This window comes from Corvus moneduloides, chromosome 3 (genome assembly GCF_009650955.1).
Source record: "Corvus moneduloides isolate bCorMon1 chromosome 3, bCorMon1.pri, whole genome shotgun sequence".
Lineage (NCBI taxonomy): Eukaryota > Metazoa > Chordata > Aves > Passeriformes > Corvidae > Corvus > Corvus moneduloides.
In genome coordinates this window covers 108,213,814-108,278,780 of record NC_045478.1, presented here as the reverse complement: position 1 = coordinate 108,278,780, position 64,967 = coordinate 108,213,814, and the positions used below count along the sequence as shown (strand labels likewise).

The following is a 64,967-nucleotide window of genomic DNA, read 5'->3' as shown; positions in this document are numbered from 1 at the left end:
ATTAAAAAATAAAAGGTGGTTTAAGGCAGAAGCAGCGTTAAACCATTGGGCCTCCTCCTGCACTGCTGAAAGCACAGAGCGCCCCGGTGCTGCTCAAGGAGCAGGAGGTGTGTGCTCCTCATGTGGAGGACTTCAACAGCCCTGTTAGTCCCACACTCCAGGTTAGGCTCTTGTGTGAGTGTTTGCGTGGCAGTGCCTGAACTAAATCTTATCAGAAGCATGAGCTTATCACGAGTGTGAGCTCTGGCTGGCCCTCATGGCACTGCTCACAGGGTGACCTTTAAGGGCCTGCTGTAGCTGATGGAGCTGGACCTGAGGTCTGGAGATGGCCCTATCAGTCTTGGGAAAGCTTTTCTGAAGAGAGAGGTTTGGGCATGCCCAGCAGCACTTTCTCCATTATCTCTACCCATTATCTCCATTCTAGGAGAGAGAAAAAAGTTTCAAGCCACATTAAATGCCACTGCTAGCTAGGCTACGTTGCCCTGTGTGATCTTTCCACAGTTTTATTTAAACCAAGGCTGCTTTCCCATTTTCTTTCAAAATCTGTGAGAAGTTGCAGCCTTTCCTGGCTGGTGAGACCTTATTTCCTCTCCCTTTCCTGCTTTTTCCCTTTTGCACTTCACAGACTCCTACCGAGGGTGTCTGACACTTTGCCTTTCAGGGCAGCCTTCTAATTGCCTGTATAAGTGGAAAGTCAGGTGCCCAATCCACATCCCAGCAAAGGTGATAATCAGGGAGCTCCTCTGGCTTTGGCTGGCAACAGCTGGAGTCTGGGAAAGGAGAAGCCAGGGCAAAAGGGAGGGGGGAAGGTGGGGAGGTGACGGGGGTGGCAGGGAGTATGACAGAGATCCTGCAGGACTTTGATGTTTTTAGAGGACTTGAGCTCCTCTGTCCACTCCTGGAGCAGTGTGAACAGCATCAGCACATTTCAGAATAAAACAGAATTAAAAGCTCATCATGACTGCTGCCTCTGGCCTGTGCTCTGGAAATGCTGGGCACTCCAGAGCTGCTGGGCTGCCTTGGTTTCCTATGGTTAAACCAGCAGGTGCAGAATGGCCAAGAAACAGTTTTTAACCATGGCAGGAGATAATAAATTATCTGGAGATGCTGGGCACTGGAAAGTCATGTCAATAATCCACAGCTCTCAATATCCTTTTTTGACAATTGCTAAAAAATGTTTTGGGATATTTTTGTTTGGGTTTTTTTCCAAACCTATTTTTAAATTTCGTTTTAAAGATCCTCCTGATCTTTATTTGTGTGTGGGTTTTTTCTGTTTGCATTTTTCCTTCTAATTTTCTCAGTTATGACAAATCTGCCTCTTTGAAAGCCTGGGATGCCTGTATCCCCTTTGAAAGTCTGCTCTCTGCTGAAAATGAATGCACTCAGTTCATAATCGTTACCTCCCAGGTGACTGCCAACTTCCAGCCCAGTGGTCAATAGCTCTGTCACCTTATGAGGTCTCAGCTGGTTACTGTACGATGGATACAGCATCTCACTGGCCATAACGTGCCATCTATAACCACCAGACCTCAGAGAATTGTTTAGGTTGGAAAAAACCTCCAGGATCATCGAGTCCAACCATTAATCCAGCACTGCCAAGCCCACCACTAAGCCATGAGCCACATCTACCCAGCTTTGAAGTACCTCCAGGGATGGTGATTCAACCCCCTCCCTGGGCAGCCAGTTCATGTTTTCACTGAGATGTGCAATGTTCCCAGCAGACGTTTCACAGGCTGGCTGGCTCCATATAAACATTTCTTTCCATACAGCCCCGGCAGGTCCTTCAAGAGCTCCTTGCTCCTTTCTGCCCTGCAAGTTTTGTGCAAATTCCTGGCTCCTTGTGCCTGGTTAGAGGCACCCAGTGAAGGCAGCAGGGAGAAGCAGGACAGGCAGCTCGTGCATTCAGGCCACCGGGACACTTTCCAAGCAGGCACAGCTTCTGGCTTTAAACCCAGACTAACTGTCCTGGATTTGCCCAGCCTCTAGCAGTGCTGGAAAGCAATGGTGCCTGCCCAGCCCCTCCTCTGCAGCTGGGTGAGGTCAGAGTTGTCACCTCCCTCCCTTCAGGTATCATTAGGCATGTTAATCTGCAAAGCCACTCTAATTGCTCAGCTATAGTCAGAGCCGAGCCAGCTGAGGTGGCAGTGCTAACTAAGAGGGGTGCAGGCACTGCCATTTCCAGTTAAATGTCTTGGAGGAAACCTTAGGATTTAAAAATAGCACCTTCCCGAGAATACGCATGGCTACAAATAAACCTTTCAAACGCCAACCTTCTCCAGAAAGCTAAATGTTGCGCAAGAATGAGTTGCGGGGGGGTCAGAAGGATTGATTGTGACAGTCACAGGAACGGGCAGAATGGTGTAAAGGTGACTCAGTGTCCCTGCTCCGCAGCAGCACCGTGTGCCTGCACCCGCGGGACTCGGGTCAGGTGCCCTGTGCCGAGGGGCGAGGCTTTGGCAGCGCTGCTGGAGCCGGACACATCCTCCGCGTCAGTCCAGTGCCACCTACAGCAGCGAGAGCAGAAGCTGCAGCACTCGGGAAACCAAGGGAAGCAATTCCTGCACGCTCCAGCAAAAGGGATGTTCACGAGTGGCTTTTGAGCAACTTGCTTATTTGTAGAGGTGAGGACAATGGAATGGAGCCTTTTGGTTGAAGGCTGGCAGCTGTTGTGTCTGCTGCTGGTGATATTCCTAAACCTCCACCAGTTCTTTCCCTCTGTGACCTGCCCTGTTCCCTGCTGGTTTGTGTATTAGATGTACTTCTTTCATTCCAGGGAAGAGATGGATCCGTATGAAGTGAGGAAAAGCCCTCCCTCGGGCTTGTGCCAGTGTTTTCACTGATTACTTTTTCTCAGTCAGTAACTCTGAGATGCCAGTGAAACAGGAGGCAGTGCTTAGGTGTTTGAAATAAATGCATTTAAAATGACACTTCAGAAGTGTGACTGAGTCGCACCACTTGCTTTTTGGGGAAGTGATTCCGTGGGAGGATGAACCTTTTCTCTGGGAAGATATTCACAGTTTTGGTGCATTTACAACCAGAAACATCTTTGAAATCCAAAACTACATAAATACTCAGGAAAAGACAGACACAGGCTGCCAGCTGCATTATCCTCTGGCCCTGGACCAGTAAGATCACCTCTATTGAGGCCATTCTGTCCTACAGAAATAGCCCATAGAGCACTGGAAACATTGGAACTGTTTTAGTTTACAATTTTTTTTTCAACTGTTGACTCTTCTGTTCTTGTCCAAATTCTTAGAAAGCTTCAAGCACTTCACCTACTTGTTTCACATCTGTTGAAGGATCAGTCCAAGTCCTGTTGTTATCCAGCTGTTTTCAAAAGGATACCCTTTAAACATGTGAAAGTCCTGAATTGCCACTGAGCACCCCTCTGGCTCTCCAGACACAATAATGCTCTAGGGTAACCTTTGATGTGGGCACATCCCAGAGCAAGAGCTTGCTCCTTTTTAACTCAGCAGGAGCTAAACAATTCCCAAACAAACTTGTGAAAATGTGGAGCTGGTTCAAGGTATAGCTCTTGTCCTCCAAGACAGATGTAGGGCATTTCTTTCAATTCTGGCACTACTGAAGATGCAGATCATCACTGAAGTGTTAGGTGCTACTGGTGGTCTAAAATATTCCGATCTCTCTTCACCAACCGGTGTTTTATGTAATCCCGCTTCCGTTGTGCTGGCGCAAACTTGTTAGAGCCACACCAGGGAACTGATCTGGTTTCACAAGGAACCCACAACACTAAAGGCAAGTAGGTGACACATAGGGTAGGCTTGGACGTGGCTGCATCAGTGCAACTGAAGCAAGAGAGCAACTGCAGGGAGGGGAAATAACTTGGGTTAAGGGTTGTTGCCCAGACACATCATTAACATGGTCAATTCACTTTTGTCCCACACTACCCATCCCATATTAGAGGAGTTTCAGTGTGCTCAGAGCTAAAGGCTCTCCTCTCTCTCACTGTCCCTGCCTCTCAGAGAGCTGGTGACATCAAAGGTTTGCCATCCAGGCAGCGACTGCCAGCATCTAACATCCCCAGCCAATGGATCTACACCAGCAAAACTTCATCATGCTAAGGTGACCTCCCAAGCACCCTCCATCCCAGTTTCCTAATGAAACATTCAGTAAACACACCCATTTCCTTTCTACACAGAGTCCACTTGTCCTGTCACAACCTCCATGATATGTGATTTGCAGGGCCTCAGCGTTTCTCTCCTCCTTCCAGAACACTGTGGAACAGATCCCCAAGCACTGTGTCTATGATGATATCCTTACCACCTGTCCATCCTTTCCATAACTCCTTGGGATGCTAACAAAGCTTGTGGATGTGAGTTTAGAAGCTGGGAATACTCAGTTGAAAGGACACCAAGAGCTTTTATTTAATGACATCAAATACACATGCAAAAAAGGTAAATATTCTCAAATCTAACCAGAGGTTTTCCCTTTAGGGGGCTTTGCAAATAAGGATGGCTTGATCTGGTCTCTAGACAGACCCCTCACTGAAAACAGCCTTGCTGCTCTTTCCTTCAAAGTGCCTCCACATTTCAGTCCCAAAGACATCAACCCCATCTTCAGCTTCTCTAGACCCAGGGCTTCCAGTTCTGCAGCAGAGTTGAACGCCAGCAGGTCTATCGGTTCTACCTCCTGAAAAGAGAAAAATGTTTGAGAAAAACAGGAGTTCAAAAAGCTTTTGGACAACACTCTCAGGCACATGGTGTGATTATTGGGGCTGTCCTTTGCAGGACCAGGAGTTAGACTTTGATCCCTGTGAGTCCCTTATACCTCAGAAGATTCTATGACTATCCCCAGGAAAGTTCAATACTCCCAGGAAAACTGAATTCAAAACAACAGTTCACCATCGTGCCCAGCAGTTCAGTAGCTTAACCTCAGCTACCAGAGGCACAGCAAAGCTGACAGCCCCTTTTTAGCCTGATGCAGAATATAACCAATATACCTCCAGCAGGAGCAGGAAGGAGGATGAAATGGTTTTTCTAATTCAGTTACACTGTAATAAAAGAAATAGATATAAAAGCACCACTTTTTCAGTAAGACTAACCCAAAGAAGTTCTGAAGTTCACACCTCATTCTGCTGCAAAAAGAAAATATGGACTAAAATTTCATCTGGAAAGGGAATTGGTATATTTGCAAATTGATTGAGGGTAAAAGGGACCTCTGCAGATTGTCTAGTCCAAGCCCAGGGCCTTGTCCACAAAAGAACATGGAATAGATGGGATAATTCAAGCGCTGGAATTTACTAACACTAAAAATGACACCAAAATCTAAGCCCATGTTGTTCAATATCTAAATGCACATATTGGTCTTATAGTCTGTACCAGAGAGACTTCAGAGCAAGTAATAACAGCAGTGGGAATGAGTGTACCCCATTATGCACTCAGCAAAAACAATTCTTGCTGGCAGAATCAGAACCTTTGTCCTGCTAAGCATACAAAACCCCAACTGGTTGCCTCATTATTCTCACCCTACTTCTAAAAAAAATATATTCATCAAGGATTCCTATAAAAATATTTCCACCTGCAATAACAATCTGCCACAGCATTGGTGGAGTTTCCTGTTCTAGGAATAGAAAGTCTCGCAAATACTGAGCAAAAGGTAAACAGTGAAGAATGGTAAACATCCTGTTTAAAATTTGCCAGCTCTAATGGTACAGTAGATGACAAGGATCTAATTGATCAGATTACATCTTTGGTCTTTTTCCCACTGAACTGTGATAAACTTTCACACATCAGAGTTCAGTCACTGCCAGTGGCTGACTTTCCACCCAAGGCGAAAAAAAAAATCCCAGTAACTCGCTAGCCTGAAAAAAAGAGCTACACTTTGTTTTATTGCTAGAGTAAGCCCAGATTCATCACCCTCACAAATCTTTAACAGTAATATCATGAAAGAACCAAAAAAGCACAAGTATTGGCACCCTTTGCTGCCAAGTATCAGTTGGGCTTTCATCAGTGGTAAAAGCTACATTGCTGGAGCTTGCTTGCTTCTTCAGCTCTAAAAGCAGCTGAGGACACACCACATTTTGTACTGCTTCATACTTACTGTGCTCTGTGACTGGTTTGTTTCCTGTGCCTTAGCAGGAACATTTTCTGGCTCTTCTTTCTGAGCTTGAGTCACTCCATTTTTTCCTTGGGCCTCTTCCTTCGGGGGCTCTGTCATTTTACTGTTTTCTTCAGCCAGAATTTCAGCCTGCCCTGTGCACACCTCTCCTTGCAGATCTCTTCCAGAACCTTCTGGCTGCTCCAGTGGTTTCTTGCTTGCACTGGTAGATGGACTGTCCTCTGCTGAAGCCACAGAGCTGCTTGAACACTCATCTGAATTTCCAACACTTTCATTGGATCTGCTGCCTGATGGACAACTTCTGTCAGATGCACAAGGGGAGTCATCCTTATTGCCATCCTCACAGCCTGAGCCTGTGGCCTCATCCAATCCTGGCCTGGCACAGGGAAGATGTTACAAATTAACATGCATCTATTTTAACTTTTTTTCTTTTAAATAAGTTTTTTAATTGCCACATTTCTCTTTCCAAAACCCACTTCAGAGAGATTTCACGACCTACTCTAACAGCTATTTAGGTTAGTTTAGTTAATGGAAGAGCTGTCGATACTGAACAGGACCTACAAACCCCCAAAACAGGTATTACAGCATTCCCAATACAGAAATGACCAGAATCCTTGACTTCTCTTTCATGTTACATTAGCTGAAAGATGCCAGGGGAGAAAAATAATCTTTTAAAGTTCATTGTAAATAGAACTCATTAATGAAGAAAATGACAATGGGAAGTTGTAGAGTACAATCATTTATAAGGGGTGGGGGAAGAAAGTGTCTGTTTTTGCAAATGAAATTTATCCGCTCCACCTGGGACAGAATTATAGGAATGCAGTAATGTTTACTTTCAGTTCTTTGATTTAATCAGTTCAATTTTCTTATTTCCATTTCAGTCTACATCTCAGACTAGATTCTGCTTACTTGGATGTACCTATAGTTTCATCCTGTTCAAGGCTTAAGACTTGAGTATAAAAACAAGGTGTAACTCTTACCAAGGACATTTTCTTTTTTCAGATTTTGTTTCATTCTTTCCAGGCTCACCGGGACGTTTCCGACTCTTGCCACTTTCTGATGACATTGCTTTGCTGGCAATAACCTGCAAGCCTTCAAAACAAATTTGAAAGTGAACTTCATCAGTACACGATTCATACCTGTCCTAAGTTCTACTTATCTTTTCACTTCAGATGCAATTTAAAACACTAATGGAAAGAATCACTATTGCTGATATAGACTCAAAACTTGAACATAAACTCAGTAGCAGCAAAAGCTTTCCTGCATGGATTTACTAAGGCACAGAGTCAATTAAAATTGGATTCCTGAACTGAACTATCAGGTTCTTCAACCCATTCAACCTCAAGTTTCACTATCTAGCTGACAGCAAGGGAACAATATGGGGATAAATAAAGTAACTACAAAGACCAGGAAGCGAAACAAGGTATTCTGTAGTTGGATCCAAAGTCAAGTTTTTATGTCCAACCCCTTTACAGTTTCACTGTGTAATTCTTACAGCTCAACTAGCAACACCACCTTCACAGAATCTGGCTGCTATGAGGTGACCTCGCAAAGCAAGGTGAAGCATCACACTGTACAATAAAATTTAACACACACTTCAGACAAAGCGCAAAAATCAAATCAAACAAATTTCACTGGAACTTAAAATTTCATTCAATTGAAAGAAACCAATTTTTCTGCACATTTTCCTACTGGAGTGAGGCTAGAGAGGCTCTTTATCTGCTGTAGGCTGTGAGGCCAGAGTGAGGGCAGGCGGCAGTACCGATGCGGAGCGACTCTTCCTGGCGCTCGGCCATCTCACGGTACTGCCGCTCGTACTCGGGGTCGGTGAACGTGTGCCGCGGCTCCGCCAGCTTCCGCTGCAGCCTCTCCAGGCGCCGCTGCTCCTTCTCCGCCTCCCGCTCCGCCTGCTTCTTCACCCACTCAGCCATCCTGCGCACGACAGAACCACCAAAATGAGTGCTTCCAGCAGCTGCTGTAACAGCAGTTCGCTGCTTGGCAGTTACAGAACGCTTCCACCACCTGCTAGCATGGGAGACAATGGAAAAAGACAACGGCACTCAGGGGAAATACCGAGGGAACAGACATTCTGCTACAGAGAAGAGAGTAGAGTTTCTTTTGAAAGCCAGAAACAGCAGTTAAGTTCACACATCCCCAAGACTGTGGTTTTGCAGCTTCAGAGAGAACTGTGAGAATTCCAGACGAGGAATCCAAGAGGTGCAGAACAGTCTCTCAGATGCAGGCCGCAGTAAAATCACATCTATTTTGCCAGGAGAGCCCTGTTGGCTTCCAATCCACCTGCACTTAAGATTTCACTTTTGCTCTTTTTAGCATTCAAAATACCATTCCATTACTACAACAGGCTGTCATTTGGCCTCTTTTGGTAACAGTGAGCTACAGGATCAGGTTATTTCATGACTTCAGCTTCTGAGAAAATGCCTTACGCTTTTTCGTGGTTGACATCCCGCAGTCTCCTTCCACTGAGATCCCGACACGCCTCTCTGTTTGTCGTCTTCTCAATCTGAGCACCAAGGGCTCGCAGCATCGACCCAAACCCTTTCAGAGAAAGAAAGTAATCAGGAGTTAGCTAAACAGAAACAAAAGGAGATGAGCTGGCACACAACAGAAGAATAATTATGGAAAAAGAATACACAGAATTCAGCCCTTTCCCTCAATGTAACTGAAGTAAAGTTAAAAGTTGCACAGTGTTATGCTAGAGAGCCCCCCCAACAGATTTCTATACATTCCTCAGCCACTAATTACTCATGGCAAGACTGTTAATTTCTCTCACTCAGTCCCACCTTACTCTGTCTCCAGCTGAAGAAAGACCCTCATTTAACAAGTTCAGAGTGTGGATTAATAGCAACAGAATTCTTCATGCAACTGCAAAGTGCCAAGCACTGTTTTTGAACTGGAAACTGAAAAAAATCTGTACTTTTCAGCGCCCTAAAAGGACCTTTAAGGAGTGCTATAAACAGGCCAGGCAGCCTGCTGTACCGTGAGGCAAAAAAAAGTATTGTGTTCAGCTAATAAACACCTTCAGTAACACAGTTAAAATACTTCATCAATATAACGAGTACAGCTTAGGTTGAATTCTTTAGTTCTTTGGCTACTTTGGCATCTTGGCCTTTATACGTACTTTTTTAAATAAGAGAAGATAAAATCAATTAGGTCACATAACAGATGCAAATCACAGACTATCTGTGCCTGAAATACTTGTCCTAAGTGACCACGAATGAAGCTTCAGAGCCTAAGATGACAGGTCCTTTTCAAAACAATTTCAACTCTGAAGTCACTTTGGTGCATGTTACAGACTTCTACTAATAGAGATAAGCTGAAAAGGGATGTGAGGAAGATCTGGACTGCAGCTTCCCTGGTCAATCCTCAGCTTTGCACGTACACTTTGGTTTCAGCTCTGAGACTTTGTATCAGTCACACACACAAGAGATCTGCCAATACCTGAGGACTCCTGCTATCAGTATAGACTATGGCACAGCAGAAGTTTTTTAACCTAAGAATCTAAAAACAGTATAAACAACAAACCTCCTTTTCCACCACAAAGCCTTGGCTCCAGGCTATAAACGACTCCACTCTGCAACTCATCTTCATCACTGGCCAGTCGCCCGTTACACTTCACATACAAGCTTTCTTCTGGGATGTTCTAAAGAAGCAGCAAAATTGAGTCAGATCCTTGAGGCAGAGAAAATGAAACATTCTAACATAGCAAATCATTAAGCAGTCGTGTTTTCTTCCTTCCAGAGGGGAGCAAAAATCAGACAATCTGAAAAGCATGAACACTCTCTGCGGTGCTTGTTTTAATTCCTGGTCACCAGAGGATTGAACGCAGTCTAAATCAACTTGTAAACGTGAACGGGGAAAAGCAATAACATGGGAAAAATTCAGAAACAACTTGTGATGAACTGACCATAACCTTCAATCCCTGTCCTCCAGTGCCATTGGTGGGAAGGAGGTAGAGCCTGGGCAAGAGGGAAGGGAGAAGGGAAGGTGTTTTCAGGATTTCTTTTACCTCTCATAATCCTGCTCTGATTTTGACTGGTAATAAACTAAGCTCATTTCCCCAAGTCAAGTCTGTTTTGATCGTGATCTGCTGAGAGATCTCCCCGCCCTTATCTCGACCTTTGACCCTTTTTGCTCCGTTTTCTCTCCCTTGTCCAGCTGAGGAGTGAGAGAACGGCTTTGGTGGGCACCTGGCGTCAACCCACCACAATGTGTATGTGTATATATATACACACACATATATATAATGCAGATAAGAGGCTACAGGGCTCTCTTACAGCAAACCCTCCTGCTCAGCGACAGCAACGCAAAGCAAGGGCGCACAGGTGGGCATCGCGACCGCCCTTCAGCGGGTGCCGGAGCAGCCTCACGGCGGGCGGGCAGGGCCGCGGGCGGCCTGCGCGGCGCCGCCGCCATCGGAAGCGCAGCGCCTCCCGAGGCCGGAGGGCCCCACACCCGCCTCCGGCCCCCCACTCCCCCGGCACTCACCAGCTCCCGGGCGCGGTCGCGGCGGAGGCAGAGCACGGAGCCGCCCCCGGGGGGCAGCGGCAGCGGCCGCACCCGCGGCCCCAGCGGGTCCCGCACCCACAGCGGGCCCGGCCCCGGCGCCGCCATCGCTCCGGCTCCGCGCGGTCACGTGACGCGGAAGCGGGCGGGGCGGACAGGCCCCGGCCCCGCTCCCTCAGCCCCGCCCGGCGCCTCTCGGCCCCGTTTTTATCTCATTTTGCAGTTTGGGGTTTCTGTGTAAACGGCTGAAGGCGAATCCAGGGAGCCCTGCCATTCCAACTCGCGGAATTCGTGCAGCCCGCCAGGTCGTAAAGCCCTTCCACAGCCCGTCACGGACCGAGCGGCGGGAAGCGCGCGCCGTGGCTCCCACTGGCGGCGGCAGCGGGAGGGCGGGAACGGGAGCGCTCGTGCCCCCTCAGGGAAGGGAAGGGGCAGCGGCGGCACCGCCGACCGACGCAAGTGCAGGAGATGCAGCGGAGATGCGCGGCCCTGCATCGGCCTGTCAAACACGGTGCGAATTTCACGCAAGGATTTGCAGGGTGATGGAATCAGTCTCCGTGGATTCTTCGCCTTGTTTACTCGCCCATGTGGTTTTGCATAGGGATGGGAGCAGGCGCAGAACTCTGGTATCTAAGGACGATGCGCCTGGGTCGGGGCAATCCCAGGCGTGAGGACAGACCGGGAGATAAATTTATTGGGAGCTGCCCTGCGGAGAAGGACTTCGGGGTTCTTGTGGGTGAAAAGCTGGACATGAGCCGGCAGTGTGTACTTCCAGTCCAAAAACCAAAGACATCCTGATGGGCTGCATCAGAAGAAGGACAGCTGGCAGGCCAAGGGAGGCGTTTCGCCCCCATTCCCCTCATGACACTCCGCCTGAAGGGCTGTGCCTGGCTCATCCTCAGCACAAGAAGGGCAGCCTGTTGGAGTGGATCCAGAGGAGGGCAAGGAAGATGCTCAGTGGAGGTGGAGCACCTCAGCTATGAAGACAGGCTGAGAGAGCTGAGGGAGTTCAGCCTGGAGAAGAGCAAGCTCTGGGGAGGCCTCATTGCAGCCTTCCAGGACTTAAAAGAGGCTTATTTAAAAGAGGCAGAGGCAGATAGTGAAAGGACAACAGGGGATGGTTTTAAACTAACAGAGCAGAGATTTAGATTAGCTATTAGGAAGGAGTTCTTTACACAGAGGGTGGTGAGGCACTGGCACAAGTTGCCCAGGGAAGTTGTGGATGCCCTGTCCCTGGAAGTGTTCAAGGCCTGGTTGGATGGGGCTTTGAGCACCCTGGTCTAATGGGTGGCATCCCTGCCCATGGCAGGGGGCTGGCAGGAGGTGCTCTTTAAGGTGCCTTCCAGCTCAAGCCTTTCTATGATTCTATGATTTGATTATGTAGTCACATAAAATGTGTTTAAATCAGAGTGAAAGTTGATCTGGAGCAAACTTCACAATCAGCTCTTCATGGCATATGGTAACTACCTGGAAGGAGGAAACTGAAGAATTGGTTAGGAAAAAAAAAAATCCCACCTCTACCTGTTCAGGAAAGTTTGTTTACAGAGGTATGATGGTGGTCCAGGCAGTGCAACCATTGTACTCTCTGGTGGTTTCAAATCTCCTCCATGTGTTCAATACAACTATCTAGCTAGAGGATATTTGAAGGCAGGTTGCTCCCAGATGTCTCTGGTGGGAATTGTTTCAAACACTAGCAAAGGTGTGGTTGGACTGCCCTGAGATCTGCAGTGTGACACACCTGTCACTTTATTTCCAAATAACAATGTTACCTGCAGTGCCTTTTTGTTTAACGGCAGCATGGGCAAGCACTATTGCTCACGGTGTCATCTGCCCACTTCAGGTGTGTCCCCACCCTAGGTGGGGGCTTCCCTGCCAGGGTGGCACCTGGCACCCTGAAAATCCCTGTTAGCAAGTGCGATAAGTTTCTGTGCTGGAGCTTGCAGCTGAAATCAGCTCTTAAGCATGTCTCTGGTGCTGTTTTAGGAAGATGGGGGTTTTGTCTGAGCTCCTTGGATGTTCCCGAAAGTTTGGTGACGTGGCTGTCCCACCTTTTCAGCTTGCTGAAGAGCTGTGCTGCGTGGCCAGGCCTGTGCCAGCATGGGTAAGTGGCTCTCGTGCTTGGCTGTCTTCAGCTGATGTGATAAAGAAGGAGGAAGCTGAGAAACAAAGAGGCAGAGAGATGACTCGAAGTGGAGACTTCAAAATGTAAACAAATGAGTAATAATTTAATTGAGGGCATCTCCTGATGGGTTTGTCTTGGCCAGCTTGCAAATCAAACATCACCCACCATTTCTTACACTATAATTTTAGCTAAAATAATTTTGTAAAGGATTCTGACCCCGTCCAGACAATCCCTTACTGTCTTTATTTGCTGTAACGAGTTGATATTTCTGAATTATGCGTCATGTTGACACAGTGGAGCCATTCAAGCCCTGTGTGTCTGTAGCCTGCAAAAGCTGTGGTTATTTTTTGCTGGATGAGGCCCAAATTCATTTGACATTGTATTTTGAGTCACATGGTACTGCTTGTTTCACTTATAATCACTGCCATATCTGTGGCATGCCACCTGATGTTAAATTCCACTAGATTTGGGGGTATTTTTATTCATGTGCACTACCTAATTGAAATGTAATGGGCAAATGTGAGGTATGCATGTATACATATGCAGATGAGTAAGTGTTTTCTTAGATCTGTGGGATTTCACTTGCATTCTGAGGGCATGAATAATTTCCTCCTCTGAAACTCCTGTTCTTGGCATGGAGGGTGTGGAGCTTGCCAGTACAGGGCAAATAGGTGGAGTTGTCCAGGAAAGAGTTGGGCTGCTGAACTGCCCTGTGGATGTTCTGAATCACTGTAATTCACGGGTTGTTTGAGCCGTGGCTTTTCTGAATGTTTCAGTCTACTCTTTTATCTCTGGGGTTTTATGTCATCGAAGTGAAAAGCAGACCTAAAAAGAGGTCCCACTGCATCCTGAGACATGCCCGTGCATGACAGCAACCTGTCATTCCTAACTCTGACACCCGGATTCTGCCTGCAGGTTAGAGCTGTGACACCCTGAGAGCAGGAGAGCTGACAGCAGTGGAGTCATACTGACACAGATCAGGCCCTTTGCAGACTGTACATTACCACCTAACAGGTGGTTTTGGGCTACTAATGCCATTCTCTGTCCGGTGCTGGGGTCTGGGTTTGGGTGATTGCATCTATGAGACTTGCCCAGATCCTTGCACACAGTCAGACTACAAGCAAGCAGCATTTAGCAGGCAGAGGAGTGGTTTTCTTTCAGCTCAGCCCTACAGCAGACCCTGCTCTCAGGATTTATGCAATGCCGTTTAGCTGGTGCCACGTTCATGTCAGTGGGCGAGTGTTCCTGTGTCTCTTGTTCTTGATTATGCTTCTATTCCTAGAACTCATCAAAATTCTATTGCCTTGCTCCTCACAGAAAAGTCTAAATAAGTCAAAAGGGCTGTTATTATAATTTCCTATTTGAAATGTATTTTATGAGAAATGTTATTCTCTTGATAAAACAATGAACACTCTGATTCTGCAGTGGTGCTTTAGACTTAGTTACTAAATCATACTTGCCACTTTTCATTTAGAAAGGATTTCACAGACATAATTAATTAAACCTGACAGTATTCTTGTGGGATAAGTAAGTACTCTGACTATTTGAATGGTGACACTCAGGCAAACTGGTTATACTACCTTCTCTAGTCAGTCAAAGGATCAAGTCTAGAATTTAAAACTTCCTGCTTTCTTGACATAATTTAAGAGATAAGACCACCCATCCTTTTCATGTTTCATCCTGATATCCATGTGTGTGATGCCTGACATAGTGGGTGGGGTTCTGTGGCCTGCAGTATGCAGTGTGGGAGACCAGGCTGTGATCTGCTTCAAATCTATTACTTGATTTAACATGGAACACAGATTTTTCAGTCTATCTGGAGCCATCAGTCGTGTAACTGTCATAGCACTGCTATTGCTTCACTTGTTCATTCATTCACCCTCATTGTTTCCTCCAGTATGTTCCATTTCAATGGTAGTATCAGTGCTTCCCGGTGTTTCTTAACGGTCTGTCAAGACCAGGATCACATTATGCAAGACTGTAACAAGGAAAGAGTAAGGTACTCGCTGGCCCTTGTCTTCTAATGACACCTGAAAGATGCCTGTGGGAGTGAAGAACACAAACCCAGTTGTTCACGAGGTGCCCACATTAGCAAAGGATGGGTCAAAAGTTGTTCTGGTAAGAATTCGGTGTTTCTCACTTCTAAAAATGCTCCTAGACACAGGTAAGAGAAAGGATGAGGGACTTCACTAAAAGTATGAAACAGATGAGTATGTTCCTTTTAGAATATTCTAAATGTGCAGAGATACTAACAAAGGCGAATTTTGTCCACCGTGGCCGCTTCCAAAATTTGAAAACATGTCCTTTAATAGTGGGGGATTTGTCTGCTAGGCAGTCGGTCATGTACTATCCTAAGTCTATGGAACTGGATCATCTGGATGTGTTTTCTTTTACATTTTAATGGTATCCCGAAGGGTAAATTCCACATAATTTATTTGCAATTAAATGTGTTATATGCTTCCATATTATTTTTGTATGGGGCATCAGGACAGGATGAAAAGAAACCTGTGTGTGCATGTTCTTAGGACAATAACTAAGAAGCTATATGACATGAGGGAGCATATGTGGCTTCAGACACTACTACATCATATTGTTTGACAAAAATGTCATTAACTGTAATGAATCTAAGTTGATATTTGCAAGTGCAGTTTCCTGCCAAATGTCAATAGTCATCTGCTTCAGTTTCTGTGTCATCGGCGAAATGGGGAGAGACAGGGTGTTAAGATACCTGATACTGGACTGAGAGCAGGTGGGGGAGAAATGGAAATGTTACTTATACATTGTAGGAATGCAATAGCTACTGTTTAATATACTTATTGTCTCACAGGGAATGCCTGGATATCAATCTCTGAACAAGTCTGTGGTGAGTAGCTGGATCTCTTTATTCTCGTAGCCCATAGTTGTTACTAGTGCAGATACTTAGAGTTAATCAAGATTTTAAGGTAATTCTAAATCAAATTTTACCCTCACATTGGTCCCTTTGTTGTGCTTAATACCTTTGTCTCCATCCTATGCAGGGATATTTAAAGTGTGAGTTCTTTCAGGGGAGGAACATGCACTGCTCTGCACATATACATGTGAAGAACCTGAGAAACCAAGGTCTCTCTTTGTTTGGCCATAAATATCTTCAGCACAGTCAGCCTTGTTAGTGTTGTGAATAGTAATTTGAAATTTGGCAGCAATAATTTGAAATGAATTGACTAATTGGACACCCAGGTAATATTGCAGAAGGTGACGCTTCAGGTTCCAAGAATTCCTTAGCCTTGTGTTTTCTCTGCTTTGCTAGTCTGAATGCCTAGATTTGGTGTCTGTTCTGATTAATTTTAACTAAATACAGCTGGAGAGTGCTGAATGGGTCACTTGTAGTGAACAGTATATTTTATAGGAAAACAATACCAAAAAGAGGTCTCTGCCTCTCTACTTTTGCTCTCCCTCTAATGAAGCTTTTAATTACAGCTCGCAGAGACACTGTGCTTAATTACTAAATCTCTGCGTAGGGACTGGATTCTAGTTTCCTAATTGGCACCTGTATGTTTGACAACTTCACAAAAATCCAAAGCTAAGAGTGACCATAATGTATGAAATGTGTATATTATATACAAGGTAGATCTCTATTGTCTGTCAGACCCCTATGCCTTAAAATTTTTAAGAAACAGGAGAGAGAGAGGGAACATTGTACGGCTTTGCAATGTGGACTTTTCATCCCATCATGCAGACACTGTCTGCAATAATTTGGAGCTCCTAGACCAAAGTGATACTCTTCTTGAAATGATCAGCTGAAGGAAAAAAAAAAAAAGATCAAGTATCCTCATTTGTTTTTCAACTGAGATGAAAATTGATTTGGAAATGTTCCTTGCTAGAACTGAAGTTGCATTTCCATTAGTTGGGAGGAGCTCCCAAATTATACTACCCCACCCACGTCTGCCTGCTTTCGGTTTACCTGAGGAGACATTACAAAGGAACAGAAAGAGGAAAGGAGGACAGCAACAAGAGGGAGAGCACACAGGACAGGTCTAAAAAGACAGAAATTTCAAGCAGAGTGCTTCAAGTAGGTAAGCCCTCCTTTTGGATTATGTTCAGCAGAGATACCACGTGCTCGGCAGTCTGTGGCATGGTGGTGTTCATAAATCCTGTTCAAAGCAGATCGTGACACTGATCATTCGACCTTTGATCAGGTGTTGTGAGTCAGATCCTCAGCTAGGGTAAATTCTCAAAGGTACATTGGCTTGAGGGAGAAATGCCCCAAGTTAAGGATCCAGTCTGTAGTGTAGGGAGACCTCATTCTTTGGGTGCTGAGTTTGACATGGTTGCCTTTTGACTGGATCATACAAGCCCCACTTATACTCAGACAACATTCTTGTAGTACTAATATTTATTGCCTTGTGTAGGGAATATTCTGCTAGCTTGCTGAGGACCTACAAATGAATAATAATAACAGATGCGGGTTTGTATTTGTTTCTCTTGGAAAAAAACACGTAAATATTGATTTAGGGAAAATGTGTGTGGGTTTTTCGTTGTTGTTGTTTTATACTGTAAGTTTGAGTTGGAGAATACTGACATTATAGGATTACAGACGGGTAACTTGTTGGATCGATATTGTAATAATTTGCCATTTTCTTTACACAATATCTTTTTGCACCCATGCAATTGAAATTAAATTGTTAGTGTGATGTTCAGAGAATACCACTGGTTGGACTCCCCTCCAGTGTTTCTTCTAATCCTTTCCAAAACAGAAGTAATTATGTGTCATCTATGAGGAATTTGCAATACAGCTCACTATGCCCCTTGAGGATCTTTCTTAAGTCATGTGTATGTGAAGCCTGGAAAAATCATGTCCTCACATGGTTGTATTTCAATATTAGGAACACGATGATGATACAGCTGTGCCTTTGTTCCTTCGTGTTCCTGTCTGACTTGGGCTCTAGCCTAGAAGTGATGTCGGTGTCAGAATATGCCAGATTGGTTGTTTCTCAAAGCAGGGCTGTGAAGAAGTCTTGCCAGTGTGTGAAAGTCACAGTTGGAAAATCTTGTTGATTATGGTTGTTTTGTTGTTTCGGGTTTTTTTTTTCTCCCTCATGTTCTTTTGTATCAGGAAGTTACAGGAACAGTTTGTCAGGAGAAGCCTTCATGCCTCTTTTATCCCCCTCACATCTGCAGACCCAGGCATGGCTCCAGTGTGTGTTCACTCCTGGTTTGTGCAGGTGGCCCTTTGCCTGGTTCTACAGGTGACCTCATGGTTCTCAGAACCAAGAACCTTAAATATTGCAGATGTGGCACGAGCAATCTTCCTGGCCCTCTGAGCCACATCCCAAAACTCAGGACTGCCAGACAGCCAGCTTGTCCTTCAATGCACCAAGGGAGAAGGGTGCTGTGTTCTTTTAGCAGGGGGGAAGTGACAGTGACTCCCAGCAATGCTTGCTGTCCATTGTGGGCCAGGGCTAGGCCAAAGGATGTAACTTCAAAGATGGAATAAAGTGTGTAATGTCGACTTCAGTAGCATCTAATAAATTACTCCCTCTCACAGTGGGGGTTTATCCTGCATAAGCACAGCCCCTCTGCTGAATGTGGGACACAGTGCCAACAGGGAAGCTGTGCCTGGAAGCCTTACAGCCCAGGGGAAGCAGGCTGACAGCCTTTCCTGTGGTTCTTTGTTGCTGAGGTTTCAAGTGGAGCTGCTTCTCTTCCTCTGTCCTGAGATCCGTGCCCTGCAGTCCATGTTTAATCCAACTGATGTTCTCCACTTTAGTTGCCCAGGCTGTGGCTTGTATTTTAACATCACTTGTACACTGTAAGTTGTAGTGCCAAGAGTTAGCATGCAAGAATTGTAGTGAGTCCCCATGGAATGTAAGATTTGCCAGAATCATGCAATGTTAGCACATGCTAAATTTGTGCATTCTCATTTACCTTCTGTTGCTTGTTTGTTTTGATGAGTTTGGAGTTGTTAGGGGATCAAGCTTGTGCCTGCAACTACAATTGTCTGACACTTTCTTTAGAATTCAAAAACAAAAGAAGAGATTTTGCTGTTATCACCTGTCTGCAGTGATGTAGGACTTTTAGTAAAACTCCCCAATCTCACCGTAAAACTTAAGAGGGAATTTTGTCAGCAGCTGACTAAGACATACAAGTCATGTATGATGAACTGGTGCTGCCTGACAAATCCTTCTGGTACACCAATGATCCCTGGGCTCCTTTAAGGCAGCTGGGCCCCATGAAAGCAGCGTTGTGGCACTCACAAGTGAGGCTTGACAGGCACTGCTTGGTCAGAAGGAACCACCTATTGCCACATCGCTCCTGTGCACCCTGGCTTCCGGCCCCCTTCTCTGACACAAGAGATGTGTGGTCAGAGCATGTTTGGGAGACAGGAACTTCTAATTCTGGCTCTAGCACTTTCTTCCTTGTGATGTGAAAGCAGCTATATGGACGTTTTAAGGGAGTTTTTAAAAAATAGCCTCTAATTAGGCTGCCCACACCTGAGTATGTAGTCAGAGGCACACTAGAGCTCATTTTCAGAAGTGAATATCTGTGCATCCTTTTATTCTCAGCTGGAATTGTGGATACTGAACATTGAGTAGTCAGGGCAAATTATTCTTTATTAGGCTTGAACATGAATTGTGTTGCAGAAGTTTCTAAGCATTAGGAAACTAATGAGTAGTGCTACTTATAAAGTGCTATTCTCAACAGCAACTGCAGTTTTCATACCATGATGCCTTGTGAGATGTGAATTTGAGAAGAAGAGGAGGAGAAATGAAGAAAAATAATCTAAAAATATTGTACAGAAAAGTAGAGTCTACAGAGTGTGTAGCTTACAAAGAATGTTGGGAAAATAGGAAGCTTTCATTTATTTAAAAACCCCCAAAGCTCTGTAGTCTCATAAGACTGAAAATAACTTCATGTTCTTTGCTGATGCTTTAAGATATAATGTCTGCTACTCCATCTTCCCCCTCCCTTTTCTGCTCTCAGGAGACCACTTTCTCCAGAAGTGGGTTTTGAGATTTGGGAATACTTGCTAAGAAAGATGGGACACATTCGAACACTTCTCAACTGTCTTAGAGCCAGACCTTAGATGTGTATTTTCATTTTTGAGACCTTTCCTCAGCTGAGGCTTGAGGAAGCATCACAAATGAGGCTTATGAAGCATCGATGCCTTTTCAAGACAGTCTTATGTTTTTACGAGGAACAAGCAGATCTATTTTGAAAGCAACCAGCCTACAGAATATTGTTCCAAATAAATTAAGATATAGGGTGTCGTAGCTGGTATTTTGGTCTGCTGTTTGCTGTTGGAGCCTGAGTACTTTGGTCTGTGCTGTTTGCATTGCACTAAAGAGTGGCTGAGTTTCATTCTGCCTGCTATCCCCAGGGCCCTCATGAAGAAGAGATTTGTATCTCATGAGATTACCCCACTGAGCAAAGAAATGAAATAAATTATATTATATTTTACTTGTGTCAAGTATAGTAGCTCTCAGAGCCTTTCAAGGCAGTGTCAGCATGGGCTGGATCCTGCATCAGTGTGTAAAGAGGCATCCTTTACAAGAGCAACGCTGCAGAATGAAGCCAATGTGAGCCTAATGGGTGGTGGAAAAGAGTGAGCCTTTTTTTCCCCTCCCTAGTGCAAGCCTGCAGGGGGTTATTCTCCAGCATGTGTGAGCCTTGGGGCAAATCAGCCTGCTGGAGTTCTTCTACAACAGGAGTTCCTAGTAAATCAGTGTAGTAGTAGTAGTAGTAGTAGTAGTAGTAGTAGGGATCTTACTTGGGAACCAATTAGAGCTTGTGTTGGTTGTTTCTCCTTGGCAGCTTTAATGAACCCATAACACAGAAGTATTGGAAAGAAAAGATTTTGCAGCAGTCTCTGTTAAAAAATCATGGCCTACCCAGTTCCTTCCACAGTACAATACAATGCTTCGAAAGACAGCGAAGGTTGTTATCATAACTTAGTCATGTGTGAAGAACCAGGAGAGCTAAAATGAGTTAAATAATTTTATTGTGCTGTAATGCTGGGAAGAAATATTCCCCAGAACAATTGTTCTTCCCTATTCTGCAGAAAATCCTGCAAAAACCCACTTGAAATGTGTCTGTCAATGCAAACTAACTCAGGCAGGTACAGTAAATTCCAGATTCTTGCATTGTCACTACAGAGAATAAACTCCCTTTTCTTTTTACTCGTCCACCAGTCCTTTCACACAATGCCTTTAACATATTTCTATAATTAAATTTCACATCATATCTCTGAAATATATTATGACATTTGATCATACTTTATCTAAAAAATCACAGATACTGCTTGTCATAGCATACAATTTCTAGTCTTTGGCAAGGCTGTACAATAACCTCACAATTATCTGTTGTGCCCAATTCCCTATCAGGTGCTAGGACTTGGTTTCTGTTTCAGTTAACCCTTTAGTGCACTCCAAAGTGGCAGTATCTAAGAAAAAAGCATAACTCTGTCGTGAGAAATGGAAGACGATAGGGCATGAGCTTGGAGAAGTCAATAAGAAGCTGAAGTTCTCCTGACGAGCGGTTTCTATTTAGGATTTCTATAGTGCCAGTGTAATAGGAATACGGCTTTCTTGGTGTGATATTGCAAGTCCTGCTTCCACCTTAAGATACTGAACTGTTGCATGTCAGTCCTTCAAAGCTGATAAGAAGAAATGAAGACGGTGGTTACAGCTACAAGGCATTGTATGTACCTGGAACTGTTCTTAGCTCTGTATCAGGCAATTAAAGATATTTTTAACTTCCAGTCTTCAAAAGGTAATGGACTTTCTTTTACTTTCTTTTAGAAAGTATAATGAAATATTAAGCATATCTAAAAGGCTATTAACAAACAAATAAGCAAACAAGATAGGAATAGGAATGGAGTTTCAGGATGTCATTATAGGGTGCTCGTACAGGATTTTTATGACTCTTTCCACCAGAAGAAACTCACTAGACCATAGAAAAGGAAGAATTAGCACTATTTCATGGAATGTTATTTACTCTTTCATGTTCTGTGGGACCTCATTAGAAGGATGAGAGATGAGTTCCAGCAGTGCATGTGTGTTAATAATAGGCCATACAAATGAGATTATAATAGAGAATCCTGGATGATACATAAGGAATTAGAGCCAGGAGTCCCCATATAAAAGCAGGCATATACTCATTGAAACTAAGAGCTTGGTAAGTCTTTGTAGGAGAGGATGCACAAAGGTGAGTCAAACTCATCAAGCCCCCTAAAAATTAGTGGTAATCCAAAAAGAGAAGCAAAATCCGGGAGTCCTGAATCTTATTCTCTGAGCTATTGTAGGTTTATTTTCACTCTCTTAGAACTTTGTCCTTGAAATACCTTTTGGGAAAATCTTTTCATTGAAACAGTGTTAATTAACAAAAAAAGTTTGGAGAAAAAACCAGATTTACTGCTTTTGGGTTATGAGACATTAGAAAAATGCACTTTGTCTCCAAAATAGGTTGTCCTGAATCCCCTGTACATATGTGATGCTCAAAGTGTGAAAAGAAGTACCTTTGTCCAGACTGATAATTTTGCATTTTACAGTAGCTATCTCTTTTAAGCTTTCCTGAAGAACCCAGGAATTCCAATAAATTTTTTCATGTGACACATGTACGCTTTCATTGTTATTTAAACAGGGGGACTTTCCTTTGGGCTCAGTTTTCAGGGATACACTTTAGCATGGGTATAAATTCAAAACTATGAATCCTCCATAGTAATCTGTGGAGCTTGAGAGTTGCTTAAAAGTAAACATGTATGAAAGAATTTTCTTTGAACAGTGGGGCCATAATGTCTGATGTATGTGAAGCATTTCAGAGAACTGCAAAAGGCAAAAGACACTATTAAAAGACATGATAAAAGTGAGGAAAAAGCTGTATCTACTACTACTACTACTACACAACTTCTTCTTATCTGTATTTCCAGTGGGTGCCAATCTCCAAAGATAGGTGTACTACACAGCTGCTAGTTCTGGCCAGTGTATTTTTGGTGTCTGTATTGACAGAGAATATAAATATTCCAAAGGATAGAAACGTGTCCTGTGTGATAGGCAATCCAGCGTATCAAACAACTGTGCATTAGAATGGCTGCTGGTACAGTGCTGTAACTTCTGTGGTCTACAAATCCATGACATAGAAACCTTCGAAACAAATGCTAACAGAAAGCTATTTACACAGAGACAAAATTACTGTAACTCGTTTTGAGGTTTTTAGGTGACTTGTACTTTCCTTAACAAATCTCAATGATTGTCACCCCTTGTAGCTTCCTAGGAAAAACCAGCAAATGTGTATTTTCATCTTTTATGTAGATGATTATTTAGGGATACATTTAAATCTGCACCAAATGTACTGTTGATACTAAGTTAAGGCTACAAATATTTTAATTCTATCAAAATGCATTTTAAGAGGAAGATACTTTTAAAGCTTGTGAGCATTTTGTACTGACATTTAACTTTAATTTCCAGGAGAAAATTGCATAGTAGTCACAACCAGAAACTGGGTGGCAGGCCTGCCAGGCCTGGAGTGAGGATGGAGCAACACAGTCCAGTGTTTTTTAAGGATGGAATCGAAATTGGCTGGGAAAGGCTGTCCAGCCTGGGGGCTGCAGAAGGGAACACAGCAGGTATGGGACTGGGGCTGGCTGAAAAACTAGGGGAAGGTGGGAACTGTTTGGCATCAGAATCAAGAGGATGCAAGATAGGGATGGGGAGGAAAAAACAGGAAGAAGAGAAAACTGACGCTAAGCAAACACATTGAATCAAGGAGGTGTGTAGGGAATATGAAATAAGGAAATGGCCACCAGGCTGGGAGCTGGGGCAGGGAATGGGTGTGAACTTGCAGATCTGGAGTGCAAAGGTTGGTTGGAGGTTCCATGAGTTAGAGAAGACAGATAGATCTGATTGAGAACAGGAAAGGGAAATTGCGTCTGGGAGGAGATGAATGAAAGTAGGAGTCAGGTGGAGGCTGGAGATAAATAAAGGTAGTCTTTTATGCTCCTTCCCTCACTGAAATGTCTGAGTAGCTTTTTACATAAAACTAATAGCAACCCCAATTTTCCCTGGGTGATAGGAGGGGACCTTTATCTGTTGAGCTGGAACTAGACTAAGTCATTTGCATGTTTAGTTTGTGCTTTTGAGGGCATAGGAAAGAAATGTTTCTTCTTTGATCAGAGACCCTTTGGAGTTTGGTCACAAACTGTGAATGTCTCTTGTAGTGGAAAGCCTTTTTCAAATGATTCTGAAAGATACCTGCAGTTGCTTAAAACCCACCATACTCTGATCATATTCTGGACTCCATTTTTTTTTTTTAGTCCAGTTAACCTCAAAAAAGGCAAACTTCATCTGCTCTGCTGTGTTTTGTTTGGCTTGTCATCTGTGCTGTTGCAGAGGGAAGCAGCTGCTGCAGTTGTTTGTAGATGTTCCTGTGGTCTATGATGTTGCTGGGGTTGATCAGGTAGCTCTTTGGCCAACTGGGCCAGTCAGTGCATTACACTGGCACTGGGAGCCGACTAGGAGCTATTTGGAAAGGCCCAAAGCAACAATGTGTTCGTTTTGCTTGGTTTGTGTTTTTGTTTCTTTCTAGTAACATTTTGAAACAGTATTTTCAGCTTGATCTAATAGTTGCAACTAATGTATCCTGGTAGGAAAAGTGCCTGCCTTCCTCCGCCCAGACTCTCCCGGGCAAGATGAGAGTTTCCCAACAAGGGAAAACTGAAAGAGATTATTTTGAAAAATGTCTGCTACTTCGACAGCCCAAATGAGTACAAGCAGTGGAAATCTGCCTCTTTTTGCTGAATGAGGGCTGTCTACCTTCTATGAAAGGTGCTAAAAACAACTTCTGATTTGAATGTTCCTGTTTTCTATTCATTATCATTTGAGTCTTCTTTGGCTCCAATCTGCACCAGCTGTTTTCCACCCTAATCTTCTTTCCTGTAGCAATCTGGCCATGTTTGCAGCAGCGGTGGTTACGCTGGGTGAGGATGAAGTACTGCAGTTGTCCTTGGCATGTTATTGCCGGCTAAACCAGTGGAATCTCATTAGGTTAGATTTCCTCATGGCCGCTTATGGATGCCTTAGGGTGGAAGATGCCTGTGGTCTGCAGAGATAAAGGCCTTCGGAGAGGAGGAGCAAATGCTTATCAGTGCTGCCAGTGAAAAATGAACGTCTGGGGTATTTTTAGAGTTGGGCCAGCTCTTTCTGCGCTGTCCTGTGGGCACTCAAATAGCATTTGTGGTAAAGCTCAAAGGGCCGTACCTGTTCCTACAGCCGTGGAAAAGCACGAGTTTAATGGCATTAATCAGCGAGGACGAAATGAGGGTGCAAAACCTGATAATACTGGAATAGTTTTTCCTTCTCCTGGCTTTCGCTGGGCTCCGCTGTGGGCAGTGAGCAGACAATACGCTGTAGTCCTGCCTGCGGTGTTCCTTACGCGTTTGAAACCAGCCAGAGCTGCCAGCGGCAGGGCGGGAGCAGCTCTGCAGCCCTACAGGAGACTCGAGGGCTCGATCGGCCCCTCGGGTTCCCGGAGGAAAGCACTGGTTCGCTGTGGGAGGGGGCCTCGCCCCGCCCCGCCTGGCGTCATGGAATTCCAGGGCGCTCCCGCCAATGGCGGCGGGGGCACGTCCGGTGCCACCCGCGGCAGCCCCGAAGCGGGGGGGCTCCGGTCCCTGCCGGTGACCTCGGGGCTCGGTCCCTCCCGGCCGCCGGGGACGGCCGCAGCCGGGGACCGCGGCGGGAGCGGGTCCTCCTGCGGGAGAAGGACGCGGGAACAGCCGGAGAGAGCTGGAAGCGCGGCCGCTTCCTCCGCACCTCCGGGAGCGGGCAGAACTAAAACTGACAGGGACAACCTACGGATTATTAATCTCTGGGCAGCTTCTTGCGGGCAGCTTCCTGCGGCTGGGAACTAGTGCTGCCCTCTTTTAACTTTTCCAGCTCCTCATCATGGGATGCGTGTGTTATGTGGGGAATTGATGCCAGTTTCGGTGCCTGGCTTCTAGAGTTTACAGAGCCTTTGCAAATAATCTTATTGTATAATACAGCACAGCTCAGAGTTTCCTTTCTGACTGTCCAGTAAGGTGCTGTTCTCTCATAAAATTCTATCAATAGATATATCAATCCACCGAAACTTCTGTAAGTATAAATAAAATCCTTTGTGGTTTCTCTTTCCTGACAGTGACCTCTCATAAACCCACCGTAGCGTCAGAGGTGTATGTGAGGCATGTCTGGTCATCTCTGTGTAGTGCATCCCGTTGTATTTATCTGAGCACTAATGCAGACTATCTGTTTTAGCAGGGTGTTCTGCCCACGATAACACTCTCTTTCTTGTCAGGTTTGATTAGCCCCAAGTAAATGCTCACATGGCTAAACCATTTGTGCCGCTGGAGGTGGTTTGCATGTCTCCACACAGAACTGCATTGCATCATCATCCATAATAAAGATTTTGCAAATCAAATACGGCTCCTTCTAATGCCTAAATGACAGACAAGATGGTGGCACCAGTTTGTGTGAGCAGAGAATCTGACTCTGGAGTTGAGATGTGCTTAAGACAATTGCCAGTGACTGTTCAGTTGTATTACAGTGCAGGTTACTTCCCCCCAGGGCATTTTGATCCTGACACTAATAGAAAATAAAGAGCAAATTTTCTCATTAAACATCGTGGCAGCTGATATAACTGCTTGGGATATGCTGGTGATGGTAGTGCTAAACTTACAGTTGCTTTTCCAACAGCTGTGTTTCAAACTCGAAACCATGGGACAGCACTGATGCAGGAAATAAGGCTCCTCTTCCTTCCCCAACAGCAGATTTTCCTTGTGAACCCTTGTGCCTGCAGTGTGTTTCCAAGTCAGAAGTATCCCCAGCAGTGCCCTCCTGGTACTCGTGTCTCATTTTACAGACCAAGTATGGCCCTTCCACAGTAGATCCTTGCTGGGTGGGCTTACAGGGAGAATTTTTTTGTTTCGCTTCTATGTAAAGAAAAAATATCACAGAATCACAGGATCAATTAGGTTGGAAAAGACTTCTAAGATCATCGAGTCCAGCCTTGGTAAGAACGCCACTTGTCAGCTAGACCACGGCACTAAATTCCATGTCCAGTCTTTCCTTAAACACTTCCGGGGACAGTAACTTCACCACCTCCCTGGGCAGCCTGTTCCAATGTCCAATCATCCTTTCAGTGAAGAAATTCCTCCTAATGTCCAACCTAAACCTCCCCTGGTGTAATCTGAGGCCATTTCCTCTTGTTGTGTCACTGGTTGCCTGGGAGAAGAGGCCGACCCCCACCTGGCTACTCCCTCCTTTCGGGGAGTTGCAGGGAGTCTGAGCCTTCTTTGCTCCAGGCTAAACACCCCTAGCTCCCTCACCAGCTCGCCGTGAGATTTGTGCTCCAGACCCTTCCCCAGCTCCGTTGCCCTTTCCCGGGCATGCTCCAGCACCTCCATGTCCTTCTTGCAGTGAGGGGCCCAGGACTGGACACAGCACTCGATGTGCGGCCTCGCCAGTGCCGAGTACAGGGGGAAAATCACTTCCCTAACCCTGCTGTCCGCAAGACAGATTTTTTGGACGATTTTTGTCCAAGCCAAAAAGAACCCACCCAAAACCCAGCAGGACCAACTCCGGGGGACGAGGATGTCCCTCGTACCTCGGTGAAGGCAGGAGCCAGGCCTATCTGGCTCCCTGCGGGCGGAGCGGGGGGGGCGCGAGCTGCCGGCGCGGGGTGTCCTGGGCCGCCGCCGGGCCGCGGGCAGCGGGACAGGGGGATGCGGGGACAGGGGGATGCGGGGACAGGGGGCCGGGGGTACGCGGGGACGGGAAATGCCCTCGCGCGCGCGGCGTGCCTTTTGTGTTTGTACACACGGGGCGGGGCGGGGCCGCGGGCGGGGCCGCGCCTTCCCTCCATTGTGCGCCATTGGCGGGCGGGCGGGCCGGGGCGGGGCGGCGCGCGGGGGGCGGGGCGGCGCGCGGGGCCGGCCCTCCCGAGGCAGCCATCTTTCAATTGTGCTCCGAGCCGCCGCCAGCGCCAGCCGCAGCAGCTCCGGCTCCTCCTGCGCCCGCCCGCCCGCCCGCCCTCCATCCCTCCCTCCCTCCCTCCCGCACGGCAGCCGCGCTCGCCCAGCGGACGGGGTAAGTCTGGCGCCGCGCCCGCCGCCCCCCGCGCCCCGACACCCCCCGCCGCTGCCCCCCGACCCTCCCCACAAACTTTTGGGGCGCTCGGGAGGCGGCGGTAGCTCGGGTTCCCCTTGGCCGCGCCGCCTTCCCGGCGCAGCCGGAGCGGCTCCCTCCGCCGGCACCCCCGGCCCCGCTTCGCGCGGTCGTTGCCCCCCTCTGCTCCCCTCGCCCCCGCTCCAGACCCCCACCAGCGGCCTCCCCAGCCCCTTAGCTGCCTCCTCAGCCCGACATCCCCCGGATCGGGGCCGGGAAGCGGTCGCAAAGAGGAGCCGCTCGCCAGCCCAGGGTAACTCTCCTGCCTTCCTTCCCCTGCTCCCCACAGTTGTTGCTCAGCTTCACCATCTTGTCTCTTTTCTCTGGTCACCGACCATATTTTTTTTCCTATTGCATAAAAAACAATAAAAAGGGAAAGAAATTCGCCGAAGGAACGACCCAAACGCAACGCAATTTTTTGGTTTTCGAGTACAAACTTTTCCGCTGCCTCCCCCTGCATCTGCACCCGCATGGTTTGGAGTGCCTGGCGATATTTTTGGCGTTATTTTTTGCATTTTATTTTTTCCTCCTTTGCAAAAGGACTAGGGCTGCGTTTCGTGATTGTTTCCATTTTGTTCTGGCTCTGGGAGCTGAGTTTGCCTGTGAGAGGCGCTTGGGAGCGAGGCAGCTCTTGGGGAAGCAGTTACACAGAAAGAGAAAGACGGCACCCAAAAAACAAACCCCCCAAAAAAAGTTTGTTGCTTTCTTGCACTTTATCCGGCCCCTTTCCTTTTCGCACGATAAACGCCGGGTTGCCTGCGGTTGCCGGCGGGTCGGGGAGCGCAGGCGGGCGGCGGCGAGCGCCGGGCAGCCCCGGGGAGGGCCGGCGGGGGCTGCCGCTCCGATCTCCCCCGCTCCGCAGTTTCGGAGGAGGTTTTCCGGCGGGTGGGAGCGGCGGGTCGGTGCCAGCCCCCCGATGTTTGCCGGGCGGTATTTGCAAACACTTGGCAGGTGACGGGCGGCCGGCGGGGGGAGGCGACAGCCGCCTCTCCGCGCCTGCTGCCGTGCGGCTCGCTCGGCTTCAGCCGCCGCCGCTTTGATATTGAATTCGTGGGCAAAAAAAGCTGTATTTTAATATTCCGCGATCGGAAGGCGTTTAATTTCTAATTTAATTTTTTTCCTTTTTTGGTGTGGGTTGTTCTTTTTTTTTTTTTTTCTTAATGCCCGCCTGGCCGTCGGAGGCGTTCGGCCGCCGCGGGCTCGGCGCTCGGGGCTGGCGGGGCAGGGACGCGTTGCGCGGGACGGGGGCCGCGCTGCCGCCCACCCCGGGGCAAGTGCCGCGGGGGGCGCACGCCGAGAGGGGCGACCACCTTCCCCTTGCCCTGTCTGCCCACGTTCCCCCCGGCAGGTGTAAGGCAGCGACGTCGGCAGGAGCATGGCCCGTACCAAGCAGACCGCCCGCAAGTCCACCGGCGGCAAGGCGCCCCGCAAGCAGCTCGCCACCAAAGCCGCCCGCAAGAGCGCGCCCTCCACTGGCGGGGTGAAGAAGCCGCACCGCTACAGGTAACGCAGCGCCGCGCAGAGGCGGCCGCGGGGCGGTACCGGGCAACCTCCCCCCCCCCCCCCCCAAAATCCCTCCTTCTCCCCCCCACCCCGCGGGACCGATAGGGCGGGGGGCGCTTCTCCCCGCCTCCGCCACGCTTCCTCCGCGCTCCGCTTCCCGCGGCCGCCAAAATAACAACAACAAAAAAAAATTAACAGGCGCGGGTTCCTGCCAGCCGGAAAAATCACCAGAAATTCCCAGGGCGGCACCGTCCCCCGGCGTTTGCCATCAGCCCCTTTCCGGGCGTTCCGGTGCTGGTGCCTCCAAAATCGACACCCCTCCCCCCGCGGCGGACGCGGCTCGGCGGTTCTTTTAAATTTTTGTAATTTTGTACCCGCGGTTATCTAGAGGCCGCAGCAGGGCTGCGCCGCCGCCAAGTTTATTGTTACCGGCGCGTTCCGTGCTCCGCTCGCGGGGCTGGATCCGGCCGCGGCGCTGGGCGGGCGCGGGGCCCTGCAGGGCGCGGAGCCGCCGCGAGAGGGAGCCGCGCACCCGCGGATGCGCCGGGGCTCCCGCATCGCCCGTCCCGAAACGCGGCCTTGGGGCACCCGAGCCGGAGCGGAGTCGGCAGCAGAGCTGTCACACAGCCCCCGAGTCCTGACCTCTTCCAGTCCTGCCTCCGTGCAGCCTCCATGCTTCTGCTTGGAGGATGGTTTTGGGCTAGGTGTAGGTATTCCTTGGGGAAAATGTGGATTGGGAAAAAGTGGGTTTCAAATAGGGAACTTAATCTAAAAGTCCGAGAGGATTTATTAATGTGTTGAGGAGTCTGAAGAGGATGGAGCCAGGCTCTTCTCAGTGGTGCCAAGCAACAGAACAAAAGGCAATGGGCAGCAACTGAGGCACGGGAAAATCCACCTGAACATGAGGAAGAACTTTACTGTGAAGGTGACTGAGCATTGCAACAGATTGCCCAGAGTGGTTGTGGAATCTCTTTCCTTGGAGATATCCAAAAGCCATCTGGACACAATCCTAAGACACCAGCTCTAGGATGACCCTGCTTGAGCAGGGAGGTTGGGCCAGATGACCCACTGTGGTTCTTTCCAACCTGACCCACTCTGTGACTCTGTCTCTTGTTCTAGGTGTGAGGCAGAATAAATCAATTGGAACAAAAGTAATAAAGCTGGAGCAGGAAAAGACAAAGGTTCCACAGAAATAAATACATTAATTTCACAGACGGACATCATGTTTGCAAACATATGTTGCTAATCTGAATTTGTTATTCTGACACCAAAACTAACATGAGGAAATACACTGGATACTTTTGACTGACAATATAACAGAGAATATAAATTATGCTAGTTCTGTGAATGCTGACAGTAGGGAAGAAGAACCAGTTTTCCCTTAAAATCAGGATTGCTGTCAGGCCCCTCGCTGGGAGGGTGCCTGTGGTACGGCTGAACTTGGGACAGCTTTGTGGCTTGTCACGTCTGCACTGAGCTGTGTTGGTGTCAGGTGGACAGCACCCGTTGGCCAACTCTTCCCTTGGTGAAGTCGGGCCTGGGGAGTCTGCCTGAGGCATCCCTGGTGAAGCCAGTGGAAGCTGGCACAGCTTGGTGGGGAGAAGACAGTGACCCTTTGCCACAGCAGACCTGATTTTGGATTGTAAATGTGGAACTCTCCTAGGAAAAACAGAAGTGTATGGTGCTTGGTTTAGTCTGGAGGATGAACCCCTATTTTTAAGGTGATGCAGAAGATGTTTTAAATACTAATTATTTTTATTATTGTTATTATTTTATCTTAATAGGCCGGGTACTGTGGCCCTGCGTGAAATCAGGCGCTATCAAAAGTCCACCGAACTTTTGATCCGCAAACTCCCCTTCCAGCGTCTGGTGCGTGAAATTGCTCAGGACTTCAAGACAGATCTGCGCTTCCAGAGCGCTGCCATCGGTGCTTTGCAGGTGAGCCCTGCCGGGGCAGGCTGGAAGTGCCCCCGCAGCCGGGATTCCCTGGAGCGGGGCGGGGGGGCTCCGCCCCGCGCCCCCATTGGCCAGGCTGTTTCCAGGGTTAGTTTGGGCTCCCTCTGATTGGTGGGGCGGCCGCGGTGGGCGTGGCCCGCGCGGGTCGGGAGGGATGCGCACCTCAGCCTTGGCTTGCCCGCGGAGGACCTGGGAATGCCTGTGGGTACTACAGGATAAAACAGCTCCTTACAGAGCCTCTAAGTGTGTTTTTGTGGGGGCTGCTTTGGTTTTGTTTTTTTCTAAATAGCCCCTCAATTAGTTAGAACAGCGCATCTTGTTAAGAGGCTTAAGGAAAACATGTTTCCTCCGCCCTTGAGCTCTGCTGGAGGCCCTGCCTTTGGAAGCTCTGCAGTTGGAGAGGGAAGCATCGTATAAAGCTGGTTGTGGGGTGTCCTAATGGAGGTCTCCGTGTCTTCGAATGCTCTTTAAAGGAAAACAGCTCAGTAAGCCACATCTAAATGCAGTTAGGGAGATAGCTGCTTTCCTAGGATGTAGTTGATGCTAAACACACTTCTTAATATATTAGTTACATAACTTATTTAGAGGACACAGAGAGTAAAATATTAATTGCTCTTTCTGGTCCAAATTCCTGAATCTAAGTTAGGACCCCCCACAAGATTCAGTTCTTATCATGGGAACATCTCCCTCTCATGATATAAGACACTCCTGATTAAAGATAGGTTCTGGAACAATCTCTCAACAGCTAAAAGAACAGTAAAGACCTATCTGTAATTGTAGTCTGTCTGACATGCAGGCAAAATGGTCTCTTTCTAGTTAATGACTTCAGTTGATAAAGGGCCAAGACGTTTGCCATGAGAGCCCATAAACTTGGGCATATGCTTAGCTTCAAGAGGTGGCTGTGTTTGCAGAGTTGCTGATTTTGCTTTTAGTTATACTGCATGGCAGTTCTTAAATCCTGAGGTTTATCTGTGTGTCTCTTTATCTAGAACTGCCTATTAAAATTTAGCAGGTAATACACTTTCCCAAGGCTCCTGGTTTGAATGTTCCTGGTTTTGCATTAAGGAGTTGTTGGTACAGAACTTGATCACAGCTCCTAGTGTGTTCTGCTTGCATATTTGAAAAAACAAAAACCTAAAAAAGTAAAATTAAGAAACCCCCAAAATTCTTAACCCCTTGGGTACCGTGTTGTTTGCGCCAGCATGGATATTTGGTGAAGTGTCTTAACTTTTCATGTAGTGATTTGGCAAAACTTTGTTAGGGGTTCTCATAACCTACTGTGTATGAAATTACTACAGTCCTCATCTGCTGTAGTAAATATCCTTCGTTCTTCATATTGGATAATCTTTTGTTTTTAAATGGGATCTTTGAATCTAGTGAGTTGATTCTTGGAGTTCCTGGCAATGAAGGGGTTCACACAAGTTCTTCTCTTGTGTGTATTGTAGGAAGGGTGACCTCGACCTCCTTTCTATAGTTGAGCCCCATCATTCCCACCTTCTCAGCCCAGGTGTTGCTGTGTCCAATACTGGCATGCAAAGATGCTTCCTAGGAGATTGATAGGTGTTAGAATTCCATGTCAGCCCAAAAGTGTGTAAACAGTTACCATTGCTGTGCTGGGCTCAGCAGCAGCTAACTTAACATGAGTCAGGAGAACATTTAGTTCCAGCTGAGCATCTGTCTAACTCAGAATCCTGTCTGCAGGTGCTCAGTAACAGGGAAAACCACTGTGGTCAGCACTGCTTTTGTGCTCCCAGGTGCTGACCCCTGATTCTCACAGGTGTGAGAAGCTTCTGTGATAGTGAGGGCCTGTGCTGTGTCCCCAGATGTACAGGAACAGGACATGTGTCTAATGGTGATTCCCTGATGTCCTGGTTTTGATGATTCAAGGAGTTCCTGAACTAAAGGAGTTCTCTTATTTCTAATACTTCTCAGTATATTTTTTTTCTCTTAATTTTTGCCTTTTGAGTTAAGCCACCTCTTCAGTATCTGTGGAAGGAGCTGTGTGCCTGAGCTGTGTGTTGGGAAGGAATACCCACTCTTCTTTTCCCTGGCACCTGCCAATTTCACCTGATGCTCAGTAACTCTTACTCTGGAAGAGGCAGCAGACAAGTGCCTCAAACAGTGTAACCTAGCCTTTGAAAAGAGAATTTCCTAAACAAACTAACCTTCTGATAATTTAACCTCTTCCTATCTTGTGAGAGTCCCATGGGAATATTAGTTCCATTGTGTTCTGGAGGATGTCCTTACCAAATGGCAGCAGTACACTACTTTAGACACAGATTATTGTTTTGGTGCTTTATAAGAAAATGGAAGATTTTCATTTCTGAAAATCTAAAACTTTTGGTGTTTGCAAGTAATAAAGATCAAAACCTCAACTTAATGCCATGTTACACTGTACTTTTAATTCTTAACTACAATTCTTTTTTTTCCTGCTGCTCAGAGAGTGAAAATGTTCTTACCTCTTTTCTTCCACACTAGGAGGCAAGTGAAGCCTACTTGGTTGGCCTGTTTGAAGACACCAACCTGTGTGCTATCCATGCCAAACGTGTCACAATCATGCCAAAAGATATCCAGCTAGCACGCCGCATACGTGGGGAGCGTGCCTAAACCTCACCACGATGGGTTTGTCATTCTCGAAGCAAAATCTTCTTCCTGTTATTGGTAGTAATGAACGTTAGATATTTTTTCCATGGGGTTGAAAGGTACCTTAAGTATATGGTTGCAAGTGGAAAAATAGGGGACAGAATTGGGTATTGGCAAGTTTTCTTTCCATTTTCATTTGTGTGTGGATTTTTAATATAAACAAGGGGACATAAAAACAATCAATGTGGTCAAAAAAATAAAAAAATGAATTGTTGAAACTTCTTCACCAAAACAACTTTATAAAAAAAATTATAAATAAACCTGTCAAATTTTTCTGGACAATGCCAGCATTTGGATTTTTTTAAACAAGTAAATTTCTTATCAATGGCAACTAAATGGTGTTTGTAGCATTTTTATCATACAGTAGATTCCATCCATTCACTATACTTTTCTAACTGAGTTGTCCTACATGCAAGTACATGTTTTTAATGTTGTCTGTCTTCTGTGCTGTTCCTGTAAGTTTGCTATTAAAATACATTAAATGATGCCTGTTTTTAGTCTTGATTTTTAAATATTACACATGGGTTATGCTGATTAAAAAGTGATCAGCTTTCCCTCCCCTTTTTCTCTTCAATGCATGGCCTAATTCCTTGGAGCAGATCTAGGAAACACTGGGGATACTGACTTGGCTGAAGTAGTGTGTATGTGAGGTTCTTTTAAGGGTGTAAAACTTGTCTGCTCCACAGGAAAGCAGATTTGGTGAGTATAGTACCAGGTAGAGTCTGAAGCTGAACTGAGCTCTCTGAGCTACAGTGCTAAGAAGCAGCAATTTGTTGTCATTTCAATTCCTTTCTTACTTGATTTAGTGCTGAATTTGGAAGCATTTCTGAATTTCATGGGGTTTTAGTATGGTATAAGTGGTGGGGTGTAGTGGTTTGGGTTTTTCTGTTTGGGGGCTTTATTTCTCTTGGGCATTTTTTGTTGTGTTTGGTTTTTTTTGGGTTTTTTTTTTTAACCCTTTTCCACTCTGTTAGTTTCTTGGTTTGTAGCTGTTCCCATTTTTGGTTGACTACCTTTCTGTTTCAGTCACACCCTCTAGCATTTTTGAGAGCTTAGTCCACTTGTGATTGGTTTCAGTTTGTACACTCCAATCTAAAAGACACTTTTGTACCATTTTTGTTACAATTCTTCACAGAAGCAGTACTTGGGCAGGATCACACATTTAAAACTTACTGGGTTTTTATATTCTCCCGCAATTGCTGATGAAAGTACACATGAAGAAATTTACTGCTGAAATTACACCCTGTGAAAACTTGGTTTTAATTTTTCCCCCTGAAATTTGCTTAAGGGTTCTGGCAGACCAGTCTGGAAACGAGTTATGTGCTGTAGTTCTTGATAGCTCTTGCAGATAATGAAATGAGTTCCACAGAAAATACGTAGGCGGTGAACAGATTTCACCTCCATGCTAAGGCTCCTGCAGAGCTTATTCGCTGCTAACTTCTTTCAAGAGGTTTTGAGTGAGCTCTAAACACGAGTGAATTTGTCTGAAGATTTCCAAAGAGGATTAATAGAGATACATTATCTGCTTTGGTATCTTGAACAGAGAGCCAAAAATGATGGAATAAATCACATTATTCATAACTTGCTCAGCTTTGGTAATGAATGCTGTCTGCCAGGGTTGTGTGAAGTAAAGTCTATTTAAATGGAGTAGCTTGTCAGAGGCAAGACTAATGCTAGACAAAATGTGATCACATCCTTTTGATGCCAAGCAGTTCGTAGTTATCAACTGAAAATTAAGGAAGACCTGTCTTGGAGCATCCAGAACAACAGAAATGTAAAAGGTGAGCAATTGAGACTTAACTGACTTAAGATGTCACTTCTGTCTACTTGATAACAATCCTGTTAAACTTGCTATCAGTGCTTTTCAATATAATTAACTACTTGTTTTGTCCTGTACTTCAGAATTCTGTTTCACATATCAGTCAACAGTGCTGCAAGCACCTACACAAAAATGTGATTGGGTTGGGTAGATTTGGGTGGTTTTTGCTTAATAACCTGGAATTGAAGTATTGATAAGGAACTTCATTTTTTTTTTCTTTTTTAGGTATATTAGGAAACAAAATCTAGAGATTCTGATTCTCAAATGAAATAGTGAGTTGTTTCTCTTTGAGAGAACTGGAGGGAAGAATATCCCAGTTTTACTGACAAAGCAGTTAAACTGTTCAAGGCAGAGGAAATCCTAAGGGAGGATGAAGGGATCAGGAGTCTGAGCAGATGACAACATTTATGTGCAGCGCTATACCTGCAGCTTAGGGATAAACTTGGCCCTTTTGAAATCTGCGGTCCTAGAGGTGCCCCATGAATCCTGTTAGTGATTAGCTGTGTGTGTCTGTATCAATGCCAAGAAACTTCTGTTTCTAAAATAGTTTACCTCTTTTTTTCCCCCCATACCAATTGCTGTTTCCTGGTCAATTCAGGCACAGCTGAGATTTTGAATACTAGAAACAAGCTGTGGTCCTATGGATGTACTTCTGTGGAGCAGTTTAACTGCACTGAGTGGAGGGGTGGATTTGAGGTGGCTCCTTGTTAGTCTTATTCAGAAGCTGAACATCTCTTTAAGACATTGTTTGATGTATGTCCACAGCTCAATTTCTGAATTATTTTGGTGAAGTCCTTTATAATACGTATGTGATAAGCTGGGTTTTAGGTCTCTGTTTTATATTTGTATGTTAACAGCTGTGTTTACCTGCCATTTCCCCCAAAGTAAGTACAAACCCTTATTTTAAGTTGATTGCTTTGTATTAGCAACACAAAACCCCAACTGGCTTACCAGAGCCAAAAATTAATGTAGTGGAAAATAATTTCAGACACAAGATCAGTCCCTCTTGTGTGGCTTTATCAAATTCAACTGGCAGTTCTTGAGAGCTTGGCTAACACGGAGCTTAAACCCAGCATTTCAGATTTTATTTAGGAAAGCAACTTGCTGAATATAAAGTAACTAATACTAGTGTACCTATATATCTCTGGGCCGTGTACCTCCAGCCCTTTATCCCACCTGGCAGTAGCTATTAGGTGATCCTAATCCAGGGACCAGATTACACTTTCTGATGTGACTGAAACCAGTGAGTCTCACTCACATCCATACTCCCTGTGCCACTGCTTCTGGTCAATTAGCCAGAATTGGACTCTGCATATCTGCTTGCTCTGGAGCAGGCAGGAGGAGAGGAACACCCATTTTCCCTTGCAGTGCACAGTTTAGGTTCAGTCTCACAGCACACTTAATCCAAACTCATGCCCGTGCTACCATTCCAATACCAGCTTTTCTTGCCACACCTGCCTCCCTTGGGACCCTGTGATGGGTTACTTCCATGTATCTTCTGGAGCTTAATTTTAAATTTCATGGTTTAATAAAGTACAGGCAGTGTTCTGGTCAAATATTTTGTTCACTGCAATTTCATTTCTTACTCTGACAAACAAACACACTACTTTTCTTGGCCTTCATAGGAATAAGAACTTAGTAACACTTTTTGTATAACTTGGTTTCAAAGGCTGGAATGAAGAGGAGGAATTCTAGTGTCAGGATAGTTGTTGGGCTCTTTTTTTTCCTGGTCCAGATCAGGATGATATTGGGGAGCTCTTTGCTCAGCTTTTACTTGTGTCTTACTCCCATGTAAAATGAATCATCCTCAGTGGTGAGATGTTCTTGCACGAAGTGGATGTTGCAGACTTGTTTGTGGCAGGTTGGCCTCTAAACAGACAAGTATTTTGCTGACCAAAAAGCCACTGTTTATGTATTTTTTTCTTTTAATCCGTGAGGAGGCTTTGGTCTTTTGACCTTGGTAATACAATGTCAAAAAATAGCTCAGTGTGAAAAAAGCTTTACATCTATCAATAGTAGTGTTAAAAAGGGATTGTTAGGACTGCATAGGCTGATCTTAATGGAAGCTGCCTTTTTGATTGCCTTCCTGGGAATATTAGCTGTTACATGATCACAACTAAATAAACATACAAGATTTTATTTTTTTTAAATGAAGACAATTGTCTGATTCTGAGAAATGGCTGCAAAATGCTGAGGCTCAGGAATTCTCTCCGTTGCAGCACACCTAGGCTGAAGCTTTCTGCTTTTTCCTTGAGGCTGAGCCTTACTGCCCCTCTGCAGCAGTAACACCAAAGATCAGGACACGGATAAAATCCCACAAAAGATGAGGTTGGGGTCAAAGGCAGGGGGTGTGTGCTCTCCAAGTCAATGTCATAGTTGCTCTTCACGAGGAAATAAGCCTGGATTTTTTTGCCCATCTCTCTTGAGAACACATTTGTAGGCTTATATGTAGCTCATGGTTTGAGACGTGTGCTCACATTCTCTGCTGTACTGTCCCCTGCCAGCAGCATCCCCCTCATCTCCTCCTGCAGGCAGGCTATTACACACAGCAGGGCCTCTAGCAGCAGGGGTGCTTTATGATACTGAAAGCTCCTGTGATGTCACAAAAATTTAAGAAGTAAAAAAGAAAAAAAAATTTTAAATCCTGAAAAAGAAAGAAAAAAAATCCCTACAGCTCTGGAAACCACTTGTGTCTCCTGGTGGTGTCAGGACTGAACGTTCTCGCCCCGCTCCCTTGGGAGGAGCTACCCTCACCACCTCGCTGTGTTCTGTGCATGTGCTGTTTCATGGAAACATCCCAAGCACAAGCCAGCTGGAAAATGTCTGTGGCCTATACATCCCAGAGTGAGTGAGAGCTAATCCCACGTGCCTCGGTGATAAATGCTGATGCTTGGGTTTGCCCCCATCACTCTTTGCTCCTGAACAGTTGATCTCCACTCCTGCCAACCTCGATTTGCAAGAGACTATGTGATTTCAGCTACTTTAGTTTTCCTCAGCATCTGTTGAGTTGGTGAGGGGTGTATTCCCCCTTCTGCCTTCATCTTGTGGCTGCTTTGAGGAGAGGCTGAGACAACACCGCAGTCATCATCAGGTGAGAGAGGTTCCTTTCTTTTCCGTGTGCTGGAGGAGCAGGAAGGCTGAAGGAACAGTATTTACAGTCCTGCTCAGGCCTCCCTCTCCCAGTGCATCACTACCTGGCAGCTGAGGCCCTGTCAGGCAGCCCGAGGCTGGGAATGCTGCCAGGTGAACACATGGGCACGGATGCCGGCCGTGAGGAGCGCGAGCACGAATCGGGGATGGCAGGAGAGGCGTCCCAGCTGGAAGCGGCCCCAGGACCGGTTACCGCGGAGGGGCTGCGTGTCCCTACATCTGACGGCTGGAGCCGCTTCAAGCGGCCCCGGTGCCGGCTAATTCGGGGCACGGGAGAGCTGCCAGGCTCGGGCGTGCGGATCCCTGGGACCTCGGGCTTTGGCTCGGCTGTGGAGCAGGGCAGGGAGCTGGCAGGAGCGGCACAAGCTCCGTGTGCTGCCTTGCTGACGTGCTTTGCCCAGAGGGGCTGTCGATGATGGCTTTTCCTTTGTACCTCCTGCCCATCTGCACCTCGCTGGGGCTGAGGGCGTGGGCCAGGGAAGATGCTCAGAGGAGGAGAGACTTCTTTAGCAGGTCCTGGGGGTGTGGGCAGTGTTTGGAGCACGGGGTGCCAGGCTGATGCCAGCACTGCTCTCCCCGGAGGACAGGGTGTACGCTGGGACTTCACCAGGCAGATGCGAACAACAGGAGCAGTCCCAGGTGTTGGTTTGAGGGATCCCGCTGTGGATGGATGCACTGTCTTCGTGGCATGGTTGAGGTCCATGGTTCCAGGAGGGTTTTGCCATGTTCCCAGGGCATGACCTGAGCCGTGGTGTGCTGCTGGCTCTCGGAGCAGTCGCTGAACTGACATAAGGGAGTTGTGACTTGCTCCTGACTGGACTGGAACTGAGCTGGGTGGGGAGCTCAGGTGTTTCCTGAGACAACACAGCACCAGCCGAGGGAAAGCGTTGCACAGTGTGCGGACACGCAGGAGCTGTGGGCTCCCTCCAGCCCCCTCTTCAGGTCTGTGTGTGCAGAAAATGAGCGAAAGCGTTTTTCTGTGCACTGTTGAGGAGGAGGGACTCATTTAGTGGATCGGGGTTAGGGGCTTTTATGGTGATGCCATCCCCATCCCCAAGAGAAAGACATCCTTCCTCCCTCCCCTTCCTTGGGACATGAAATGCTTTAAAATTATGGTGCTTGCCCTTGTTCTGAAGTGTGGAACTGGCTCTTTGATAAAACCTCCAGTTCTGCTGTGCAGCTCAAACGTAGGGGAGTTAAGAGGTGTTTTCTGCCTGGTGTCAGCTTGGAGCCTCGCAGACACCGAATCCCTCTAGAGGAGGGCACATCTGTTCAGGAATCTGATCTCATTTCTGCCTTATAGGTTCTCCAGCTAAATGGATCATTTGCTTTCATGAAAGTAATTGCTTTGAATGCTGTGGAAAAGAGAAGCCAAAGCCACAGACAGCATCTAACCTCGCTGGTGTTTATTCAATAAATTAATGAACACTAATAGGGTAGCATTCAAGTTCACAACAGCGCACAGGCTACTTTAAAGCCATCCTGGATATTGCTGGAAGAGCACACCGTGCAGCAGCCACTCTCTTTAATGTGAAAGCCCTGGCTGTGGGTGCACACGAGGGTTATAGTGCACCCAGGAGCATCGCGGAGCTGCGCCGTAGCAGCTCCGTAGGAACACATCTGCTCCTGCCGTGCTGAGCAGAAGCTGCCCTGGCTCCACTGCTGCTGCTGGCACTGAACTGTGCCCCTGCTCTGCCTCACCTGAGCCCCAGAGATCCTGTAAGATACAGGGCTAACACCAGGGTGCCGTCGGCCTTGGCACGTTGCTCCTGAGGCTGCCCTGGCCTTCCTGCTGCCCTGCTGGTGTGCCGGCAGGGAATGTGCTCCCAGCATGGAAGGAACACAGCGAGCCTGTGTCCCCAGTACAGGGAAACCTGGGTTGCTCAAATTCCGTGTCACGGTGACTTGTGTGCTCTCTCTGCAAACCAGAGAGGCATAATTCCATCCTTGCCATAAAGCCTCCTCTCTCCCCTGCTGCACCGCCCTGCCCCTCTCTGCACATCCGTAGCCCTGCTCCCTGTAAAACAGGAGTGCCACCACATTCCCTGTCTGAAGGGAGAAGAGGCTCTGCCACATGCACAGGCTCCCTCTCCTGCCACTGCACCCAGGCATTAAAAAACCAGTGTTATATATACATATATTTATTGTAAATATATTATTGTGAATTATATGTAATTATATATGTGTGTACTAAAATGTATAATAATAATATGTTGTTGTTATTTAAGCATGTGAGGTTAGGCAGATGCTTTTTTAATGTTTAAATTATAATATATTTATGATAATTATATATTTAGGCATATTAGAAAAACATTTCCTCAATCTCATACCAACGTCACAAGGGGAGAGGAATGGAGTATTACAATGGAAGGTTGCTGCTAGCTTTGTATATAAAACCCTCTATATCTATAATTTTTTTTCTATAGGGTTGTTAAAGGTAAGTTGCCCCAGGTTTACCTGTTAATATTGCCTTTTCTGTATTTTTTTTTAAAGTGGCAAAAGTTGTATGGATTCTTCAGAAAGAAGAAACGTTTTTACTGATGTACAGTGCTAAAATGGCACCGACCAAACTGTGGAGCTCACATTTATCACCCAGGCCACAGCCACCAGGGGCCGGCCCAGGCACTTTCTTTAGAGGCTGTGAAGGGCTGCAACGTGGAAAACAGTGATTTCTCTTCCTCTTGTGCATGTACCTGCTCTGTCCTGCCCTCTCCTCACCTCCTCTGAGAGCTGCCTTTGCAGTGTCAAGGCAGATGCAGCACAGTTCTAATGATGGCTTCTTTCTTGGGTTTCTTTTATCAAATATGAGAAAATTAATTTTGTTTCTCCAACAGTCTTCCATCCTACTGGTTTTTCAGCATATGCTCTGCAGAGCAGCCCAGAATCAAGGTGTTTGCTTCAGCCTCCGGCTTGCAGAGATGGTGTGTGAGGTAGGTGAGGAATGGGGCGCAGTAAAGCCAGTGGCAGAGCAGGTGTCCACTGCCAACAGGCTCCTGGCTGGATTTGGGGATACACAAAGCTGTGGTTTCCCTTTGTGACAGCAAACCTGTGGGGTTGTGGGTTTTACTGTGGGACAGATGAAGATGGCTCCGCTGTCTGCAGCTCTCTTTCAAGCAAGGTAAACAGGCAGCAGACAAGATCCACTCTGAGCTGACTGGCACCACATAGAAGCACTTCTATTTAGCACCGTGGTGCTACTGTCATCCTCAAGATGCAGCCTGGTACTAATCACTTCTTCAGCTGGCCTAATGTTGGTCCTGAGTTGCGGCTGCTTTTATCCTGGTGATGTGGGGATTCGCAGAGTACCTATTGCTGCATCCTGTGAGTGCAGGGAGCCGCTGGACCAAGGTGCCAAATCTCAGCTCCTGAGTGAAACTCAGTAAGATATTGAGCTATAGCTTCAGGGTGGAGGCAGTCAAAAAAAAATTAACTGAGCCTTTACCCACTGGTACTTGTACAATGCCACAGCTGTGACCAGTGCTTCACAGGTTGAGGAAGAGCATGCTGGAAGTGTTTCCGTATCAAATAAACTCAGGACCCGGTGCAACAAAGCACAGGGTGGAGCAAAAATGTGATGGAGACACCAACAAGCAAAAAATGAGCACTGGGAAGAGCTTCTCTGGGATGCAGTCAGCACAGACACCCAAATTCTCTTCATGAGCCCAGGAGAAGGATTTCCCTTCCCCACCTTGCCCTGAGAATGCCCTTTCTCATCTCTTTTGGGCAAATTACATCACTTCTGGATTTTTGTTTTCTCTCCTAAAAATGAGGTTGCTGCTTTTATGCCTTTGCAGCGTGGCTGGGACAACTGTTACTGTTTGCAACACACTCCAAAGGGCCACCAACCACTAGGTGAGATTTACCCCAGAGATGAAGAGTTTAGCTCCTGAAATGCACCCTCCTCCTGTTGCAGGTCCTCTGAAAGCTGGGATTGGTGCTCCACTGTTGGCAGAGAAGGAATTCAGGTGGGACCATAGAAGTCTCTCCTGGGAAGCTCAAAGAGGAGTGCATTTCTGCTGATGGAAACCAGCTTTCAGCAACGTTGCTGAGCTCCCTGCTGCTTTAAATGATCACCTAGATGTTGACAATGATGTTGTTCCATAGCTGAACAGATTCAAACAGTGGGAAATACACCCACCTTATTTAGAGGTGGCTAAATAAGCATATTTTATTTAATAAAATGTCATAACACCATTTTGGCATTAGACTTGTTCTCAGTGTCCCCTGTGCTGGTTCCTGTGTCTCTGTTGGGTGCAGGGCTGCCTGGTGCTGATATTAGCAGCCAAAAACATGGGGTTTTTTTTAATGAGGAAGCAACATCTTTGACTGAGGATTTTGGCTCCACTTTGTGACTGCAGTCAGCTAGTGACAGTTGAAGATTATGGCATTAAAAATATATTTTTTAACTACAGTTAATTGATCCTTGTGGGAAATTAGCATGCAATGGGCTGTTTGCTCTCTGTTTATCACTCTGCTCTGCTGAATGAACTTGGCTGTGCTGTCTGCTCCTGTATTTCCACTGTGATCCATGAATCTCCCCATACCTCTGATGCCAGGCTTGGATTTCAGAAGGCAGAGGCTTAACCCCAGCTGGGACAGGCAGCAGCCACCCCACTCTGCAGGTGCCACTGGAGGACCTACACTGCTGGATGGTTTCAGACATTCTGTGGGTGTTCTGCTCTAGTCTGCATCCCCATTTTTCTTTCTGCTGCTTTCCTTCTCCTGCCCTGCTGTGGCTCTGGCTGGGAAGCCAGGGCCATGTGTGTGTCTCCAGGCTATACATGGAAACTCGGCTTTCTGCAACCGACTGTGGCTCTGCAATAAACGAAGGGAGCGTGTCCCTGCCTGACTGGCACGTTAAGCAGATGTTCAGTCTCCAGACCTCATTTCAGGCAGTCAGAAATGAGAAGGGAGAAGATGATTTTCTCTCCTCCCCAACAGCCAGTGATGCCCTTGCAAAGCTCCAGCCTTCGCAACGCCAGGCTGCAAACCCGGCGTGAGCAGCTGTGCTGGAGCTGCTGGCTGGATTGCAGGGATGCTCCCTCCCAGGATATTTGAGTGTGTGTGAGGCTGGCTCCAGCTGCAGAGGTGGAATAGGCTGAAAGGATGCTTTAGAGGCACTGAAGAAATGCTGGAAGAATATGCTGGAAGCTTGGGTGTTATGGGGCTGTGTCACAGCTGAGGTGACCGCTTTAACTCTCCTTCGAGCTACTCTCTATTTCTTTCTTTCAGAAGCAGCTCAATTTTTCATAACTTGCCTGTGTGAAAGGCTTATTATTTTCTGTTGTTGTTATTATTCTCCAAGGTTACACAGCACCTCTGTGGCAGAAATTCAGCCCTAGCCATGAGCTGAGCCATCTTGGCTCCCATTTTCGCATCCATCCAGACACCTTTGCCCTCACCCCCAGGCAGCAGTGATGGGGAGATGTCCTGTTGACAGAGGGATGTAATAAAGGTTATAAATAGAATAACTGGGCACAAAGAGCTAATTAATGTGTAGATGTGCTCTAGTTAATTGGGGACACTATAAACACCACTCTACCTGTGCTGGACACAGTTGAGAGGAGGTGGTTTGCTCCTTTCCATCTGAGACATGAGGAGTAGAGCAGGGAGTTCTCAGCCCTGTGTGCTGGATAAGAGGTCAGCCTTCCCCTGGCCAGGTTAGCCACACTCTTCCCACCTCCATCTATGCAAGCAGTTGTTAAAGTGACCCCTCGTGTTCCCATTTAAGTTAACTGCACAAATGACTTCTATGTAGGTGCAAGAAAGACAATGGTCAAAATTACAGGCAATGGCTACTTGGAGAGCAGAGCATCTGTGCAGCAGGCTGGGAAATTCTGAGTATTTCTTGGAAGAAAATGGAAGGGCAGTGGTGCCCTATTAAAGCTGTTCCAGAATAAATCCAGCACTGAGCAGAACTGCTTCAATCCATGTACTTCCTATGGAAGGTTTTCCTTGCAGCAGCAGCACAATAGTGACCACAATGGGATGCTCCAGCAAAAACCATCTCAGGGCTGCACCAGGCAGCATCTGCCTTTCACAGGATGCTGCAGGAGTGACAGATCCCAGACTGATTTCCTCTGCTTGGCTGCTCAAAAAACCCAAGGAGCATCCTTTGTAGTGACAACGCTTGGAGCTGTTTTGGGTAAATGCTTCAGCTTCTCATCACAATAACAGGCTATCCCCTATCCTAGGGCTTCTCCTTAGTCCTACATCCACCCAGAGAGTGCCACCAGAGCTGCAGGTACTCCACTTACAGCAAGGCAAGGATGTGGGAAGCATTCCCATGGGAACTTGGCCCAGTCCTGCTCCCCAGCCTGCACTTGCTTTGCTATGCCTTCGGTGGGACAGCAAACCAACCTCATCCTGGGCTGCATCAGGGAAGTGTGGCCAGCAGGCTGAGGGAGGGGATTCTGCCCTCTGCTCTGCCCTCGTGAGACTCCACCTGCAGTGCTGCATCCAGCTCTGGGATCCCCAGTGTAAGAAGGACATGGACTTGCTGGAGTGAGGAGGGCTGGTTGTTCAGCTTGGAGAAGAGAAGGCTCTGGGGAGACTTTGTAACACCTTCCAGTACCTAAAGGAGACCTAAAAAAAGCTGGAGAAGGGCTTTTTGCAAGGGCCTGTAGTGAAAGGACAAAGGGTCTGAGGGTAGGTTTAGATTAGATTTAGACAGAGGGTAGGTTTAGATTAGATACTGATCAGAAGTTCTTTACTTCTGTGAGGGTGGTGAGGCACTGGCACAGGTTGCCCAGAGAAGTTCTGGATGCTCCATCCCTGGCAGTGTTCAAAGCCACGCTGGATGGGACTCTGAGCAACCTGCTCTAGTGGAAGTTGTCCCTGCCCATGACAGGGGGGTCAGAAGCAGATGATCTTTAGGGTCCCTTCCAACCCAAACCTTTCTCTGATGATTCTGTAACCGATTACTTTTCTAAAGTAGTTGAAAATTGCTCCTGCTCATTATGCACCTCTTCAGGGAGCAGTGGTTCTGAGGAATTTAGTGAGGAGTTATTTGGTGTGCATGAGGTCAGTTTGGACAATTTTCTTTTAAGCAATAAGGCAAAAAGAATCGAGGGTAAAAGACTCGTATGGGACAAAATCTGCCTGGGGCACAGAGTCAATTCAGAGATGTCCTTGAGTGCCTGTGTGCAGGAAAAAACTGATTTAATGGAACACAGGCCTCCATTCCCAACAGTGTGGAATACCTCGGGCCCAAGGGGAGGTTTTCACAGGAGTGTCTGTCTTTGGCAGTGCTTCTGAGGGCAGTGGCCATCCCAGCACCCGCCTGGCTGGGCTTCAGCTGCCATGAGGCACCGAGTGACAGCAAAGGTCACTGCAGCTCCACCTGAGCACCCAGCACTGGTGGTTCACCTGGAGAAAATGGCAACTGGAGCTGGAAAGCAGAAGGTGGGAGGTGATTTTGGGTAGCAAGGGGGAGAAACTGAGGGTGTTTGCTCAGCAGATGTGCTGAGGCTACCAGGTGCAGAGAAAGATGGATCCCTGCCTTCCTCTGAGCCAGTCTGATCACATGAAAACAAGAGGCCAGAGACTGAGGTTTATGGCTGGTATGTCTGAAACAAATCAAAGAAAAGAATATTTGTCTTGCCTGAGTGTGGCAGGAAACATGCCAAATATTTCATTTGGGAGCACAAGGGTCAAGGTGCTGCTCTGCTCTGTATTGGAGTGGCACATCCTGGTGGAAGGGACTGATGGCAACAGCAAGGAAGGGGCCAAAAGTCACAGGTATTAGACCAGAATTTAAATAAAAGCTCTAGAATTAATTATACAGCTCAGTGGAACAGAGTTGGGAACAAAAGCTGGATGTCACCCCAGGGGACCGCAATCTGCTTTAGGGACCTCCAGCTGCACTGCACTGCTGATCTCCTGCCATCCCAGTCCCTTCCCAGTCCCATCCCAGTCCCAGCCCCATCCCATCTCCCTTCTGCAGCAGAAGTTGGCTATAAAAAAGGACAGGATTTCAGAGACAAGACAAAAACAGTCTTTCATTTCCATCCATCCGTGTCTGCTCACTGTCTGACTCCGTAAGTCAGAATTTGGCATCTAACACCTCCCCTTCCCACCCCCCATAATTTTCCTGCCTTGTGATTTGGGCATTACCCAACTCCTTGGGACTTGAAATTTCCTGCTAGGGGCATCACTTGAATTTACACACATAATGCAAAGGCTGACAAGGGGAGATGAGAAGCGTGGAAGCCGCGTGAGGGGTACAGTGTTTGTATAAAGCTTCCAGAAATGGCAGATCACTGAACTGGATGGCAGGAACGGCCCTGCAGCCTGAGCCCACCACACTGGGCCAGCTTTGGGATGGAGGTGGGTATGGTGCTGGAGGGAAACCTCTTCCCTTGGGCAAGTTGCTGGAGGAGCAGCAGAAACTCCTGCTCAAGTTGAGCCAGGCAGAAAGAAACATTGTCATGTCTATTTTAGGATTTTTGTGCTGCTGCTCCTCACCACCCTGTCCAAATACATCCCTTTAATGGATGCTGCCCGAGAGGAAGCACATCCATTCTCCTGTGAGAGGGTGCCTGTGCCCATAAGCCTGTTTCCCAACACTATAAATTGGTCCTATAAAAGATGTTACTCCTCCCTGCCTCTCCTTAATAACTCCATGCTGTGGCTATAACAGCGCTTTGCTGCCATCATATTTTTCACCAGGACTCCAGTCCCCCTCTCTTTTTTTCCTCCTGGGTACTGAACAGCTCCTAGAAAAACCAGGCAGTTCAGCATCCCAGAGGGGCCTGGTGAGCATGATTTGGGAGAAGCTGGGACACTGGGCACAGAGGGGAGGGTGCAGTGGCAATAGGGCCACATGAGAATTTGGGAGCTGGGTGAGGGTAGCTCGGGTGCACAGAGTGAAGCCCCAGCAGCTCTGCAGTTACAAGGGTAAATCCACTGTTTTTTTCAGACTCACCCTCCTGGGATGATCCCTCTGACAATCCCAGTGCCCTGTGGGAAGCCCAGCCCTGAGACAGAAGCTGCAGTGGAGGCTGTAGGCTCATCCTCAGGGACTCAGCATTCCTTGCTGTGTGAGGAGCATCTCTGCTGCTCTCATCCAACCTGCCTTCCTGTGCTGCCCAGTGCCAAACAATGCAAATCTGGGGGTGAAATGGAGCAGAGAGGATTCCCAGCTTGCAGCCCGTCTCCTGCCCATCCCAGCACACCCCTGGTACAGTGTTGGATCCACAGAGAGCACCAGAGACCCTTCTGACACCCCTTGCCACTCAGAGAGGCAGACTCTCAGCTTTATTTAAAAGCAGTAAATGCCCAATTCCCCCTAGAAGTGACCAAGTGGGGAAGAGCTCATCTGCACCCCATTCCCCCCTCCCCAGTGCCACTGGCACCAGCAGCAAAATTAGGTCCTCTGTGCATGACAGGCATCCAAGCTGTGGCACCTGCTGGGTTTTTTGTGGCTGCTACTTGGGGCTGCTCCTTTTCCTTCCATGCATAGGCAGAGTAATTTGTGTCTGGAAGATCATGTTCTCAAGTTTCTTTTCCCTGAGGACCTCAGAATCCTTTCACTGGACACTAAAGAGGTGACGTGGTCTCCTTCAAAAATAAATGCCTTCCTTGGGTGCACAGTGTGTAAGCAGAGTGCAGCGCGGTTGCTGAAATTCTGCACAAGCCCAGCATCAGGGAATTATGTATTGAGATAATAAAGGTTTAAAATAAACCCTTAGAGGTTTCTCTGACAGTGGAAGCTTGGAGATATCCCTCAGTCACTGGGTAAAGCCTTGGGGGAACTTTAGGATGTGGTTCACCTCTTGCATCGCTTGTGTGCATGGCTGGGTGCCTTAGGCAGGGCTGTGTGCTGTAACAGGGCAGGGCTGTGTGCTGCAGGGGATTCCCACATCTGGGGAATGGTTAGGGTTAGGGCTAGGGTTGCATCTTTGCACGCAGCAATGGGATTGAAACACGCTGATCCTCTCTGCTGTTCATTGCGTGAAGGAGAGGGGGAACATCTCAGAGCCATAAAATCCTGTCAGCTCACGTCTGGCACATCCTGCCCAACAGGTTGGGTAAAACCAAGCAGCTGCAACATTCTCTCTCTCACTCGTGCCCAGATTTCTTTCACAGAAGGTCCCATCCCCTTGCTGTTCATTCCTGCTGCAACCCTGCAGCCAGTTGCTGTCAGGAGCAGCCCCCCCCTTGCTTTATGCTCCTACAACAAAGCATGGCCAAGTATTTGCATGAGGGCAGCTTTAATGAGCTGCTTTTCTGATGGTGTAAATAATCTTGTCATCTTCCTGACAAATTAATGCTTAACAGCGCCCCATCCCCCCCACCCCCCCTCCTTCTAACTGGCTGAAGTGTTAACCATTATTGCTTTAGGGCTTATTAATATTTTGGAGTACAGTAGTGACACTGGGAGAAGGCTGGGAGGTTGTATGAATTAATGCTCCTTTGCCTGTCAGGGTATTTAAGCCTTAGGTTTTGGATGCGGGTGATTTAAATAACTCCCATGGATTCCTCAGCTTCCCTTGTCACATGCATGGGGACAGGAGGAATCACACGTACAAGCGTGATTAACTAATGAGCTGTCTAATGAAGGGCTTCTGACTACAGGCATTAACCATCTACTGCCAAACAGATCAGGGGGACAAAAAAGGGGCATAATCTCATGTCAGAGTTCCCTACTGTGCCACCCTGTCTTTGGTGACAGAGGCTGGTCCCACCCCACGTGTGAGAGATGCTCCCTTCTGATAGGAAGAAGTTTATTTAACCAGCCCCGATGGAATCTTCTCATTTAGCAGCCTTGAGCAGGGGGTTGCCAGCCACAAAACCCAGTAGGAACCCAAAACGAATAGCCCATAAAATGAGGATAAATTTAATGAAGGAAAAAAAACCCCAGAATTTGTCATAGCTGCATGTATAAAACAGAGGTTATCACACAGGTGCTCTCACAACACACCTTTCCAATATGTGAAAGTCCCACATTTGTAAGGCCAGGCCCTGCCTCTGGAGGAGGAGTTGCCAGCTGCAGGCACTGCCCATACCGAGCAGGGGCTGCAGGCCCAGGAAGCAAAAGCAGCTCTGCTTCCTAGTGCAGCTAAACCCAAACCTTTCCATGGGAGCAGAAAAAATGCCTACAATTGGCTGCAAAGCCATGCCTGGGTCAGCAATGCTTTTGGGGGCTGTGAAATGTCACCTGGTGCTGTGGGATGCAGGGAACTGCGCCAGGCAGCCACCAGCTCCTCCCAGATTGCTTCAAGGAATTAGGAGCATCTCCTGGGGCTCCAGCCTTTCTGCCCCTTGGGTTGGGACTGAGTTATTTATCCAAACATGACATTTCTCAACCCACAAGTAACATGTCTCTCTGTTTTTCTCCTGGAGCAAAGGGGGAGTGTTGAAATAAGGGTGTCCCTGCAGGCTCACAGGGGATCAGTGGCATTCCTGGCAGCTTACTCCTCACTGGGCTGTTGGGAGGGGTTTTGTGCTGAGGTGGGGCGTAGATACGGATCCTGGAGAGTTTGGTCCATCTGTTTTCTGAGGGGAAGTGCACATCTACTTGCCATTCCCAAATCCAGGATTCTTGATACATCAAATGGGATTTTTGCTGTGGGTGTGGGCTGTGAGTTTCCATCTCACTGCCTGTGTTTAGCCTGTTTCCCCAGGGGCTGTTTGGGGCCCTGCTCAGCCTGGGCTGGGCATCTCTCCTGTGAGTGTTTCCTGACTCCCAACGTGCAGGAAGCGGTTTGGAGAGATGTTGCGGAAATTCTTTGTCTCCACTTCCTATTTCTTTTCCTGCTCACCCCCCTCATACAGGCACGTGTGCTGCCTGCTTGGGCAGCCTTGGCCTTCCTTGTTCTGGTGCATGTCTGGGATTTTGTGCTTTATGAAAGATGGGAAGGGCTGGTTTTTGATCACCAGTGCTTGTCTGGGTGATGCCCCGTGTGCTTGGCATGGCCAGGCATTGGTGTGGCCGCCCTGGTGAAGGACAGTGGCTTTCAGCCAGGCTGATCCATCCTTCCCAGAGGCTGGGATGGCCCTTGCTCTGCTCAATGTCCTTCCATTCAGGTGTTGGGAGAGCAGAGTGGGTTTGGGTGCAGGCTGAGGGCACCCCTTCTTCTTCTCATCCGGGATAAATGGCTTTATTCCCACAAATAACAGGATGTGGGAGCTGCCAAAAATTTTCTGATAGCATTGCCAGGAGCTATTCCCGGGGGCTCGTGTCCTCAAAGGGGCAGCAATTTGTGTGCTGGAAAGTGAATTTCTGCTACACAGAATGTGCCTGGGCAGGGAGGAGGCCAGTGGTCGTGCCTGCACTTTGGTTTTGTGGTTTCTAGTCCAGAAGTTCCCGCTGTGGTAGCAGAGATGCTGATGCTCCTGGGACGAGGGCCAGTCCAGCTTGTCCTGTGTCTCTTCCAGCACCACAGAGGCACCTGAGCTGGCATGGCAAAAGGGATGGGATGGCCCCATGGCAAAGGGCTCTCACTGTGGCTTGGCAAACCCTGGGCAAGCTCTGCTCCATGTCTCATCCGCTCCAGCAGTGTCACACAGATGCTGATTCCCCGGGGATTGCTCAGCTTGGTGTTATTTTGCAGCTTCAAAGTCTTCAGCTGGATTATTATTTTTTTCCCTAAGCATTTAGGCAGCACCTACAGCCTTGACAGTTTGGGCCAGGAAATGGTGAGACTCCTTCTGTGAGCCAAAAGGAGCCCATGGGCAGATTAGCACCAGGCACCTGCCTTTGCCAGGGGCCTTTGCCATTTCTGTGATCTGTGTTCTACACCAGGGAAAACCAAGGGGTATTACAGGGGAATCAGGGTGGATAAACTCTGCAGCACCTGGAGTGGAAATTTGTTATCTTCTCCCACCTGCAGCTTCCCACAGACTCCGTGGGACTCCCATCCCTCCTGCCACCCCTCTGTACCCCAGGAGCATCCACCTCCTGTCTCAGGGCGTCAGACCAAGGCAGGGATGGCCAGGACTTACCTGCTGACCCCGGGCAAGTCCTACTCGGAGTCAGAAATACAAATCCTAATTCTTTAACTATAGCCCCATCTAATGGCACGATCCCAGCAGCTCGCTGTACAGCGCTGGTGCTCGGGTGGATGCAAATCCTGCTTGGCAGCTGGGGGTTCCTCACTGGCAGGGCCGTACCCAGCCGGCCAGGAGCCCCTGATCGGGAGCACAGCAGCAGCTGTCACCTCCCTTGGGACGCCACCGGCTCTGGCTGTGCCCCAGGCTGCTCCTTGCAGTGCCAGAACGGGGCTGTTCCCCTTTTTACTGGGGTCAAAAAGCAGCTGCTTTGCTGGGCTGTGCTGGGTCCTGGCTCCTGACATCCGAGTGCAGCCGTGCCAGGCTGGCCAGCGTTCCTGGTCCGGAGGTCCCTGCGCTCCCGCAGGAGCACGTGTGGGACACAGAACAGCAGCCCAGGGGGACACACCGGCCTGGACACATCTCCTGGCTGCTGCAGGGGCCGGGACACTGATGGAAGCCCAGACACACCTGGCTCCCAGCCCTTTCCAGCAAGGAAAATCGGGAAAATTTCCGGCAAAGCCACGGGGTGGGCCCTGGGGCGTAGAGCTGGGCCAGCCACTCGCTCCCCCAGGGCTGCCTGCTGCTGGGCTGAGCCCCTGTAGCCACGTGGAACTCTGCTCTGGTGTGCCAGAGGCAACAGAAACCTCACCTGATGGTGACCTTAAGTGAATTTAAATGCTGTCTATGGGTGAGGTATGAAAAACCATGAGAAATCAGGGCAGTGGGGCTTGTTTTGCCAGGACGGCTCAGCCCAGCTGCTGCCCGGAGGAGGGGTCCTGTCTCTGCTCTGTGCCTGGCTGGCTGAAGCTTCCCTCTCTCTCCTGCAGGTGGTGGTGGGCGTGGGTTGCTGGCAGGGGCTGTGCTGAGCCTGGGGAGGCTGCTGCTGCTGCTGCCTTTGGGGGGCAGTTTCATGCCAGCCAGGTCAGTAGCTGGTTTAGGGTGGTTTGCTTTGGGGTTTCTTTTTAAACTGCATTTGCACACATCTTCAAATACTGGTATTGACTCAAACCCAACTCCCAGTGCCAGATGTGGCTGATCTTGTCATCCAGAGCCAAACTGTGGTGTTGAGGTGACCTAACAGCAGGCTGGAAAGACTGGATGCTCCGCTGTGTCCACTCAGGGTGAGTGAGGTGGGCAGGCAGGAGGTGCCTGCTGCCCTCTGTGGGGCTGTGGGGATGCTTTAGCCACGTTGTCCACGTGTGCCAAGGCGTGCACTGGCACCGTGTGTACATCCACAGCCCTGGGTGTTGCCCAGCCTGCCTGGGTAAGCTTGCTGGGGACTCTGTGCTGCCAACAGCAGAGCACAGCAGGGAAATGAAGAGGATGTAGGCCCAGCAGGAACCCAGTTGCAGCTCCTTGCCTTAAAAACAACTGCGGGGTTGAAGCCAGGACCAGGATTTTTCCAAGCCTGGCTGAGAGAAATGTTCCTGTGGCAGGGCAAAGCAGCTCCTCTGTGCAACAGGTTTGCTACAGCACTTCCAGTGCTGGGGTACTTCCCTTCACCTCCCATTTGCTCCATGCATGAGGCTGCACCCTGATCTCCCATGTGACCTGGTCCCTGAGATCCTCATGCTGGGTGAGTCTGAGTGGGGATGGTGATTTTGGGGCTTTTGGAGAGCCCTGGGGGCATGAGGGCATTGAGAGCAAGGTGGCATCGTCAGGCATTGTCCCTTTGGCTGCAGCGCGTGCACCGTGGTGAGAGCAAGCCCCAGCTTGAGAGCAAGCACAGAAATGCAGGAAACAACAGCTGGAGCCTTATGAGGTTTCTTTTTTTCCACTGTTTTTAGTCTTTGCTCTTCCCTTGCCACTTGGGAAGGGGATCCTCCTACAGCTGGGGCTGGACCAGGCTGCTGTGGAGCTGCTGTGGCACTGCTGTGACTGGCCAGGCTGGCACCCACCAGGCCAGCCAGCCCTGCCTGGGCTGGGCATGCCAGGGACTCCCTGCTCCTCCGTGGTTTTCATTTGTTTTGTGGCCACTGCAAGACCTGCCAGCGAGGCTGGAAGGGAAACCTGGCCCATCTCCCCCTGGGTTGGCTCCAGAGCAGAAAAGTGGCTCTTTGTGGGGTCCCTTTTGCGGGCAGGGTGCACTCCCCCTCCCAGCCCCTGTTTATGCAGTACCCGCGGGCTGGCTACCAAAGCCTTCCTGTAAAAATTGGTTTTGGCACAAGAACCCCTGGGAGAGCCTTTGCCAAAGAAAAATATTGTCAACAGGCTCTAGGAAAACAGGATTACTCATCCAGGGGAAAATCACCTGGCCAGCTTGAGCAAGCTGCACGGATATACTCAGCACAGCTTTATCTCCAGCTGCAGATGGGTGCCTGCAAAGGATGCTGCTTCTCCTCAGTGCTGCCTCACGTCACCCAGGCTGCCCCACCTTGGGCTGGTGCAGGCTTGTGGGTCCCCACTCCCCACTGAGGGACACATCAGGCCAAGGGGGGCATTTGTGGGGTGTAGCTGGCTGGGGCAGGGGGTGGTTTCTGTGCCGGGGCTGTGCTGAGATGCTCCCTCTGTGGCAAAGGCCAGCCCTGGGGCACAGCCTGAGGGACAGCTGATCTCTGCTCTTCCCATCACCAGGCCTTCATGAAGTCACTTTCCCCGAGCATGAAGCAATCCAAGCTTTAATGTCACTTTTTTTTTTTCTTTTAGACATCAAAAACCTGCTCTCTTCAAGCCAGAACCAACTTCAACAAGCATCAAGCAAAACTCTGCAACTTGCTGTGCACTCACTCTGTGATCTCTTCTGACTGTCCTGACACAGGCTGCAAATAACTTCCCAATGTTTTACAGAGCCTGAGAGATGGGATTTGAGACTTGCCACCCTCCAATGCCAACTACTGCAAAGGGCAGGAGGACCTGGAGTGCCTTCTACGAGGAAGGAGAGCCCTTCATAAGGCCCATCCCGGCAGGTCTAGAAAGGACACCGGGGTCACAGAGGGGTCGCAGCCGAGTGCTCGTGTGGCACGGGAAGGGTTTGGAGGTGACAGCTGCCCCAGTCTCATGAGCAGTCCCAGCCAGAGGGGCCCATGCCCAGCCCTGCGGCAGCAGAGGGTTTTGCTGGGCTCCCCGAGGCCCTGTGGGCAGAGGTGCCCCTCAGTCCGTAGAGCAGAGCCCGTTCCCACACGCCCTAAAGGCTGTCCCAGGCACCCCGTGCCGTCCTTAATGGCTGCGCAGGTATCTCACTAATGACGTGCGGCAGAGGGCCAAGCCTTTGTTCCGATGAGCGAGCAGTGGCCGCTCTCCTGCCCACAGATCACCAGGAGTGCAGGGGGAGAGCCCACGTTTGAGCTTTCCTGGGCAGACGAGCTGCCGGCAGCCCTGGATGTGCTTCCCCAGGACATTCCTGCTGTGCCTGGGGAAGCAGCCACAGCAGGAAAGGAGCTGCAAGCAGGCCTGGAGGGGGGGCACAGCGGCTCAGACATCCCTGGGGAAAGGGAGTGGTGACCTGTCCGGGCCAAGGGAATCGGCTTTTTCCACTCAGACCTGCTCCTCCATCAGGGGAGCACAGCCAAGGGGAATTTTTGCTCAAAGGCACAGTAAGGGATAACATCAAACCTCCTCCTGGGCACAGCACGGACCAGCTGCCAGGTCAGGTGAGAGCAGTGGCCATCACCCAGCAGCTGCTTCTTGAAAACAAACATGTAGGAAACCTGAAGTCCAACACAGAGGAAAACACTAAAGTGGAGGCTAAAATAAGAAATTATTCCTCCAAATCTGACTGCATGCCAGTGTTGAGCTCCCTGATTAAAAGGAGCAGGTTTCTCACCAGCTTCATGATGGAGAAGGTACAACATGAAAATAACAGGGGCCAGGAGAAGAATTTATTATAGAGAACCAGTGTTGCCTTGTTTTTCCTCATTCCTTGCAAGTTTCTTATTTTTAGGATAACAGATGATAACTTTGCAGATGCAATATCTATATTGCATGCCCATATCTATATCTTTACTAGTCCAAGTAGTTCAATATATTTCTTTAAGGCAGTCTGATGTTTCAATAAAACTTCTGATGTCCAAGTGGCAGATCTCAGATGAACGTATTTGGGGAAAGATTTGGGTTGGCATTTCATGCTTTGCTTAATCTTCCAGTACATGGTGGTGGGTGTAGCTGGGGTGTGAGTTTAGAAGTTTTATTTTTTAAAGCAATGGACCCAAAAGCAGGTGGTTGGCATTCGTAACCTGCCCTCTGAACTGGGCTGTGGGTGCGAGCTGAGCACACCAGAGCCCCAGGCCGGTACGCTGCTGTCACAGAGCACGGGACCAACGTTACCACAGAGACTTACGCACCTGTGTGGCAAATAAAGCAATGATCCAGCCCTAAAATTTGTCCCTTTGTACTCTGCCTGTCTGCAGCGAGCAGGAGCAAAGGCACAGACAGGCTGGCTGTGAAAGCTGGAAGCTCCTGCTGCTGAGATGGGTCTGCAAATGAACCAACAGCGGGAGCTGGGCTTAGGGACTGAACTGTTTGGGTGGGGAGGCGGAATGGGGGAGATCAGAGCAGAAATAGCAGGGGAGCAGCAGCTTGCATGAGAGAAACTGTAATTTCCAGGAATCCTGGGGCACATGTGTGTTCACCGGGCTCCTGCTCCAGCTGGCACCTCTGGGCAGTGGCACCTGTACGGAAGGTGCCGGCCCAGACCCCGCAGTGGGGGGCTGGGGCAGCCTAAGGTGGCAGAGGAAATCAAGGAAGAGGCAGGAGTGACAGAGCTCAAACCCTCCAGGAACATGAGTCCAATGGGATGGGAGGGATTAGAGTGGGCTTTTTCCAACTTCCCCGGTAGTCCTTGTGCTGGGACTGTAGTGGGGGGTGGAAAGAAAGGGATGCGGATTGCAGGATGAGGTACTCGAGAGAAGAGAGCTTCAAGCCTTCATATTTTGGATTAAAAAGGATAACAACTGTCCTGAGCTGTCAGTCTGGAGCATGGCTGGCACTTGGGGGGATACTTCACTTCTTTGTACTTCAACAGGTCTGTGCAGCCTCCTCTTACACCTCCTGAAGCAACGCACAAATAGGAGGAGCTTGAACGGCTGCCTTGCCCCTGAGGGCTCCTTCTAGAGCAGAGCCCCGAGTCTGATGTCCCTGCCCATTCCAGTTACCTCAATGCTGCACCCAGCTGCTCTAAATCACAGCGTCTCATCTGTGACTGACAAAGCAAAGCACAAGGCAGAAAGTGCCAAAAGCCAAGGGGTGGGAAGGACAGCAAAGAGGATAGGCAAAGGATAATTTCAGAGAGCAGACAAGTGGCTTAAATTAGCAAGTTGTTTTGAGTGCACTGCTTATCCTTCTGGGACAGCAGAGGCAAGGAAGACCATGCTCGTTGTCTCCCACGAAAGTGCCTGGAAGAACCTGTTCTAACAATGGCTTTTCCCTGGGATTATTTAGCTTTTCTCAAAGGACCAGTGTATTCAGAACTGAGCTTTGTCAAGCTGTTGCTGCTGTAGCACCTGGAGTCACTGCCAGTGACTCTGTTCACAGTGTTTATAGGAATTCTCTGGTGGAAGGGAGCTGCCTAAAGAGAGCTGTGAGGAGCACAGTGCTTCCCTTTTAATTGGGGAAAGGGGAATTTATACATGCATGAGACAGGTAAAAGAGGCTCAGCTGGGGCACGCTTGCTGCTGTAATTGCTTTGGCTTTCAATGCACTTGAACACTTAATGTGAAACTAGCTTGTAGCAGACCCAGACTATGGTACATCCAACAACTCAGCATCTTGCTTCTCATGCAAGTAGCACAGCACTTGCTTTGTTCTCTCTGAAGAGAATTCTGCTCCCCAGGTGAACTCTAGGACCAAACTAGTGCACATCCTGGCCTCAGTTCCAGGACAAGCTACTTACCAGCAGCAGGTAAGCAGCAAAAGGAGATTCTGGCTGACACAGACCTCAGCATAACTTGCCTTTTGCCTCTAGGTCCTTGCTTTTCTTTTTGTTCAGTCTAAACCATGCATGGTCCTGTCTCTTGCCCTCTGGGTGAGGGATTTCAGGACTCTGTTGGAGGAGAGAGCTTACAGGTTTCAGCTGCCCACATCCAACCCCTTCTGCTACCCACTCAAAACCCGGAGATGATGCAGTTTAAGCTGGGCTCTTCCAGTATGGACAGGTGGCCCCATCCAGCGAGCCACTGACATTCCTGGGCAGAGCCTTTGACCACAGTGTGAGCACAGTGCTGAACCTCTGAATATGGGAGAGAGGATGACAAGCTTATCTTAGCTCAAGAGCCGTACACAGCAATGCCAAGGTTTGCAAATTAAGAAAAAGCCAACAGCATTACAGATAAATGTATTTTAATTAGGATTAAATACTATCTCAAGGTATCTTGAAATCGCACTTGTACTGTACTATCAACAGCCAGAGGCAATAAAAAAAAAAGTCTGAAAACGTAGAAGTTCTAACATCCAACACATGACAGTAAGTGCTGCCATTTAAAGCGACAAACACCGCTCCCAAGAACAGATACTCTTAGAGGAAAAAGTTGTAACATTTTTGTATGGACAAAAAAAAAAGTAATTTGAAGACCAGAAGAAATATATTAGTGCCTGCCTTTTTAAAAGGGTTTTTTTTTTTGTTGGTTTTTTTTTGCTTTTTTTTACATTAAATACAGTTTTCTTTAAAAGCAAGGTACTTTCTAAATTCATGGTTTATATACTGTATGTACACAAGAGCAGAACATTGTACAGTGTTTTTGGATAAAGCAGCACTAACTAGCTGTAAGCTGGTACGGTGTTGCTGACCCAAAAAGCAAGATGACAAGTTAAGCACTCTAGGAGAAGTATCTCCATGGTTGGTATGAGAAAAGTAAAGTATCATGTATGTACAAACTGACCATTCAAACAAACCCCGCCAACTCAACATCATTAGCCATGGAACTGCCCATGCTGCAGCTGATCAATGGAAGTCTGACTGCAAGCGCTGGTCTAAGACCCAAAGCAACCATTTCCTTTCAGTAACAAGGTGCATCACCCATGCAGAGAGCACTTGCACAAGTCATTATTGCAACATGTCCCCCCTGGGCTCCAGGGGGAGCGGATTCTTACTGCAGCCTCAAGCCAAGTAGCCACCTGTGGGTTTTTTGCACTATACAAAACACAAAATGCCCCAACCAAACCATATGAAATTGACATTAAAGCTACGTTAAGTATCTGTATGTGCACCTGGCCTTTCTGCCCACAGTTACAAATTAAAGCAGAAAGTTTGCACCCCACTATCACCAGTTCAGACTAAAATGGAGTGGCAGTGATTTCCATCATTAGTGCAACATTAACTCCTATACTCTATCAAAAGTGACTGACTGCTCTCCAGATGCACAACATGCGTATTCAGGTCTTACAAAACCAAATCAGAACATTGTGCAGAAAACTGGTTTCAAGTTTGTAGCCTTTTTTCTTTTTGTCTACCCCATTAAATTCAGGAGTAGTTTGTGTCCTGTTCAAAGTCAATTGCATCAAAAAATGACTTTTTTAATTCTAGGGCTAGCAGTGGGGAGAGATTAAGGTTCTTCTTGTTACATGTACTTTTAAACATCATTCAGCTTACACCTTGGGAAGAGGTTATTTGCTGTACTTTCAGGACGTTGTTCACCCTTGTCTGAGACACTACACTGGTTTAAGGAACTGAATGTTTCTTCTTTGATGAGGACAGAAGTGAGACAACTTGTTTCTAAACTGCATAAACTTAAAAGTTTCAAGTTTTAATGGTGTAAAAAATCTGACATTCAATTACAGTTAAGAGAAACTTGCTACACAGCAAACTGCATCCAAATCTACCAGTTACTGATGGGACCTTTAAATTAACCATTAACAAGTTAGTCAAGGCATCCAGACCTGGAAACATCAGATCACTCAGCCAGTGAGCCAGCAACTCCCTCCCCCTTTTTCATGAGGCTTTAACAAGCGCAACTGATGTGACCTCAGCACTGGAGCCAACGACTCCAATCCCCAAAAAGGTTAGGGAGATCCTGTGTTAAGCCCAATGCAATATGCATTAGTGTCATGGAGCAGGAAGATCCCAGTGTCTACTTGTTAGAAGTTCACACAAATCATACAGATACAGACAGGATAAAACACAGACTCAAAAAGATCCATTATGCTTGAAGAAAATTCCAAATAAAATGACATCTTCTGCACAGCCCAGCCTCAGACACAGCCACACCTTTATCTAGTATAATAAACTCTGTAGTAAACTGTTTTTGACCTCCATAGAGAGTAGGAGTTGTCAAATTTAAGAAGATAAACTCCTCTCCCTGGGTACTGGTGGCTGCCAGCATACACTTCTTCGTGACAGTCTCGTCTGTACACAGGCACTATTTCATCTAGCTGAGGCTTGTTGGCATTCTTTTTGGCTTTTTCTTCACTGCTAGTATTTTCTGCAAGGGAAAAAAAAAAGGGTGTCAGTGAACATGGGTGGATGCTTTGCAAGAGAAAGTCAGACTAACCTCTAGTGGACAAGGCCCTCTTTGTTAGTTTAGGAATGAGAGGAGCTGCAGGGATTCCTACCAAGGCTGGGGCTGAAGCACTCAGAAGCAGGAAGATCACCAAACATGCTCACTTTATTATGATTTTTACAGTTTGATATTGAAACTCACCACACCCGTCTCCCCAGCACAGCCAGGTCAGTTTGTAGAGATGCCAAACTCCAGTTTTCAACAAGACAACCACCCTCCACTGATTACCACAGATTATTGGTATTGATACCCAGAAAGCCACTGCTTCCTAAGTCAGGGCAGCTCCTTCCAAGCAAATCACATGCTCATTTCAAAACATTTTTGTGGTGGTATGCTGGACTTCCCCACAGGCAAAGGCTGTGACCTGTGTCTCAGCCACCATGAGGACTTGCTCTCGGAAGCTGTTTTGCTGCAGCCTCGAGGAAACTTCCTGGCTAGAAACATCTCTTGAACAGCAGGATGGGATTTTTCCCAAGGTTTCAGAGCGCAGATCTGCTGTGCTCTACTATAGCACAGGTTTCAGTTTAGTTTACTGAATAGTTAACTTAGGAAAAGGATTTCCCCAGCCTCAGCTGCTTTAAAAACATGACTCCAGCCAGAGGGAAGCCAGGGAAAGTGGGAGATTACACACAAGACCATCCATGGGGACTTCCCTCACAGCAAACTCTGACAGTTTATACACATTAGCGTGCTTACCTTCCTCTTCCTCCTCATCATCACTGGACTCGCTGACATGCACACTGACTGCAGTATTAGGGGAGTCTGTCCATTCAAAATACACCCCAAAACCAATGTCATAATTGTCTGTAGCAAACTCCCAAAAGAGGTAAGACCCCTCTTCATGAGTTGGTACTCTGACTGTAACCACTTCTCCTCGGCCCACGGTGATCACAGAGTCTGCATCCTGACGGATTTTTTCCTTGAAGTCTTTTATCTGGGGTCGTGTCCACATGGACGGGGCAGCGATCACTGGGACAGAGTCTGGAGAGAGGGGAGGAAATACTCCAGTTAGGTTTTGTTTTAGATATTTATGCTGCATACTTAAATGTGCCTTAGGAGCACTGGAGGGCCCCAAGTCTCAATTCTGAAAAAATGTATTAAACAGTGCAAATTTAGTTGTAACACTACTAAATGCTACCAGTTCACCCATCCACCACATTTAAACCAACAGTGCTTATGCAGAAAAGCCTCAGAAGGCAAATGTACAGCTACAGGTGACAGGTCTGTATTGCACAGAACCCCTCACTTAGAAGGAACTTTAAACAGTTTTGACCCCAGTTCAAATAAAACTGAGCATACTTCTGCCCAGAACAGCTTTGTGCTAGAACTTTTATGCTCCTTTCCTTCAAGTCTAGAGTGAAAGGAGGCTCTGGATCCCATCAGCTTGCTGAAATGCTTTTGCTGCTTCCTCTTTCCCTCCCCTCCCAAAGCTGAGCTTTGCCTTTGCAGTATTATTCTCCCACGAGAGACAGCAGCCCCAGGAATCAAATCTAGCTTTTCCACAGGCAAATGAAGCCAAACAAAGAACCACTGTAACCCCACTTAAGACACCTGAACCCTTAGAAAGGCTTTTGCTATTTATTTTTAATAAAGAAATTCAGCTAGTCCCACCTTTTGGTCCATTCTCCAGTGCTTCTTCCAAAGCCTCTGGATCCAACTCTTTTTCAGGGCTGTCTGCATGTGCACTGGCCTGCCCATTAATGGATGGGGTGTCCCCTGGGGCAGGGCTGTTCACCTTCGATGCAGTAGTCAGGGGTGTCCCTGTCGCTGCCACCACTGCATCCTGCTGCTTCTGTAAGGCTGCCTAAAACGACAGGAATTTAAGTCAAGTACAACCAAACCCTCACAAGATGCCAGTTTTACACCTTCCAGCAGAAGGTATAAAGACAATTTAAAGAGAAAACCTCTCCCTCCACCCCAGAAGAGGGCTTGACCCAAAAGACCAGAAGCAGCACACAGTAACCAGTTGCATCTACTCAGTACTACCAAGGGATGTGAAGTCACTTGCTTCTAGGCTCGTGGATATAACCCGAACAAAAAAATTCAATTTTCAAATTAATTAGGGTACACACAATACTCTTGCACTTAACTATGGAAGTTTTTCATTCCTATAACATTTCTTTCAAAGTTGGAAGTGTGGCTTGTTTGCTGGAATTGTTTTTTGCTGGCTGGAAGGGTTCCACCCAGCCTGAGCTCATCCAGGTCTAAAGAGAGCTGAGGATTGAAAGTCTACTAGCTACTTGTCAATTTATGAGTTAAACAGAGAACTCTCTGAGAAGAGCAACTTCCCTGTCCCTCGTTATCAGTCCAGAGAGACAACAAAGGCTTTTTTTTGGGACAGGGAAAAGATAAAAGCACCACTCTTTAAAGGATAACCTAGCAATCACAAGATTTTGATGAACAAGTGCAATATAGGTATCCTGCAGGAATATGAAGACAATATAGAAAAACATCAGATTTCAAATTTAAGCAATTGCAGAGATGCTGTCCAGATTTCACTTTCTACTACAGCAGTTTTGTGCACCGAGAGAAAGTCATGTGGTGTGAACTTTTCTACAAAACTATTGCACACAGCCTTTCCAAAATTAATTGCATCAGAAGCTGATCTGTAAGCAGAACAGCACTTTCTGACTGCACTAACAGATCCCAATGCAGCTGAGTCACAGGCATCCAAATGAAGTATTCCTTGGAAGTGTTAGGGAAGCTACATGAGGGAAGTCCAAAGAAACTATAACAGGGCAGGAAGTCTCTGCCTTTCTTACACCACTTCAGCTCCATCCAATCATGGTTTGGCTTGGAAGAGAGCTATAAAAATCATCTAGTTCCACACCCCTGCCATGGGAACAGACACCTTCCACTAGACCAGGTTGCTCAAAGCTCCATCAAATCTGTACATGAACACTTCCTGGGATGGGACTTCCACAGCTTCTCTGGGCAACCTGTGCCAGTGTCTGACCACCCTCACTGTAAAAAAAAAAAGTCCTCCTCATGTTCAATCTAGACCTACACTCTCTCAGATTAAAACCTTTGCCCCTCATCCTGTCACTACAGGCCCTGGTAAAAAGGTCTTTCTTCATGTTTCTTATAAACCTCCTCTAGGTACCGAAAGGCTGTAGTGAGGTTTCCCCAGAGCTTCTTTTCCAGCCTGAACAAGCCCAGCTCTCTCATATTGTCTTCATAGGAGAGGTGCTCTGGCCCTCTGAGCATCTTTGTGGCTTCCTCTGGACCTGCTCCAACAGGTCCATGCTCTTCTTGTGTTGGAGACCCCAGAGCTGGATGCAGCACTCCAGGCAGGGTGTCATGAGAGCAGAGCAGAGCATCACCTCTATCCCTCTGCCTTCTGGCCACACTTGTTTTCCTGCATCCCAGGACATGATTGACTTCCTGGGCTGCAGAAGTCCACTGCCAGCTCATATCCAGTGTTTCATCCACCAGCCCAGCTCTGCTCTCAACCCATTCACCCCCAAGTCTGTACCAATACTGGGGAGTGCCCAGACCTGACCCAGTGCAGGGGCCTTGTTGAACTTCATGAGGTTCACATGGCTCCCCTTTTAGGACATTTCTTTGCTGAGGGCATCAGCCTCAACACAATACAAATGACATAACAGGAAATTAGTTACTGAAGTTTAGGTCTTTAGCTCAAGGACAAACCTCAGGCTGGCAGCCACAGTCTGTCTCCCACCCAAACCACAACCAGCTTATCGCAGGCAAGCAACTTCATCAGGTGCTAAAGTCAGACAACAGGTGCAAAAGGAGAGAGAAGTCAGCAGTGCTCAGGCTGGCAGGGAGGAGCAATCTCCAGCAGTGCTGCTACAGTGATGTGCATGCACGCTGAGCTAGGAACACAGGGCTGACCACAGCCTGCTGCTGTGCACAGACCTCCAGGAGAGTCACCTGAAGAGGTTTGTTCACGCTCACACGCACTGGTATGTCATTAAATTACACACACACATCACCAATGCTGCAGCAGAGCACTTCGCATTTGGTCTCCAACAATAACATTGCACCAAGTCATTAGCAAAGATTGCTCAGAATTTTCTTAATTAACAGCTGCTTCAGAAAACTACTCCAAAAGATGAAACAAATAAAGGGGCTTTAGTGTTTGAATCTGAGCAGCACTAGTCACTATGACAGTAGCTCTCCTTGTGGCAATTATCTTTTCAAGGCGATAACAGCAGACAAGTTAACGCATCCCAGTGACAGCCCGGGACACGAAGCCCAGGCTCCCCAGCTGGCCAGCCATACCTGCTGCTGTGCCAGCTGGACCTGGTAGAGCTGCTGCATGTACTGCTGGTAGTGCTGCTCCTGGAGCTGCCGGATGAGGATCTGCTGCTGCTCGTAGTTGCCGGGATACTGCTGGGCCGCGTACTGCTGGAACTGCACGGCCGTCTGCGAGTTCAGCGCTGCCATGATCTGCTGCCTGCGGGGGAAGCACAGCCCGGCGTTACCAACAGCTCAGGGCACTGGGGAAATCCCTGCACTTCACTGCTTTGGGGCCACTTCAAGCATTTCATTCCATTCCTGCAAAACCCAGGTGAAATCAACCTACGTATGTAACGGACCAGAACCCACAG

At 47.7% G+C, this 64,967-nt stretch overlaps 3 protein-coding genes across 5 annotated transcripts in view; 1 reads left to right on the top strand and 2 right to left on the bottom strand.

Annotated features, from left to right (window-relative positions):
• Window positions 1–4,360: 4,360 nt before the first annotated feature.
• On the bottom strand, window positions 4,361–10,729 carry SDE2 (SDE2 telomere maintenance homolog). Its single transcript, XM_032103305.1, has 7 exons — window positions 10,585–10,729; window positions 9,622–9,739; window positions 8,523–8,634; window positions 7,841–8,010; window positions 7,059–7,170; window positions 6,061–6,454; window positions 4,361–4,650 (listed from the first exon to the last, which is right to left on the bottom strand). The coding sequence occupies exons 1-7, from the start codon at window positions 10,708–10,710 to the stop codon at window positions 4,432–4,434; spliced, it is 1,251 nt and encodes a 416-aa protein (XP_031959196.1). The 5' UTR covers window positions 10,711–10,729; the 3' UTR covers window positions 4,361–4,431.
• Window positions 10,730–16,708: 5,979 nt separating this feature from the next.
• LOC116441430 (histone H3.3) lies at window positions 16,709–34,485 on the top strand. Of its 3 annotated transcripts, none has more exons than XM_032103307.1 (4): window positions 16,709–16,776; window positions 29,246–29,400; window positions 31,185–31,338; window positions 33,835–34,485. In XM_032103307.1, exons 2-4 carry the CDS (start codon window positions 29,273–29,275, stop codon window positions 33,961–33,963), a joined length of 411 nt encoding a protein of 136 aa, XP_031959198.1. In that variant the 5' UTR covers window positions 16,709–16,776; window positions 29,246–29,272; the 3' UTR covers window positions 33,964–34,485. The 3 variants fall into 3 exon arrangements, with proteins under 3 accessions (XP_031959198.1, XP_031959197.1, XP_031959199.1); XM_032103306.1 differs by lacking the exon at window positions 16,709–16,776 and adding an exon at window positions 27,695–27,819; XM_032103308.1 differs by lacking the exon at window positions 16,709–16,776 and adding an exon at window positions 28,130–28,150.
• Window positions 34,486–58,220: 23,735 nt separating this feature from the next.
• ACBD3 (acyl-CoA binding domain containing 3) overlaps window positions 58,221–64,967 on the bottom strand; it is a 17,445-nt gene continuing 10,698 nt past the window's right edge. Inside the window, exons 5-8 of the mRNA XM_032103304.1 lie at window positions 64,639–64,813; window positions 62,005–62,197; window positions 61,090–61,374; window positions 58,221–60,315 (exon numbers count right to left, since the gene is read on the bottom strand). Of these exons, the coding sequence (XP_031959195.1) occupies window positions 60,104–60,315; window positions 61,090–61,374; window positions 62,005–62,197; window positions 64,639–64,813 (865 nt within the window). The 3' untranslated portion in view covers window positions 58,221–60,103. The remainder of the gene's footprint in view (window positions 60,316–61,089; window positions 61,375–62,004; window positions 62,198–64,638; window positions 64,814–64,967) is intronic.

Bases quoted from the DNA above. Each gene is read 5' to 3' on its own strand.
- SDE2 (XM_032103305.1), bottom strand. From the start codon at position 10,710: ATGGCGGCGCCGGGGCCGGGCCCGCTGTGGGTGCGGGACCCGCTGGGG. The intron at 8,011-8,522 runs GTAAGGCATTTT...TGTCGTGCGCAG, and splicing joins GATGTCAACCACGAAAAAGC to GATGGCTGAGTGGGTGAAGA. The intron at 7,171-7,840 runs GTACTGCCGCCT...TTTGTTTTGAAG, and splicing joins GGAAGAGTCGCTCCGCATCG to GCTTGCAGGTTATTGCCAGC.
- LOC116441430 (XM_032103307.1), top strand. From the start codon at position 29,273: ATGGCCCGTACCAAGCAGACCGCCCGCAAGTCCACCGGCGGCAAGGCG. The intron at 29,401-31,184 runs GTAACGCAGCGC...TTATCTTAATAG, and splicing joins AAGAAGCCGCACCGCTACAG to GCCGGGTACTGTGGCCCTGC. The intron at 31,339-33,834 runs GTGAGCCCTGCC...CTTCCACACTAG, and splicing joins CTGCCATCGGTGCTTTGCAG to GAGGCAAGTGAAGCCTACTT.